Genomic DNA, 50,985 nt, shown 5'->3' with positions numbered 1-50,985 from the left:
TCAACCCTGGAAATAAAACACCTGTGCTTTCTAATAATACTGTGACGTTGATCTGTTTGAGTTCATTTCAAGCTTCTGACGGATGAGAGTTGATGAAGGAAGACCTCACGTCTCTGCGTGACTTTGAGCTGCTACTGTAACATGTGATTAAAGTGAAGTATACAGTAAATATAATGCTTAATCTTTGAACGGCATGCTATAATGTGATGCAGTGAAGCCGTCAGCAGCCTGAAGCCTCAGATGGTTAAGCAGCAGTGTTGTATTCTGCGTCTGTGGAGGTGATGCTGTACGTGAGCAAAGGCACCTTGGACGCACCGTGCGTTCAGACTACTGATCAGACACACCCAGAAACATGGAGTCCGGAGGAAGACAGAGTCTCATGATTAAGAGCTTAAAAAGTTGGTTTGTTGCACTCAAAATAACAGCTTTTGACTGTGTGCAGACAGCATCATCTCTGAAGACTGAACTCTCAGTTGGCTTTGTTTGTCTGTGTTAAAGCAGACTTCTGAGGGAATACAAATGCATGTCAAAAATACAAGCAACATCTCTGAATTCAGTAGATCACGCTTAGCTGTCAGTGATGCAGAAGAATCTAGATGTCAAGATAAAAGAGCAAACCGTGACAGAATCAAATCTGTGAGGAGAAAGCTATTAGTGAGTTTGATTTTTACCAAAAGCATTTAGAATATATTTATCTTACAGCACTTCAAACAATGCATATCGTTTCAAAGCAGCTTCACGGTGATAAACAATAACAGTGTTGTGAAATTCATCAGTTATGAAGTGAATTCTAGTTAATTATAGGCTGTGTTCACACAGAAGTTAAGTATGGTGTGCTTTTTGAGTGTTTATAAAGTGATAAAAAGGGCTATTTTAGTGTCATCTGAGAAGATATTATTGTTTTTATTACATTTTCAATTAGTTTATATATTTTCTGTTTTCATTTTAATTTTAGTTAAGATATTAGCAATTTTGTTGTTGTTTTTTTTTGCATTTTTATAGTTGTATTATTTTTTTTTATTTTAGCTTTAATTTGAGTTCTTTTTTTTGTAAGTTTGTTGTGTTTTTGTCATTTTTATTAGTTTTTTTTTTTTTATATGTCTATAGTTTTATTGATTTTTATTTCAGTTTTAATTTTAGTTATTTTAATGCACCAAGATAAACTAAAGGAAAAATGCAGAAATGTTGCTTTGGCAAGAATCTGAAATAAAATAAGTTTAAAGGTTTTATATATATATATATATATTATTTTATTTCAGTTATATCAAGTTTTTTATGGTTTTATTTTTTACTTTTTTTTATTATAGGTGTAATGTAGCTTTGTAAATGTATCTTGTTAAGTTTTGTAAATTTTGGATTTTATCTTTATTTAGTATAGTTGTATTTTATCTTTGTAAATTGATATTGTAAAGTTTATAATTTATCTTTATCATAGTTGTAAATTATCTTAAATATATCTCGTAAATATTGTAAATGTATCTATTATTATAGTTTCTTTATTATTGTAATTTATCTGTATTATTGTAATTTATCAATATTTGTTGTAAGTTATCTTTATAAATTTATCTTGTAAATTTTGTAATTTATCTTTATTATAGTTGTAATTTATTTTTGTAAATTTATCGTGTAAATTCTTTATTTTTATTTTATTTTCTTTATTTATTATGGTTGTAATTTAGCTATAAATTATGTTTGTTCTTATAGAGATACAGTCTCTCATGCATGCTCTTACAACACAGGTGTTTATCCACACTGTTTCTCCTACATGGATTATAATGTGTAAGATCAAGTGATTTCTCTCCAAACTCCGGCCAAACCATATTCCTGGACTGATGGGTTGGGTTCGATCTATCAGGACGCTCATTGAACAGAGGATTTATGCAATAATGTGTTTGCCTGTCCAGACTGTTAAACAGATGATATCGGCTGCAGCTGGTTCAATAACTAATTTAACCTCCAACCTAATGTCAGAGAGGACATCTCCATCAGCGTCTGTCTTCATGTCCCGCTCGGGGGTCATTTGAAGTGCATCTCATCGCTGGAGGAGTAAGTTTACCCTTCCTTTGTGCTACAGTGTAATACAGTCATGATGTGTTTACAGAGAATTCATCAGTTAACCCCGTAAAGCCTGACTATAGAATAGTCAGAAAAATCCAGTTTTTGTATCATATTTGATGCATTAGGTTTGTATGGCTCATATAGTCTGATATACACTCTCAGAAAAAAAGGTACAAAAGCTGTCACTGGGGCAGTACCTATTCAAAAGGTACACTTTTGTATCTTTTAATGTACTAATATGTACACTTTAGGTACTTATATGTACCTTTAAGGTACCACTATGGTCTCTTTAGGTACAAAGGTGTGCCTTTTGAAAAGTTACCGCCCCAGTGACAGCTTTTGTACCTTTTTTTTTGTCTGAGAGTGTATAATGAGGATATAGAGGAAAAACAGCTCCATTTTATCCATCAAAAATATGGATATGCTGCAGATGCTGATATTTCTATGATGAAACTCTGATGCTTGTGCTGTAAATCAGTGAGATCTTTATAACAGTTCAGCAGATACTGACATAAAATGCTATAAATATCAGCCGTCGCTCTATATCTCCAGTAATATAAGATGAGATTGATCCAAACATATAATGCAGTGATTGAGAGCTGAAGAAATAAAGGCTCCTCAGAAGATGTGAGATGTTCTGGAGGCTTGTGAAGATCATTCCTCCGCTGAGGAACAGTGAAAGTAAAGCTTCTGGAAACAAACGCTCCTCAAAAGATCCTGAGGATCAGATTTGAGACTCTAAAACATGATTGATGGAGAATCAAGTAAAGCTGAGCTGCTTCAGTCCAGTAAGTGTTCATCTGGAGATATTACTGCAGTTATTCTGACGCTTACTTGATCAAAACCAGTCAAGATTTGACACGAGAAGCTCCAGCTGAAGCTTGACGCTTGTACAATTACACTGAAAGAGCTTTTACTGGATAAAACACTAAACTATCAATCAGAGACAGAAAGCATGAGGAGATTTTGTAACTGGAATGACTTTTGCCATTCAAATAATTATTTTTGGCATTCAAAGACTTTACCTAAATTTGGGGAAAAGTCTTCTTTAGGTCATTCATCATCAACTGTAATTTGTGAAATGTAATGTATACATACACAATGTATAGGTGACATTTCAGTTATTGATTAATGATATCTAATGTTGACTATATTGATATACAGTATTATAGATATTGATTATCTAACATTTAACGTGTCAACGTGCCATGCTGTGTGTATGAGAACATGATAATAGCTAATTCATTTTGAAAAATGAAATGTTCGAGTCCCATCACAGACTTTCATTGTTCATTCTTAAAAATAAAGGTTCTTTATTGGCACCGATGGTTCCATGAAGAACCTTTAACATCCATGGAACCATGAAAGGTTCTTAAAAGGTTCTTTAGAACCCCCCCAAAGAAAATGTTTCACTGAAAGGTTCTTTGGGGAACCAAAACTGGATCTTCTGTGGCATTGCTGTGAAAACCTCCTTTCGGAACCTTTATTTTTATGAGTGTATGTGCAAAAAACTCAGACATTCAAAACATCTTCTTGTGTGTTCATCACAAAATCACAGCACTTTTTGCATTTGAAAGTTAAAGTTTATTCAAGTAAAATTCATTTAATTTGAAATTTTTTCAGAGTGATATTTATGTTGTTTTGCTATAAATAAATATGTAGGTTGCATAAATTTGGACTGTTTTTTCAATTGATAATTCAAAGGAATTCCATTCATTCCAATACTATAGTAATTCTCAGATTATATGATCTTATAAATTACATACAATGATATATTGAAATAAAAGTTTTCATCAATATTGAATATATATATATATATATATATATATATATAGTGGTTCATGTGTCATTTAAAAGGATTTCTAATTTTTTAATTCATAAAAAAGTAATAAATGCATTAATAACTTGGTAACATTTAAACCTTTTTTCACATTCACCTATTCATGAGAAAGGTTTAAGTCGGAAAAAAAAAAATTAAATTATTACTATTTTATTAAATAACGATTCTTGGGATCCAAACGGACCTGGATTTTGAATGCATTATGACGATTAACAGCAGTTATATGAATTTATTTCATTGTAATTCCAATTCATTCAGTCCGCTTCTGAATGCTGCACAACCTGGTGTTAGGTGTATCTCGCTATAAAATACCAGCAGCATCTGTCTACAGTCTCCATCTCAGCTTCCGTTACAGTCTCCGTTATTCCTCAAGTTCTCCGTGTTTCTCGTGTAAATCTCTGGCTGAGCTTTAATGCAGTCAGTCCGTGATTCTCACTCGACACGAACCCGCAGACAGAGAGAGAGAGAGAGAGAGAGAGAGAGAGAGAGAGAGAGAGAGAGAGAGAGGAATTGATCAGAGGATCGAGATTATCGTGTGATTTCCACCGTTGCAAAGACATTCTTTCCATCCTTTTGCGAATCGGTGAATATCCGCGGTGTTTTATGGAGGTTTTGCGCGCTGGCGTCAGTGTCCGCATCTTTCACTCGTTCGGACGGTTTTTATTCCTCTTCTCTCGGATTTAAGGGTTTTTTCACCTTTGTTTTTGCTGATCTAAAGGTAAGCAGCTGTGGCTAATAATGCGTTTTCTTATCTCCCCGCGGGTTGCGTGTGTCTGGATGAAGATGGGGTTTTATCCTCTCTGATTTGTCTCGACTTTCTATTCATCATCTATACGCGTAACCATCCTTTGAGTCAGGAAAACGGCACAATCTAGCGATGCAGTCCAACATATGCCCATGTTTGTGTCCTTTCTTCGTGTTTTAGCTCGAGAGCAAGTGTCAGGGCAGTGAAGGGGTTTATTAGTCGCAGGACAGTAGCGCAGGTAAGATCTGTGAGGGATTCAATAACCTACTTTACACATTCACGTCGACTGCACAGCTTTACTGTTTCATCCTTTCTAAAAAAAAATAAATAAAACCTTAAATGTTAGGCTTTTCGACTCGTTTCATTGATTACTATTTAGATGGAGCTCCAGAACCCCAATACTAGCTGGTGTCATTGGTGACTTATTAGGAACGGCCTGTGCTTTAATGCAAAAAGAGTGGTTTAGATGATTATAATGGCTTTTGAAGATCTGACCATTGTAATGGACATTAGCATCAAAGGGTTCAAATGTACACTTGATCATATAACCTAAAAACGTTTTGGTTTGCTTGCATTGACATTAATGTTAGTATTATGCATTGTATTACTGGAGGTCATCAGTGATGAGATAAAGCATCTTTTTATATTTTCAACATTAAATCTCTAAACCACCTACAGTATGTACATCTACAGTACATGGTGCACGAATGGAAATGCAATGTGAAAGAGGATTAAATCAGCTTTAAAATAGGTGAGACGCTTTAGTTTGATTGCAAATCAACAGTGTTTGTCAGCAGTATATGAGGTCTGATGATTTGCATAAAAAAAAAACACAATATAAAGAAGACAGCCGTATGTAATAAAGAGTGGTTTAGATAATTATAGTGGCTTTTTGAAAATCTGACCATTTGCATCAAAGGGTTAAACAGCTGATCATATACAGGTTTTGGTTTGCTTGCATTGCCGTTAATGTTAGTATTCTTCATTAGTACTGGTGGTCATCAGTGATAAAGCATCTTTTTATATTCTCAACATGAAATCTCTGAACCAGCAGGTGGTACTACAGTATGTACATCTACATGGTGCATGAATGGAGATGCAATGTGAAAGAGGACTAAATCACCTTTAAAATAGGTGAGATGCATTAGTTTGATTGCAAATCAACAGCGTTTGTCAGCAGTATATGAGGTCTGATGATTTGCATTGCAGCGTGAGTGTGTGAATTACAGGTGCATCATTATTAACTGTGTCAAGAGGAACAGACGCGTCCAACATGGACACAAAGCTTCAGCAGACAGGAGTAGAGTTGAAAGGCCACCCGCAGGGATAAGCAGCTACTTCAGATAGTTTCTAAACGTGTCACAAAAGAACAGCCGCAAGCATTACCTCAGGTTTGAAAGGATTGTTCAGCCCAAAAATATATATATATATATATTTTTTTTCTTATTTTCTAATTTTCTTAATCACTGTCTTGTTTTCCTTTAAACAAGATGGATTTCCTTGACAAGCAAAATATATTATGCCATTAAATTTGCAGTGTAAAAAATTCAGCTAGTTGTGAGAAACATTTCTCATTTTAACTCTAACTTTAATGTACTAAAATAGCTAAAACTCAAATAGAAATTAATATATAGGCATATTTTTTTTAAACCGAAAACTACTAAAAATGACAAAAAACACAACAAAATGACTAAAATTTTAACTAAAATTAAAATAAATACAGAAAATAAAAACTGATTTGAAATATTAATAAAATATAGTATCTAAATGCAACTAAAATAACATATGAACAACTAAAAATAAATTCTACACCATTTTTTTTTTCAGCGTATTACTAAAAATACAAAACAAAGCTCTAAAGTAGTCAATATGAAGAATAACAGCTTAATAATGAGATTTGAGAGCTTTGTTGTATGGATAAAGCTGCGTGAAGAATTTCTCGTTTTGTATTCCGCAGAAAAAAATAACAACGTGCATTTGAAATGACATGAGGATGAGTAAAAACTGACAGAATGTTTGTTTTGGGTTGAATAGTTCTTTTCCTTCAAACACACATTCTATTCCAAGCTTCATAAAGCAGGTTTTATAGCAGGTATAAATGTTTTTAAGAATATATATATATATATATTCCCGTTCTATTGCCTGTGTATTTTCAGTATATGACTCTTGAGCAAATGCATATTAATCTGTGTTGCATGCATCTCATGTAATATGATCATATATGCACACAACCACTTACTGGAAACATGTAATAACATGCTGTCCAGATAAACTGAATTTTTTTGCATGCAATATAATTTTGTAATTTAATTCAAAGGGCTGGTTGTGTTCATTAGATGTCCCCTGCTGGTTGATGCTGTAACTACACCGCTGTGCTGCATGGCATTCATGGCTCAGGTGATTGACTCGGTGAGAAAAGATGGCAGCGTTCAGGTCGTGCACATCCAGGGCTGCATGCAGCAGATTAGCTAGAAATGACTCTTTGTGTATGTGTAATGTAAATGGATAGTAAAACTCCTTCTCCCTTAAAGGAATAGTTCAGCCAAAAATGAACATTTGCTGAAAATGTGCTCACTCTCAGGTCATCCGAGATTAGGATGAATTTTTCAACATGTTTTACAAAAATATCATTTAAGTCTTTCTACTTCAAAATTTCTGTTTTATTTCAGTGTGTTGCTTGCCAATTCTTTGTAATTATTTGTAAATTTTACAAGCAATTTCGAAGTGAAAATTGTTTCAAATCCATTTATTTATAATCCAAACATTTTTGTTACTTTATATAAAATAAATATTAACCAAAAAACTGATGGACTGGAGTGCTGTGGATTACTTGTGGATCATTGTGATGGTTTTATCAGCTGTTTGGACTCTCATTCTGACGGCACCCATTCACTCCAATGGTGAGCACGTGATGCAGTGCTACATTTCTCCAAATCTGACGAAGAAACAAACTCATCCTGATCTTGTATGACCTGAGGGAAATTCCTTTAATCACAAAAGACTGGAAAAACTCATGGAAATCCCAAATTCATTTCTGCATCTCATCTGGAACACATTTGTCTTTATGCATTTATCCAAAGTGACTTACATTGCATTCAAACTATACGTTTGATCAGTTCATGCATTCGTCGCGACTCAAACCCATGGCCGTGGTGATGATCTACAGCAATGCATGAAACACACAAACAACCTGATCAAACATTTTCTAGTTAAAGCCGAGCAGGTTTGTTTTAGCACAAGCGCTGGTTTAACCGTGACTGTAAATAAGCAGCATTATTAGTTTGAATCAGCCGTTTGAGAAAGAACGATGTGAAAACAGCGACACGTCCAAACCTGCCAAGAACAGCGTGGTTGTGACTGTCGAGGTTTTGTATGGAAACTAATTAAAAGTTTTGTGTTTGTTGGACCTGAATCCTACTGATGAGAATATTAAATTCCTGAAAATTACATTTCCACACAGCGTGATGCTTTGACCACAGCCAACAGAGACACGATATATAGCACCTTCATTGAATTCTGCCTCGATTTGACTCATTTAAGCTCATTAGTTGTTTATGTAATGCAGAACTTGATGCAATTTATAACAAATTAAAAGTTAATTTTCGTATTCAGCTTAAACTGCAAAAAATATTACATTAACAATTTAATCTTGTTTTTTTGTCTTGTTGCCCTGTACAAATATCTAAACATCCTTAAAGCAAGAATTTGATATTTTTGGCTTGTTGTCAGAAAATCTAGTGTATTTTGTCTTGCCATTTTATTTTTATTTGGTTTTATTTTCCTTGTTTTCCTTGTTTATGCTTATTAAGATTCACTGAAAAGCAGCAATACAAATGCACAACTCAAAGTGAATGTAATTTATAGCAAATTAATAGTTACTCTTCTGAACATATTTGCTTCTGCTTGTTTACACTGCAAAAAGTCACATTCTTAACAATTTATTCTTATTTTTGTCTTTTTCATTACAAACATCTAAACATCCTTAGAGAAGCAAATGTGATATTTTTTGGCTTGTTGTCTGAGAATCTATCTGAAATATGTGTATTTTTTCTTTGCATTTAATTTTCATTTAGTTTAATTTCTTTATTTTTTCATTTATGCTTAATATCTTTATATTCAAGATAGATTCACTGAAAAAGCAGCAATACAAATGCACAACTTAAACCTTATGTAGTTTATAACAAATCAATAGTTACTCTTCTTTGCTTCAGCTTGTTTTCACTGAAAAAAGTCACAATTTATTCTTACTTCTGTCCGATACAAATATCGAAATATTCTTAAAACAAGAAGCACTATTTATGATTTATTTCTAATTTTTGTCTTTTTGTTGAGTACCAATTTAAACATCGTTAAAGCAAGAAGTGAATTTGATATTAAGGCATGTTGTCAGAGAATCTGTCTGAAATATAAGCATATTTTGAATTTGCATTTTATTTTGTTTTAATTCGTTTGTTTTCTCTTGTTCATGCATACTATCTTTATGTTCAAGATAAATTCACTGAAAAAGCAACTATAGAAATGCACAGCTAACACTTCATTAAAATGTCATGGAAATCTCGTCTGGAACACATTTACATTTATGCATGTATCCAAAGTGACTTGCATTGCATTCAAACTATTCATTTGATCAGTTCATGCATTCGCTGGAAATCAAACCCATGACCTCACTTGTTTTCTTGCTTATGTTTAATATCGTTATATTCAAGATCGGCTTTCCGGAAAAGCAACAATACAAATGCACAACTCACACTTTATTTTGCTTGTTTACAATTCAAAAATACACAATTTATTATTTTTTCTGTCCTGCTGTCATGGCACAAATATCTAAACATCCTTAAAGCAAGAAGCAAATTTGATATTTTTGGCTTGTTGTCAGAGAATCTCTCTGGAATATAAATGTATTCTGTCTTTGCATTTTATTTTAATTTTAGTATCATTTCACGTGTTTATGATTAATATCTTTAGTTTCTCTGTATAAGCGGCAATACAACTGCACAACTCACACTTTATGTAATTTATAACAAATTAATAGTTACTTTTGTTTTGCTTCAGCTTGTTTACACTGCAAAAAGTCACAATTTATTTTTATTTATTCTTACAAATATTGCAACATCCTTAAAGCAAGAAGCACTTTGTTGACCTTGCATTTTTTAATACATTTTATTTCAGTTGTTTTATGCTTAATATCTTTATATTCAAAACTCACACTTTATGTAATTCATAACACATTAATAGTTACTCTTGTTTTGCTTCAGTTGTTTACATTGCAAAAAGACACAATTCTTCTTGTCCTGTACAAATATCGAAAAAATATGGTAAAATATCTACCAGCGATGCAAATTTGATATTAAGCTTTGTTGCCAGAGAATCCATCTGGAATATATGTGTATTTTGTCTTTGCATTTTATTTTTTAGGATTTATTTTGTTTGCTTATGGTCAATATCTTTATATTCACAATAGATTCTCTGAAAACAAGCCTTAATATTGCATTCTGTTTTGTTTGTATAGCTCAATGTTTCATGCTTTGTAAGGATGTTTAGACAGAAAACAAGACGAGGATCCTCATGAATAATATATTGTGTGTTGCTCAACATTACGTAAGTGGACACCCACAGATGAGATGTGCTAAGCGCTGCAGATGTCTGGCGGACAGCTTTGTTAATGGCTCTGAGCGTTCAGATGACTGCTGAATGAATGTGCCAGATTTACACGGCCCGCGTTATTAGAGAGCCTGGACTTTTCTCCCTGCCAGCAGAGCCACTGAACATTTCATTCATTTTAATGGATGGAAAATACAAAGCTGAGTGTGTTATTTCACAGCCGCTCCATCGGCATTAGAATCGCAGTATTATGGTTTGGCGTTACTGTTAGACATTGCAATGTTTTAGGCGTGGCGAATGCATTGAAATGCAGGGCTGAATCCGTTAAATTATGCTTTTGAGTCGCTCGTGAGTGTTGGTTGATGCACAGATAAGCTGTTTGAGATTCTACAGGAGACGCATGTGAGAATGCCGGGGTCTTTTTGAGATATTAAAGCAATCGTATTTGTGTTTTCATTCCTGCAGGATGCTAGAAGAGATATTTTGTATTAATCAGTGTGTCTGTCCAGTGTAACGTATCGAACCGAAAAGACATTTTGATCATCCAGAGATGAGATGACGGTTATCAAGCTTTTTGAAGAAATTCTCAGAATTAATAAACTTAATCTTGCGTGCAAAGGCTGACAAAACAGTTATACACTAAAGATCAAAAGTTTGGAGTCTGTATGATTTTTTCATGTTTTTGAAAGAAGTCTCTTCTGTTTTTCTGTTTTTTTTTTATCATAAAAGTGTCATGATCTTCAGAAATCATTCTAAGATGCTGATTAAATGAAACATTTCTGATTATTATCAATGTTGAACAGTAATATTTTTGTGGAAACCGTGATACATTTTATTTTTCAGTATTCACAGATGAATAGAAAGTTCAAACGAACAGCATTTATTTGAAATAGAAATATTTTGTAACATTATAAAAGATCATAAATGTAATGCATCCTTGCTGAATAAAAGTATCACTTTATAAAAAAAAAATAATAATTTAGTGTATGTCTATATATTTATTTATTTGCTCTGAACTTGAAAATATTATGTTTTTCAATCAGAGGAACCATCATTACTTACTGATTCTATCTGGTCTAAGATCAGTATGTTAATAATGCCATGATTTTAATGTTTTAATTTAATGTTTGAACCTGTTCTAATGTTTTGAGCTCTGACCTGATTGGAGCACAAACTTCAGTTTGATCTCTTTTTAAGGAAGACAGTTGGTACAATTATTGTGAGACAATTATTAAGTGAGAAACGTTATACAAGTGAAATAGAAAAAAAGTTATAGAAGTTCAAGTTTCAAAAAATGTCAAATGTACTGCGCTACAATTTTTTTTACTTTTATATAAAATATGTTTTATGAATTGTGGTAAATATAAAACTGCTACAAAATGAAAGACATAAATCTAAGTGTTCCACGTTTGAGTTTATCTATGGAGGCTTGTTTTCCGCCACGAGATAAAGATAAAAACATTTAATTTTTATCTCACAATTCTGAGTTTATATCTCATAATTCTGACTCACTTGAATTGCGTGATATAAACTTGCAAATTGTGAGGAAAAAAGTTTGAATTGTGAGATAAAAACTCACAATTATTCGTGATTATTCCACACCGGAAAAAAACAACTGTCACGAATTCGGTCCATGGGTGTTTTGCCCGCCATATACCTGTTTGCCATTGTTTGACCCTGCCTGTTTACCACGTCTCTTTAATAAAGCCTGCAGATGGATCCACACGTCTCACGTCTCGTCAGCCCCGTTACAACAACAACCTAAATCAAAAATGTAAAACAAGGTGTAAACTCGGTTTTCATAGAATAAAGTCAAGAGTTAAAAATATAAACTCAGAATTGCGATGAAAAAAAGTAACAACTGCAAGATGTAAATTTAGAATTCTGAGAAAATATCAAAAATGCAAAAAGTTAACTTAAGTGTTGGTCGAAATTTTGATAAAAAGACTTCAGAATTGCAAGAAAAAAGTAAGAATTGTGAGATAAAAGTCGCAGTTACCTTTTTTATTTTCTTATTCTGTGACAGAAAAAAAACCATAAGATGTTAAACAAAATATAAACTCAGAATTGCGGGAAAAGTTAGAATTCTGAGATGTAAACCCAGAATTCCGAGACAGAAGTCAAAATTGCAAGAAGTTATCTTGTAATAGCGAGGAAAAAAATCTTAGTTTCGTATGTCGCATTTCTGACTATGTACTTTATTTCTCGCAATTCTGAGAAAAAGTGTCAGAATTGTGAGGGAAAAAAGTTGCAGTTACCTTGTTTTATTTCTTTATCCCATGACAGAAACACACTTCCAATAGATATCAACCTCAAATCTGGAACACTTGTTTATATGTATGTCTACTATACATGTAGTGAATCTTGAGTATATTTCTGGTGTAAATCATAATTTGATTGTTCTGCTCTCTGTCTCACAGGCGGATCAATCTGACTGGAATTAAATCAGGATATAGTTGTGTTTCTGAAACATGGCAGGCACCGTCTCCATCAACACGAGGGCCGACGCTCCGACAGACAAACCAGCCCAACATCAGGATCAACAGAAGGAGCTCGCCTGAGGATCCGTGCGCGTTTGGATTAACACATTTGTGAGGATTACGCCTTTGCTTCCTGCTGCTTTCGCCATGTTTCGTCTCAGAATGATCCTTCGGGTCGTCTCTGTGGTTTGGGGAGTTACGCTCGTCGTTTGTCAGCAAGCACAGTTCACCACCGTCACCACAAACTACGGGAAGCTGCGTGGATTGCATGTGGCACTGCCCAGTGAGATCCTGGGCCCCGTGGAGCAGTATCTGGGGGTCCCGTATGCGATGCCCCCTACTGGACAGCGGCGCTTCCAGGCACCGGAGCCGCCGGCGTCATGGCCCGGCATCAGGAACGCCACGCAGTTCGCTCCGGTGTGTCCGCAGTATCTGGAGGACCGGCTGCTGCTCACAGACATGCTACCGGTGTGGTTTACCGCAAACCTGGACACGGTCGCGACGTACGTACATGAGCAGAGCGAAGACTGTCTGTACCTCAACATCTACGTGCCCACGGAGGAAGGTACGGCTTACGAAAACACACACACACACACACACACACTACTGATCAAACGTTTGAGTCTCTTCTGCTTGCCAAGGCTGCATTTATTTGATCAAAAATACAGTAAAAATTGTGAAATATTATTACGATTTAAAATAACAGTTTTCTATGTGAATATATGTTAAACTGTAATTTATTTCTGTGATGCGCAGCTGTATTTTCAGCATCATTACTCCAGTCTTCAGTGTCACGTGATCTTCAGAAATCATTCTAATATGCTGATTTGCTGCTCGAGAAACATGATTATTATTATCAGTGTTGAAAACAGCTGCACAATATTTCTGTGGAAAGCGTGATATGTTTTATTTTTCAGGATTCACAGATGAATAGAAAGATCAAAAGAGCAGCATTTATTTGAAATAGAAATCTTTTGTAACATTATAAATGTCTTTACTGTCACTTTTGATCAATTGAATGCATCCTTGATGAATAACAGTATCATTTTTCTTTAAAAAGTTATTTTATTTTTTTATTGACAACAGATTCATTTCAGTTAAGTACATTTTAATTTGGGGTAACTTTTTTGCTTTGTGGTGAGTTGTATTTCATTTGTCCTGATATTTTGAGATAAAGGCGTGGAAGAGGTAGCAGTACGAATTTAAACACATTGAACCCATCATGTAGAAGATCCCGGGTGTCACCCATAAAATTCCCAGTGACAGGAAAGGGGCGTTACAATGTCAGAAAAACATAAACATATCTGAGTTGGAAAAGGATCAGCTCCTCGTATCAGTGTTTTGTTGAACCACCTTTAGCTTTAAATACAGCCTTTAGTCTGTTGGGATTTGTCTCGACTATCTTTGCACATCTAGACTTTGCAATATTTGCCCACTCTTCTTTGCAGAACTGCTCAAGTTCAGTTTAATGTGATGGTGAGCGTTTGTAGCTCCATGCTTTACTGCAGGAATGCTGTTATCTGGATGCTGAGCTCGATTGGGTTTCCGCCGGACATATCGTTTGCTGTTGAGGCCAAATAATTCAGTTTTAGTCTCATCTGCCTTAGAATCTTCCAGGTGTGTTTTGGCAAATGCCTTCTACTTATTAATAATAGACTTCACTGTGCTTCTAGGCATTGATAAAGCCTTTGAAATGTTTTTGTCTCCTTCTCCTGACTTGTGCCTGTCCACAGCTTCATCCTGGAGATCTTTTGAGAGTGCCTTGCCACCCATAAGTGATTGTTTGCTTCAGTTGCTCTACCAAAGACTGAAATGCTCCAGGAAAGCTCTTTTCATGCTGAGCTGATCACAGGTGAAAGTCAGATGGCTTTGTGTGCCATTGATAAGGAGATCAGCTAAACCTGATTGAGTTTACAAGTCATTTTTAGGCGTAGGTTGATCCTTTTTCCAACTCAGTGATTCTGGGTTTTTTTATTATTATAAAAAAAAAATAAAAAAAAAAAACTGTGTCCGTCTGTGAGTGACTGTGTGTGTGTGCGTGTGCGTGTGTGTGTGTGCGTGTACATGTACATTTTTCATGATTTAGATTCTTAAAAAATTATGAAATTATGAAATCGTGAATATATATATTTCACAATTTCATAAAAATTATACATAACTGTACATACTAATCAAAGAAGATTTGTATTATTATATAAACATTAATTATATTAGTAATTATAATTACACACACACACACACACACACACACACATATACATATATGCATATAAACTGCTTTAAATTTGAGTTTGACACTAGTATGCTGCAAAGCTGCTATAATTATGCTAAAATATGAGTAAAAATTATGGATATAATAACATAGTATTTTTATTATTAAAATTATGTTTATTTATACATATTTCTTGGTATTGAATGGTTTATATTTATATTCAACAGTTTTCATGCTTTATCCTTGCATAGATTTTTTGCAATATGGGTTTGACTTCTTGAGAAAGGATGCATGAAATTCTGCTGTAATATGTGGAACAGAAGCGTGTCTATGATGCCTTAACATGCTTTCTACTTAGGCAGCTCACTAGCTGCTGGAACGGAGCTGTTTTATTATTATATCCATGTATTCATGGGATTGCCATGATCTTATTTGCACGTGTCACTTCGTGTTTCTCACATAGACAGAAACTGAATATGCTGTTTGTTCCTTAAGGAGATGGATTTATGATTTAGCAGTTGATGTCCAAACTGTGATGTTCTAGTAGATTCATCATCACCTCGAGGAGCAGAACATAAGGAAACAGATGATGAACGGAGATGACAAGCAAAACATTAGATGTAAAGTGTTGGTCGTGAGTTTCGTTCACTGTTCTCAGTGAGTCCATCTCAGGTTTTAGGTCTTTCCAGGGTTATTATGGTTAACTAACATTAAAATAAAATTTAAGAAGTTACTTGACGCAAAATAAATGCTAACTGAAATTTAAAAAAAAAGTATTTATTTATTTGTTTAATTTAATTTAATTTTATTTTATTTAATTTTAATTTATTTTATATTTTATTTTATATTTATTTTATTTATTTTATTTTATTTTATTTTTAATTTAATTTAATTTAATTTTGTTTTTATTTATTTTATATTTATTTTATTAATTTTACAGTAGTTGTCCAATCTAAATTTCCATTTGGTTTAACTTTAAATAATAAAATAACTAGAACTTATAAATAAAAACAATACTGACATTTAAAAAAAGGTATAAAAATGACAGATATGCAAAAAAAATAATCACTAAAACTTTATGTTTGAAGTGAAAACAAAACACATAAAAATTAAATCTAATCAAAAATATTAACAAAAAACATAATAGTATCTCATGATATGAAAATAACACTGGCTTCGTAAGACAATTAACAAATCCACACGCTAGTTGCTGACTTTTGAAAGAAAGTAAATAATAAAAATGCATTTATGTTGTTAATTACTTTTTGCAATATTTGTTGATGTTTGTGTAATAGTGGTTATCTAATGGATTTTTATATCTATAAAGCATCTGTAATGCACTGTATTATACTTAATACAATTGAGTGATCACATAAGAGATTTGTTTTCATAATGCATGCTCCAAATTCACTAAACATTAAAAAAAGATATTGTTTATCATTTCTGACAAAGCTAACAATTTAATTTCTTAAAATGGAACAGTTCATTGAGTGTCATATACGTTTAATGTTTTGTATCATAATTGATGCATCAGGCTTTTATGGCTCATGTAGTTTGATATAATGAGAATATGGAGGAAAAAACAACTTAATTTTATTCAGAGACTCAAATATGCAATTTGCTGCAGATGCTGATATTAATTTATTCTGATGCCTGTGCTGTAAATCAATGACATCTTTATAACAGTACGAGCTGCTTCAGTCCAGTAAGTGTTCATCTGGAGATATTACTGCAGTTATTCTGACGCTTACTTGATAAAAATCAGTCAAGATTCACAGCAGAAACACACGAGAAGCTCCAACTGAAGCTGGACGTTTCTACAATTTATATTTATTTAATCTATCTATCTATCTATCTATCTATCTATCTATCTAAGCAACACGCTAGCAACCACCCCGAGTACCTTAGCAACCGCATAGCAACACCTCAGCAACTGCCCCAGGTACCCTAGCAACCGCGTAGCAACACCTTAGCAACCACCCCAGGTACCCTAGCAACCGAATAGCAACACCCTAGCAACCATTCCAGATACCCTAGCAACCTCATAGCAACACCCTAGCAACTGCCCTGGGTACCCTGGCAACCGCATAGCAACACCTTAGCAACCACGCCGGGTACCCTAGCAACCGCATAGCAACACTCTAGCAACCATCCCGGGTACCCTAGCAACCGCTCTAGTAACCACCCCAACAACCCTAGCAACCGAATAGCAACACCTTAGCAACCACACAGGTATTCTAGCAGCTGCATTTCTATCTATCTATCTATCGCAACTGCTCTAGTAACCACCCCAAGTACCCTAGCAACCGAATAGCAACACCTTAGCAACCACACAGGTATTCTAGCAGCTATCCATCCATCCATCTATCTATCTATCTATCTATCTATCTCTGACAGACTGTATTGCCTTCAAAACATTCAAACTTTAAGCTTTTAAAACTACTTTGAACTTCAAACTATTTCAGACTGAAAACCATCAAACTAAAACTTTTTAAACTTTTTAATCTTTTCAAACTTTTTCAAACTTTCTGGTCCGGCTTTCTCAAGCAAACTTAAAGTTTGTCTTGACAAACTTTTCTATCTAGAAATTATGAGACATTCACACCAGCAGATAGATTCCTCACAACTTAATCTTTGCTTAAGTTGATTTTAAATATCATGAGAATGGTTTCACGGTAACACTTTAACTTATAACCAGTGTTGGGGGTAACGCATTACAAGTAACGCGAGTAACGTAATCAGATTACTTTTTTCAAGTAACTAGTAAAGTAACGCATTACTTTTTAATTTACAAGAGAATATCCGAGTTACTTTTTCAAATAAGTAATGCAATCAATTTATTGATTGACAGCTCTGGTGTTGCCATGGTGACAGAAATCAGAAGATGTTACTGTAGTTCTAAAATAAATATGAATATGCATTAATTCATCTCACTTAAATTACGTAAAATAAAAATTAAGTAAATTTACTTTCCCTTCAGCCTGAGGCTTATTCATTTCACTTTTGGTGTGAAAAGGCTTTTATATTTGCCAAAAATAAATATAATAAACATTTTTTATTTTAAAAACAAACAAGCAAGCCCTGTCCAGATTTAAAAAGTAACGCAAAAGTAATGTAACGCATGACTTTCCATAAAAAGTAACTAAGTAACGTAATTAGTTACTTTTTTTATGGAGTAACGCAACATTGTAACGCATTACTTTTAAAAGTAACTTTCCCCAACACTGCTTATAACATTAAACATCCTCTTTCTCATTAAACACGGTTTCATATTTCATACTTAATGGAAGCAATCAGCAGTTTTTTCATAACTGGCCGGGTTTTATCCTGCTCTCAATAGTGAACGCAGAAATAACAGTTTTCTACAGCATTCCAGTGTTTTCTGGTTTAAATCTTCTGCCTAATGGAGACCATAATGACTTAATGGATGTGATATAAAACACTAGCAGCTAAAAGCTCATGAGGAAACGCCCAGTAATGACCTCAGTCGACTCTATTCAGTACAAAAACTGGAATACATTTCCTCTAAATGCACACAGACTGAGATGAATTAATGGAAGAGTTCATCCGTCAATATTTACTGCCGTTCCAAACCGTTTTCCATCATATGAACAAATGACGGAGTTTTCATTTCTGCCTGATCTGTTCTCTTGTGTTTGTTGGTTATATAAAGTGATCTTTCTTTCTGTTTCAGATGCGCATGACGACACGGGCTTGAAGCCGGTCATGGTTTATATTCACAGCGGCTCGTACGTCGAGGGAACGGGGAACATGATCGACGGCAGCATCCTCGCCAGCTACGGAAACGTGATCGTCGTCACCGTGAACTACCGGTTAGGAGTGCTAGGTGAGTCGCTCGAAACTTATTAATGCATGCATGAGGATCTTATTTACACTGCTGTTGAAAAACATTAAGGATTTTGTTCGTCAAGGATGCATTCAATTGATCAAAAGTGACAGTAAAGACGTTTATAATGTTACAAAAGATTTCTATTTCAAATAAATGCTGTTCTTTTGAACTTTCTGTTCATCTGTGAATCCTGATAAAATAAAATGCATCACAGTTTCCACAAAAATATTACTGTTTTCAACATTGAGTATTTTTTTTTTTGTTGATTATTTTATTTCAAGTAATAAAAAGTGTGTTTTATGTTTTTAGTTTAAGTTAAAATATTTTTTTTATGTTTTATATTTTTTATATTTTATTTTATTTTAGTTAATGGTTATTTTATTTCGAGTCATTTTTTTTTATGTTTTTAGTTTTAGTTAACTATAATAACCTTGATTAGAATGATTTCTGAAGATCATGTGACACTGAAGACTGGAGGAATGATGCTGAAAATACAGCTGCAGATCACAGAAATAAATTACAGTTTAACAGATATTCACATAGATAACAGCTGTTTTAAACAGTAATAATATTTCACAATTTTTACTGTATTTTTTATTAAATAAATGCAACCTTGGTGAGCAGAAGAAACTTCTTTATAAAACATTTAAATACATCTTATATACATTAAATATGACCATATCTGGTAAGTATTTTTGCATTTAAGCTAAATATAATGAAACCTGTAAAAAGCTTTTCTTACGTGAGAGACGACGTTAGAAAGCCTTCAGATGTTCATTAAAGGATCTTTTATTTACTTTCATTATGAAGGTTGTTACAAGTTTTATATTACATGTTCTGCCAAAAATAGATTCCTCACAAAAAAAAATAATGCTTTTATAATTCAGTTTCTTTGAACACGGTGAGGATTTGAAAGCTCATTAAAACACTAAGAATACTTATAAACACGAAGCAGCTCTCAGACTCTAAAAGTGTTTTAATTTGCAGTCCAAGTGTGCAGGTTTATGATTCATTCATTTTGAATCCACACATCTGGTTTATATTATTTATATGTTTGGCGCAGAGCAATTTATTTCTGTTTTTGAGAACATTTCTCTGCCGTTAGTGAGTTTTGAATGCGGTGACCTTGGATCGTCAGGCTCTCTTTCTCATCAAGATATTGAAGCAATTTTGTTTGAAGGTCCTGAGGTTCTTGGCACTGAATTAGAGTTGAAAAAGGCTGCTTTCATCAACATCTCTCCTTTAAGAAGAAAGGAAGATCCAGACACATCCCAGAGGCCTTCAGATTCAGACTGAATGCACTTTTGGCCATTATCATCCGATCTTTTGTACGAAATGGTGTAATATTTTGAACAAAGCATCTCTATACTATTGAGCTGGATGGAAGAGATTGACATCTCTCAGGTCCATCATTAAATTCACAGCTCAAACACATACACAATTAATTTGCATGACCAAATATTGTCTGAACATGCACCACCAGTCAAAAATGTGGAATAATTACGATTGATGATAATCAGAAATGTTTCTCGAGCAGCAAATCAGCATATTAGAATGATTTCTGAAGATCACGTGACACTGAAGACTGGAGTAATGATGCTGAAAATACAGCTTCGATCACAGGAATAAATTCTATTTTAACAGATATTCACAGAGAAAACAGCTGTTTTAAATTATAATAATATTTCACAATTTTTACTGTATTTTTGATCAAATAAATGCAGCCCTGCTGAGCAGAAGAGACTTCTTTAAAAAAATAGTAGTGTACACAAAACTCAAATTTGATTTGTTTTAGACTGGTTAGATGTGGCTTCAGGATATTTTCTCATCCAAGGCCTGGACATCCTTGTCTCGTCTCTCTGGCTCGTGTGCTTCAGAGATTTCCACAGAGTGTTTTTATGGGCAAAACGATCCAGCAGGGACAGATGGACTCAAGGCTGGAGGTCCGAGGAGAAACGACATCAGACAAAGCCACATAAAGACTCGACAGCGTCTGGAGGATCTGTTTGAACGAGCTCTGTCTCGTGTGCCTGCTGCAGCGTCTCAGCCTTTCAGCTGATATTTCATGTAATCTCAAGGCTAAATATTTCTGTCATAAAGACAGGCGTAAGGGACTGAAGTACTCAGAAGATGTTGGCGATTGCGGATAACAGAGCTCATTTGAAGGCTGAAAGTCCATTACATCCTCAGGTCGTTGTGAGAGACTGTTTTTCATCCCTTCTCTTTTCATCTTTCTTACTTTATATTCTCTAAAATGCTGTACAGTAAAAACTGAACTGAACTGATCCTGAATTTAACTGAAATACACTACTGTTTAAAAGTCTCTTCTGCTCAGCAAGGCTACATTTATTTGATCACAAATACTGTACAAATTGTGAAATATTATTATAATTTAAAGCAGCTGTTTTCTATGTGAGTATCTGTTAAACTGTAATGTATTTCTGTGATGCGCAGCTGTATTTTCAGCATCATTACTCCAGTCTTCAGTGTCACATGATCTTCAGAAATCATTCTAATATGCTGATTTAATGCTCCAGAAACATTTCTGATTATTAGCAATGATGAAAACAGTAATATTTTTGTGGAAACTGTGATGCATTTTATTTTTCAGGATTCACAGATGAACAGAAAGTTCAAAAGAACAGCATTTATTTGAAATAGAAATCTTTTGTTACATTATAAATCACTTTTCATCAATTTAATGCGGCCTTGATTTTGTTTTGTAATTCACTGTTTTTTTATTTTGATAGAACACACAAACAAACATTACAACAAAGGAGAGAAAACCTATTAAATAAACCATTGCCCTCCTAGAACCTCCCCCATCGCACCCCAGGACCCACATAAACACATACACAATATATATATATATATATATATATATATATATATATAATTTATTTTTTTATTTTTTTTGTGCCTCTTATCTCTGAAAAGGTGTTGGACAGGAACTCATGGAGAGCCGCACTGGAAAACGGGAACTATGAACTGCTAAATCCCCAGTCCAAAGAGAACGGGCTGATCAACGGAGAAGAGGAGCCAATGGAGATTTATGAGAATCACATCAGAGTCAAAGACAGGTTATTTTACTTTAATGTCTGTTAGCTGTTTATTTTTATTTCTGTGTTCAAACTAGTGGTGCAACGGATCACAAAACTCACGGTTCGGATCATATTATGGATTTTGAGTCACGGATCGTTTTTCAGATCAGCAAAAAATATATATATAAATTAGTGAAAGCTTACTTTAAGTACTTCTATACCACTAACTAATCAAGTTAGTAATAAAACAAGAACAATTACACAAATTACAAGCATAGATGAATACAACAAAACACAGTTACAAATAAAGTCAGTAACAGTAGCATTCAGGTGCAGAAATGTAATAATTAAGTGTAAAATAACACAATAGTGCTCACTGCACAAGTTAAATACAGATTAATCTTTGTTAGAGCTGTGGTGTTATTTGATTAGCAGACAGAAACAGGTATTTATTATTGGCTGCTGTCTCTTTAAGACCAAATGCACAGACCTAATACTGACACACATCCGTTTTCTTTCTCAGCTGTTTACCTTTACTAAGGACATAACTGACTGTGTTTACTAGAATACTTGCTAAAACGGGTATTTTAACATAACTTTGTGTGTATGTGAAAGAGGAATCAATTCGCTGTTCACGCGGTGTCTCTCTCTCTCTCTGTGTGTGCGGCAGCGGCTGAGCGCACAGAAAATAGCGCACGATTTAAAATTGCTTGAATGTGTAAACTGGCAAGACAAAACATGTGCAAATGATAAACTTTAACTCTATGATGTTAAACTTAACCGTTAATCCGTGAATCACATGCGTGCCGAACCGTGCAGCCTGATCCGTACGGATCACGGATCATCTACAATCCATTGAACCCCTAGTTCAAACAGAATCTGGTGCTCCTACAAGCTAACAGCAGTGCCTGCGATTGTGCGAACTGATGATGTTTTTCTCACGTTTAGGCCGCAAGAATTGAAGGCCGAGGGTCAGAGTGCCACGTCCACTACTGTGAGCACACCACAGCCTGTCAATAACATTGTCCACTATTTGGCACACGCTCTTGCACAGATAGAGCAGGGCATAGAGCGCAAGTTCCTGAAAGCTCCACTAGGTAAGATCTGTTACTTCTATGGTTTCTTCTGAAACTTTGAGGGTATAGGGGTGTGTTCCTGAAAACTATATGGATAATTGTTTTGTTTGTAGGAACATGTTTTTGTTTAATTTTTTAATTCGTTAATCCATAGGCTCTTATTTCTTTTTTTTTTTTGTAATTCACTGTTTATTATTTTGATAGAACACACATTACAACAATTACAACAAAGGAGAGAAAACCTATTAAATAAACCATTGCCCTCCTAGAACCTCCCCCATGGACCCACATCCGCAGGACCCACATAAACACAAAAGTAAAACAATATAAAAGCAAATATATATATAAAAATATATACAAACAAAATTGGTAATAATATTAACAACAGAATGACATCTTTAGATTAAAGGACCAAAATCTTCGAGACTATGGAAATCCAGTTCTTCCAAATAGATAAAGTAGCAGGCTTTGCGTAATTAGTCCGTGCAGAAGACAGTTCCAGATATAGTATTTCCAATAAGGAATGAATCCAGTGCTTAGCAGAAAGGTCATGAGGGGGTTTCCAGCGTTGAACTAGTAATTTCTTTGCCGCAGTCAAAGCTGCTAGCCAAAATTTCCATTCTTTCTCACTTATAGGAAATTGAGAATTATCATTCAACAATAAAATAACAGGATCTTTGGGAAAACGAATCTTGATAACCTTGTATAAAACATCAAGCACAATGTCCCAAAATTTTTGCACATCTGGACAGTCCCATAACATATGTATCAAGGTGTCAAGGCAACCTGGTCCACAAAATATGCAATATGGATGGGGTGATATACCCATAGCATAACGTATACGTGTGGTTAAATATGCTCTCTGAATAATTTTAAAGTTAATGAATTTGTGATTAGAGTTTGAGGACGCGTGGAATGTATTATCCCACACTGTGTCCCATTCAATGCTTCTATTATAGGGAGTCAAATCGGATAACCACGCTCCAGCTTTAGGGAATTTATCTGTATTAAGATTTGAAAAGCAAAGGTAAAAATAAGAAACAATTCCTATGCTTGGCGCATTTTGAATCCATTGCATCACTGGGTGAATTTGAAGATTATTACCCCAAGGAACCTTTTGAGATTTTAATGCAGAACGAAGTTGAAAATATAGAAATAACGTGTTACGGGAAATATTAAATCTTTCAATTAAGTCTTGAAAATCTAAAATTGATTTCTCTCCATTTATATCGTTTAACGTTAGAATACCTTTTGAAGCCCAAGTTGGCTGTACAAATGGTTGTCCACCAGAAAGCAAATTCAGATTGTGCCATACGGGAGTATGGGTATGCCATATAGTTTTAGATGGAAAAAGGGATTCAATATTTTTAAATATTTGGAGAGTATAGGAAAGTATAGGTCCATAATGTAATGAGCACTTCCTATACGTAAGGCCAGAACAAAAAAAATCTTGCAAACGAACTGGTGAAATAAGCTCTTGCTCTATTTCTTTCCACGAGGACTGTGAACGAGGATCAAACCATTTCTTAGCCGAGAGCAGAATAAAGGACCAATGATACCATTTAAAATTTGGACAACCCCATCCGCCTTTCATTTTAGTTCTTTGAAGTGTAGACCAAATGCGGCCTTGATGAATACAATTTATTTTAAAAAATGTTACTGCTTTGTTACTTTGAAAAAAAAGTGTTGTGGTTTGCAGTATATTAACTATCCACCAGACAAATCCATTTCTGGATTAATAAACTTCATAGTTTCATTTATTTCAAGCAACCAGTCACTCCGTTTAGACCCGCTAACAGATGAACTCTTAACTGTATTTACTGTAGTCCAGTTTCTGTAGTTGTTTGTTTGTTCTTATCACTGGAGGAGGAGTGTATGAACATGCTCACTGGTTAATTGGTTAATTATAGCCACAGTTTAGTGTGTCTGTCCATTGTTTGTAATTTACTCTGTATCTCAGTATTAGGGCTGTGCGATATGGACAAAAAAAAAACTATCGCGATTTCTTTGATCAATTTTGCGATTTCGATTTTAATCACGATTTTGACACACACAGACATACTTTACAGTAATGAATGCATTCAGTGTGAATTTGAAACATATTTCTAAAAGAAAACCAATTAGAGCTTTATCAAAAAGCTGTAACATGTCTCTAGAACAGACATAAGGCAAAATAATCACTAAGTAAAGGTGTAACAAAATGTCTCTAGAATAGACATATATGGCAGAACAAAAAAAATCCCGTGTCCAGGATTGCCTTGTTTATCTAAAAGTGCACTTTTCCTTGTTTTAAATCTAGCCAAAAAGCCATGTGTTGAATGTTGACTGTGAAACAGTAGACTTTAATTACTGTGCATTTATGGTGTAATTACTAAATTTCCGTGTCAATCCATGTTAATTTTTACCGCGAATAATGCGCTGTCACTTTAATTCAGCGCGTGCAGCACAGCAGAAATAGACTCCGTGCGGAAACGATCGCAGCACTGCTGCAGACGCACCGCTCCTGGAGCGCACTGCCGGACCGCAATCGCGTGCAGTGTGAACGCTCTGATCCGTTAACATGGGCGCGGAAAAAATACACACCACAGACGGAGTGTGTGAACCTGGCGTTACGTTTGTATGCCCGCCCGGTCTGTTCTGTTCTCGTGCTCCATTTAGGCGCGCTGCATTCTGATTGGTTCGGATAGCATACTGCGGGAGGTCGGGGGCGCGGAAAATCGTGCAAGCTCAAATCGCGATTTTATGACGATTTCGATTAATCGCGCAGCCCTACTAAGTATGTATAAATGCTTGACATATTATTTTGAAGCACTGAAGATTGTCTAAAAATAGTTTTTTTTTAATGCATTTTCAGTTTTTGTGCACCTTTTTTATCACATGCATATTGTGCAAAATTAATCCAGTTGTGGGTTTTCGAACCCAAGTTATAAACTTAATGCATTTTTAAACATGTTTTATTGCTTCAGAAATAATAACCACATTAATACAGCAAGATGTGTACAGTGTGTTAGTACTAGCTGTTGTTGTGCTATCATTATATAGTCTAAAACCATGAGAAAATTGTTTTACTTGAAATGAAATATTAAAAAAAATGAATTTATTTTATTTCAGCTAGTTGCAGAGGCAATATTTCTAATTTTAGTTTAGTTTAACATAACTTTTGTTTAAAGTACATAACTAAAATTAATAAATAAAAATTAATAAAAAATTAATACATTAATTTTGTTAAAATAAATTATTTTAAATAAATAAATCAATATATGTAATAAATATTGGTTTTATTATTTTTAAATGTATTATTATTTATAAGTTTTTGTTTTTGTTTCAAGTAACAAAAAATGCATTTTAATGTTTTATATGGATGGATGGATAGATAGATGATGGATGGATGGATGGATGGATGGATGGATAGATAGATAGATAGATAGATAGATAGATAGATAGATAGATAGATAGATAGATGACAGATGGATGGATGGATAGACATTTTAAAAAATAACAAAAATGACAAAACAGCTAAATTAATAAAACTCTAACTAAAATGAAAGTAAAAACAATATATAATAATTAAATCTAGTTCATAATATTAACAAAAACTATAGTAGTATAGTAGTATAGTATAGTAGAATATCACTGATACTAAAGTACAAGGGTGTAGAGTTTAGTAGAGACGCTATGACATGCTCCTACCAATATCCAGCGATTACTAAATTGTCCCTAGCAATCATTTTGATCAAACAAGTAAATAAATATGTGTATGTAACCACTGTTGTTGTAATAGTTCATACCATTGATATTACCTGAGAAGTTAAAGAAATACACTAGAAAACTGTGCACATTTAATAGATGTGTGGAGTAAGAAGTGAGAAATGTTGCCTAGCTGAAATAAAATCATTTCATTTTATTAATTTATTTTTAAAATTTATCTTATTTCAGTTCATATTTATTGTAAGTAATAAAAAGGTCAAGTGAATATGCACAATATTTTATATTTTTATAGTGTAAATAATTCTTCTCATCTGAACTACCAAATTTTCCTATAAGTTTGATCGCAACATATAATCATTGCTGTTTATAGTGTTTGTTTGAACACATGTCATTAACTAACTGTACATTTCTGCCATAAGGACAACACCTTGACATAATCACCACTGATAAACTCCTAAATCTAATGTAGAAACTTTCATTTTCTGTGAAGCTGCTTTGCAAAGATTTGCATCGTGAAAAACGCTAAACAATGAAACAGTAACTGAACTGAATTGAACCGCCTTTAAAACGTCTCTGATAGATTTAGTGTTGAGAAAACAAGCAACACAAGGCGCGTTTATTGCGTGATGAATGCTGCTTCGCTCACAGCATTTTGCCAGAAAATAAACAGAAGACATCAGAATCCATCTCATTAGACATCAGATGTTAAAGAGCTCGTTTAGCTGCTTCGCCGTCATAGATAAGCAGGCACTTTCCGAGGTGTAGAGCATCCGAGGCTTTGTGGTAATGGCTGCATGGCTCATTGAAGGGCTCCGCTGTGTTTATTGCTCAGGAATAAATTGCCCAGTCGAAAGTCCTACATCACCGACGAGGACTTCAATTAACCTTTATCAAGCACTGGCCTGGAGTCAGGAGATATATGCATCACAGGTGAAGGTCAGCCAAAGCGCTTTTTATTTGTGCACTGGAATTAATAATGCAGCGTCCTCATGATGGATGAAGCCCATCAATAAAGAACATACAGAAAATCAAGCTCTTGTGCATCCACTGCACTTTTGTTTTTTCCAGGTGAACGTACTGGAGCTGAAGGAAGTCTAAGCGCATTAACAGCTGTTTAGTGCCGCGCTCCTCACATCCACACGCGTGCGTCAGACGATTGTGTTGATCCTCGAGCGCAGATCAAAGGGAAATTGAGTTTGTCATTTCATATCTTGAGCTTCTCCTGATACTTGCATTCAGAACGAGTGCGGGTGATTTCAGACGTGAAAAATAACCGCTGAAGACCAGTGAAATGAACAGACAATTAAAGAGTTAATGTTCATTATAACAGTTTTCCAGCGTGTTTTGTTTGGAGAAATACCTGCATTATTTTTCATTGCAGAAGCTAGTGCAGCAGCTTGTGATTTTGTGAAATTATATTTCTACTGTATGTTCATCTAAATTTAATATGCAATATATATAAATTCATGATTTACAGTATGATGACATATATGACATGAAACGTTTAAAAATAAAGGTTTTAAAATGATTTTTATTATTATTATTATTATTATCAATAATAATATTGTTGTTATTGTGTTTTTGTTTAAATATTTACATTTATTTTTGTTTTTCATATTTTCTGTTATCATTTTAATTTTAGTTAAAGTAAGTAATTATTATTATTTTTTTTTTTTTTTAATGTGTCTATATAGATTTTATGTATTTTTATTTCAGTTTTGGTTTTAGTTAAGTACTTCAATTTCAATTAAATGAAAATGAGAAATGTTGCCTTGATAATTGAAATAAAAAATGTTTACTTTTTTAGTGTTTTGTTTTATTTCAGTGTAACAACGTTCGTAGGTCGGGAAGAAGGAGGCGGGAACCGGCGAACATTTAAACAAAACTTTATTAATAAAATACACACAAAATAGCGCGACAGCCCCTCGCGGACGACTGTCGCGCACAAACAGAACCAAAACACAAAATAAAATCCAGGCCTGGTCCTCTCTCGTCCAACACGGTCGTCACTCCTCCTTTTATCCTTCCGGAGCTCCTCCGTGGGACTCGAGACCGGTGAGTGGCGCAGGTGTCGCGCATTAGCATTTCCTCCACCGGCCTCGCTCCGTTCCCACGGCTCTCGGCCCCGCCCCTCTCGTCACATTCAGTTAACAATATTTTTATGTTTTTACATTGTTTCATATTGTATATGAAATACATTTTGTAGTATCATTGATATGCTATTATAGTTTTTATAAATATCCTGATTTAGTTTTTTATATATTTTCATGTTTTCATTTTACTTTAAAGTTTTAGTAATTTTATGTTTTTAGGCATATTTATTTATTTACAAATTATATAATTGATATATTACATAATATTATATAATTTTAATATACTTTTTATTCATTTTTATTTTGGTTTGTTTACTACTTTGTTCAAATGAACTATAAAGGGAAATGCTGGCTTGTCATCTAACTGAAATAAAATTACTTTTTTCAGTTAACGAAAATGTATTGTTTTGTCTTTTTAATATATGTTTAATATATATATATATATATATATATATATATATATCTGTGTGTGTGTGTGTGTGTGTGTGTAGTTTTTATTCTTTTTGAATTCATTTTATTTTTTATTTTTAGTAAATAAAATTTATCTAAGTACTTCGTTAAAGTTTTTTTTTTAAATATTTTCTTTTAAGTTAACAAACACACACACACACACACACATATTTATTGTTTGTTTGTTTGTTGTAGTTTTAGTTAATTCAGTGATTCTAAATCAGTAGCGAAATGTGCATCATCCCAGATAAATCTCTTATAGATGTGCGTATGTGTCCAACAGCCTAAAATCCTGTGAATATCCAAACATGTGTCCACTGCAGCGTTTCCTGATCTCTCAGCTGTCTCTGTGTTTCAGGTTTCCTCAGCACAGGCGATCAAGCAGCCAAAGGGAATTACGGTCTGCTGGATCAGATCCAGGCTCTGCGCTGGGTGAAGGAGAACATTCAGGCTTTTAACGGCGATCCGGAGCGAGTGACCATCTTCGGCTCCGGAGCAGGAGCCTCCTGCGTCAGTCTGCTGACCCTCTCGCACTACTCTGAAGGTCTCTGGAGATCTTAAGCTGAATCGTATGAATACATAGGGCTGCACGATTGATCAAAATACTGAAATCGAGCTTTATGATTTGCATAGTAAATTCACAGTAAATGCTGTTCCACACAAACTTGTCAGAACTTGAGTTTTGGTCGTTTATAACCAGTGTTGTGCAAGTTACTTCCAAACTGTAATACGTTATAGATTACTTGTTATTGTTATTTAAAAGTAATTCCGTACCTTACAATATTACTGTCTCAGAATTGTAATGCGTTACATGACTCCTGTATTACTTTTGAGTTACTTTCACCAAAATAACTACAGAAGTAGAACTTAAGGTAACACTTTATTTTAGGGTCTCTTAACTAGTTGCTTATTAACATGCATATTACTAGAATATTAGCCATTTATTAGTAGTAATTAAGCACATATTAATGCCTTATTCTACATTACCGTAACCCTACCCAATACCTAAACTTAACAACTACCTTACTAACTAATAATAAGTAGCAAATTAGGAATTTATTGAGGGAAAATTTGTAGTTAATAGTGAATAAGTGTTCCCTATTCTAAAGTGTTACCATACTTAACATTCTAAAATGACAAAATGTACTGCATCGCATTTTACATCCAGTAGAGGGCGATATCGCATACGTCCATCTCGTGCATGTTCAGTCTTCTGCCATCTTCACCCATTAGCCGCTTTTCCACTGGCCAGTGCGAGCCGCCTTACAGCGAGCCGGGCGGGGCTAATAGCCTCGGACCTCGAGCACAGAGGCCGAAATCATGCCGCGTTTCCACTGTCGGGCCAGTAGCCTTGCGGCACTCCTGTAAAACCCGCCGTAAACACGCCTTCACTGGACTACGTCACACAATACAAAGTTCCACCAGCGAGAGGGAGATGAATGAAATAAATCGCCAAACAAATATATCAAAAGCTGTCGTTTAGTCTCTATTTACAAACTTGGACACCACACGTGGCTATTGACTGACCACGAACCAGAAATAGAACTTACTTGCGGCATTTTTGATTCGTTAATGTCTTGCGTTTTTTTTTTTTTACAATAAAATTTTGGGTTAAAAGTGTGTTGTAACTTGTAACGCATGCGCTACTGAACATGTACCGAGTAAAATATTACTGAAAATTGATTAGTAATGCCTTACACTACTGCGTTACAGCAAAAAGTAATCAGTTACTGTAATGCATTACTTTTGTAACGCGTTACTCCCAACACTGTTTATAACATGCATTTGGGAACATACGAAAACCATCTTCTCAAACCTGTAATGAGAAGAGCTGATCAACAAAAGAGAAGCTTTAATAGCTCCCTGGGGTTTTTCATTGTATTTAATTTTTTTTTAATCCAAAGCGCCATACAAATGAAAAACACAACAAGCCATTCATCTTAAAAAAGCAATAAACACGAGAAGTGTTGGTGGGTACAATGAAAGTTGTATGCATACAATAACAATAAAGAAATTCAATTCAATTCAGTTCAATTAAAGTGCTAGAAATGCAAAGTTTCAGATATTGTTCAGAATAGTACAAGCTAGAACAGGGAGGGTTTTCAATCAAAATATAAGTTTGATGGTTTAACTTTTAAAAATGAAGAAATTAAGACATCCATAAATATTGTAATTTAGTATTGGAATTTTACAGTTTTACAATTTACTGTATGTATGTATGTAAAATAAAAGTATTATTATATAATTTTGTTTGTTAAATACTTAATTTTGCAGTGAACTATTGCAATAATACTATTTCTTAATGTTTTATTATTTTATTATTTTGTTTTTTTATTTTATTAGTTTTATTTAAATACATACAAATAAATAATAATAATAATTATTATTATTATTTTATTATTATTATTATTAGTAGTAGTAGTAGTAGTATAATTACATAATATTATTACTATTAATAATAATAATAATAATAATAATATTTATTTAAATTGCAAAAAAAAATTATCAGAAAAAAATACTTGAATTTACAGTGAAATATTACAAGTAATATTACTTATTGTTTTTTTAAATATAAACTCTCTCTCTCTATATATATATATATATATATTGTAGCCATATTTATATATAATCACAAGATTATTGATATAATTATTGTTATAATTGACATACAGAATAACATGCACTGCAAACCTGGACTTCTTTTAAATTGCAATTGTAATTTTTATCAGAATAGTTTTTTTTCCCAGTGCTAATAAATAATCATGATATTTAAATGTTTAAATGTTGTATTACTCTGACAGTGAGTGTTTGTGTCCCAGATCTGTTTCAGAAAGCGATCATTCAGAGCGGGACGGCTCTCTCCAGCTGGGCCGTCAACTACCAGCCGGCCAAATACACGCGCATGCTGGCCGAGAAGGTCGGCTGCAATGAAGACGACACGGTCGAGCTGATCGAGTGCCTCCAAAAGAAAAACTACAAGGAGCTGATCGAGCAGAACATCACCCCCGCCAAATACCACATCGCCTTCGGACCCGTGATCGACGGAGACGTCATTCCGGACGACCCACAGATCCTCATGGAGCAAGGAGAGTTCCTGAACTACGATATAATGCTTGGAGTCAACCAGGGCGAAGGGTACAAGTTCGTGGACGGGATCTTAGACAGCGAGGATAGAGTAACGAGCAACGACTTTGAGTTCGCCATATCAGAATTCGTCGACCACTTGTACGGCTACCCGGAAGGAAAGGACACCCTGCGGGAAACCATAAAGTTCATGTACACGGACTGGGCGGACAGGGAAAACCCGGAGATGCGGCGGAAAACACTGGTCGCACTTTTCACGGATCACCAGTGGGTGGCGCCGGCCGTGGCTACAGCGGACCTGCACGCGCAGTACGGATCGCCCACGTACTTTTATGCCTTTTATCACCACTGCCAGAGCGATATGAAGCCAGCCTGGGCCGATTCGGCACACGGAGATGAGCTTCCGTACGTTTTCGGCATTCCCATGATCGGCCCCACAGATCTCTTCAACTGCAACTTCTCCAAGAATGACATAATGTTGAGCGCCGTGGTCATGACGTACTGGACGAACTTTGCCAAAACTGGGTGAGTAAGATGCATATGTTTACATTCTAATAAAGCTAATTAGCACAGAAAATACATAAGCACCTGTATAAATACATAAGGGCTGCAGGATGACTTTATTTTGTTTAACTTGATTTAAAAGTATTTAAATTGATAAATTAATATATTAGTTTATAAATTAATAATACAATTAGATAGATAGATAGATAGATAGATAGATAGAGAGAGAGAGAGAGAGAGAGAGACAGAGAGAGAGAGAGAGAGAGATTGTTCTGGGTGTTTGCTGGGTTGTTGCTAGGCAGTTGCTAGGGTATTCTGGGTGGTTGCCAGAGTGTTGCTATGCAATTTCTAGGGTGTTGCTAGGCAATCAAATGTAACATCCCTAATTGGCCCTTTAATTGCTGCTTTCAGCCATTTTTGTTGCTAGGGAGCTGCTAGGGTATTCTGGGTGGTTGCTAGAGTGTTGCTAGGCAGTCGAAAGTAAAATAACTAATTGACCCTTTAATTGCTGCTCTCAGCTGTTTTTATTGCCAGGGTGTTGCTAGGCAGTTGCTGGGGTATTCTGTGTATTCTGTCTAGTTGCTAGGGTATTCTGGGTGGTTGCTAGGGTGTTGCTAGGCAGTCAAATGTAACATCACAAATTGTCCCTTCAATTGCTGCTTTCAGCTATTTTTATTGCTAGGGTGTTGCTAGGCAGTTGCTAAGGTATTCTGTGTGGTTGCTAAAGTGTTGCTATGCAGTTGCTAGGCAGTCAAAAGTAACATCACAATTTGACCCTTTAATTGTTTCTTTCAGTTATTTTTGTTGCTAGGATGCTGCTAGGCAGATGCTAGGGTATTCTGGGTGGTTGCTAGGGCGTTGCTAGATGGTCAAAAGTAACATCACTATTTAACCTTTTAATTTCTGATTTCAGCCATTTTTGTTGCTAGGGTGTTGTTAGGCAGTTGCTAGGTTATTTTGGTTGGTTGCTAGAGTGTTGGTATGAAGTTGCTATGGCTTTGCTGGACAATTAAACGTAACATCACTAATTGACCCTTTCATTTATTTTTTGTTGTTAGGGTGTTGCTAGGGTATTCTGGGTGGTTGCTAAAGTGTTGCTAGGCAGTGGAAAGTAAAATCACTAATTGACCTTTCAATTGCTGATTTCAGAAATTTTTTGTTGCTAAAGTCAAGTCAAGACACCTTTATTTAAATAGCGCTTTATACAATACAGATTGAGTCAAAGCAGCTTTACAGTGTTAAACAGGAAAAACGTGTGCTGATAATGCAGGAGGACAATAGAAAACCGTCAGTTTATCAGTTAAAGTCGGTTCATTTTTCAGTGTAAATTAACATCACTAATTGACCTTTTAATGACTGCTTTCAGCTATTTTTGTTGCTAGGGTGTTGCTAGGCAGCTAGGGTATTCTGGGTGGTTGCTAGAGTGTTGCTACGCAGTTGCTAGGGCGTTGCTAGGCAATCAAACATTACATCACAAATTGAACCTTTAATTGCTGCTTTCAGCTATTTTGTTGCTAAGGTGTTGCTAGGGTATTCTGGAGTGTTGCTATGCCGTTGCAAGGGCGTTGCTAAGCAGTCGATCTTAACCTCACTAACTGACCCTTTAATTGCTGCTTTCGGCTGTTTATATTTCTGAATCTGATCAGATCGTCATTTCAATATTTTACAAGAATGAATTAAAAAAATGCAAAGTAAAGCATCAACAATGGTACAGATGTTACTAATTTAACATGTTTTGTTTTACTTCACAGAGACCCGAATCAGCCGGTTCCTCAAGACACAAAGTTCATCCACACTAAACCGAACCGCTTTGAGGAGGTGGCCTGGTCTAAGTACAACCCTAAAGACCAGCTGTACCTGCACATCGGCCTGAAGCCTCGCGTCCGCGACCACTACAGGGCCACCAAGATCGCCTTCTGGTTGGAGTTAGTGCCGCACCTACACAACATCAACGAACTCTTCCAGTACGTTTCATCGACGACCAAAATCCCACCGCAAGACACTACGCCGTTCTCCTACACCAAACGCCTGTCCAACAAACTCTGGCCTTCGACCACCCGCCATCCACCCGCTCCTCCGGCCAACACCAAACAGATGTCGAATCAGCAGAAGACATCCGAGCACGGCGACGGGACGGTTATCATCGAAGCGCGAGATTATTCGACCGAGCTGAGCGTGACGATCGCCGTCGGTGCGTCTCTGCTCTTCTTAAACATCCTGGCATTTGCAGCGCTCTACTACAAGAAGGACAAACACCGGCTGGAGTCGAGTCGCAGGCACAGTCCACCAAGAAATCTTGCTAACGACATTCCCCGCGTGCCGAGTGAAGAGCTGATGTCCCTGCAGATGAAGCAGCTTGACCATGATCACGACTGCGATTCGCTGCAAGGCCACGACATGATTCGGCTGACCTGTCCTCCGGATTACGCGCTCACGTTGCGCCGCTCGCCCGATGACGTGCCGCTGATGATGCCGAACACCATCACCATGATTCCCAGCTCTTTTGCCGGCATGCAGCCGTCGTATCACAACCCATTCAACGTGTTCGGGAACAGCACCCCGAGCAGCACGGGCCTCCCGCACGGACACTCCACGACGCGAGTATAACTCGTCGTAAGTTGACAGACTATTTAGATGCGCACCCGGGTGCTTGAAAACAAATACTGAGGGTGTTATTTTGTTATGGACTCTTTTATTAAATAAGTAACGTTACACTTATTAACCTGTATAATGTGATCAGTGAATGTAATCATTTTTCTCATTCATGGTACAGCGACTGAAGCTTTCAAAAAAATAAGATTACGTACAGTACAGTAAATGAAGAAATATTATTTGCATCCTGATTTCCTGGTTAACATGTGAGATGATTTATCACTACACACTTGCATTGCAGCACAAATAGCTGCAGATACATGGTAAACAAAGATTGGGGGTGGGCATTTTTGCTGTTACTTGATATTCATAATTAATATCATATTATTAATAACAGACAGACAGACAGACAGATAGACAGATAGATAGATAGATATTTATTAGACAATTTAAACAATTGATAGGGTATTCTGGGTGGTCGCTAGAGAGTTGCTAGGCAGTTGCTAGGGTGTTTCTGGGTGGTTGTTAGAGTGTTGTTATGCAGTTACTAGGGCGTTGCTGGGGTATTCTGGGTGGTTGCTAGTGTGTTGCTAGGGCATTGCTAGGGTTTTTCTAGGCAATAGCTAGGGTGTTTTTGGGGATTGATAGAGTGTTGCGATACAATTGATAGGGAATTGCTAGGCAGTCGCTAGGATGTTCTAGGTTGTTGCTAGGGTATTTGTAGGTGGTTGGTAAAGTGTTGTAAGGCAGTCGAAAGTAACATCACTAATTGACCCTTTAATTGCTGCTTTCAGCTATTTTTGTTGCTGGGTGGTTGCTAGAGTGTTGCTATGCAGTTGCTAGAGTGTTGCTAGGCAGTCAAGTGTCATTACTAATTGACCCTTTAATTGCTGCTTTGCATTGCTAAGGTTTTACTAGGCAGTAGCTATGGTGTTTTAGGTGGTTGATAGAGTGTTGGTATGCAATTGCTAGGGCGTTGCTAGGGTTTTGCTAGGCAATTGCTTGGATGTTCTAGGTGGTTGCTAGACTGTTGCTAGGCAGTTGCAAGGGTATCTATCTATCTAACTATGTATCTAGACTGAGCTATATGCGTCATGTACAGCAGTGCTTTATGGGAGTTAATTGTGTCTATTCCGCAGCCATGACCAGCAGTAGTATTGATCACTGTGGCTGATTTAAGAGGATTTCTGAACATATTTAGTCTCTGTGTTTTTTCAAGAATTCAAGAAAGAACTTGTGCCACAGAAGTGTCGCTTCTTACATTTTGAACACGAGATCAGGTCGCAATGTGGAACTCTTGTGCCATCTGAGAGGATCTGCTGTCAGATCTTAAAGGTGCTGCAAAACCTTTAAATCTTTAAACCCCGCCCTCCAAAGATATGATTGACAGGTGGAGAGGGTTTCTGATTGGCTCTTTTCTGTTATTTTTTTGCAGTCTAGTTCTGTGATTTCTCACAGCACGTGTTTCACTGATATCTGCCAGGTTGTAGTAAGATTTTATATGTATTATTGTGTTAAAATTATTGCTTGCAGCACCTTTTAGAGCTCGTATCAGTGTGGCGATGGCCTTTATCTGACAGTAATCTTTCTCTCAGCCTGAATAGTGTTATTTTAGTGTATATAGCATATAGAATAAATTGTAAAAAGAACATCTGCAGCTTGTAGAATTGCTTTCAATGAAACTGTCTTTTAGGGACTTTTTCTTTTGCTCGTGTACAGTTCTGAATGTACTTTTGCCATCTTCATCCCTCCATGTTTGACCATTTCAAAACATCATTTATGTGACAGTGGATGGTCTGGTCCTCATTTCAGTCAGTTATTCCATAACATGAAACAAATTTGATAACCACCTTAAATATTTAGATGCAAATATAGTTAATAAACCTCATCAAATGGAACGTCAAAAGACTGCTTTCATGAACATGTTCTCCCTTCTGCCATTGGTCAGTCACACAGATAGTCCCGCCCCCAAAGTCATGTCATTGGCTGAGTCAGACGTTGACACGTCAGGCCACCTATTAATGACACACATCGACTTTAAAGTGATTTAGTTGTTTTCCAGAAATATGAGATGAGCTGAAATTTCAACTTCCTGTGATTGTAATCTGTAAACAGGAAGTTTACAGCATACTGTTTCTTATTTCTATATAATAGTGTTTCTCTAAATATAACTCAGTTCCTGTAAGTATGCACCATTTGCATAATGATTTATAAATACTGATAAAGATTTTTGAAGATTTATGTTTTCATTGTCCATTTTTGCTCATTTGTGGTCTGTTTTTTTCTGTTTAATTTTTTAAGCATTAAATAATGTACACTTTTCCTGTAACAGAAGCTTCACCATGGATCCACAGCGCCGTAATAATTAATGATCATCGGTCAATAAGTATATTATTCAGTCATCATCCTAACAGGGTACTGATGGACATGAACATGTTTCAGTCTCGCTCTGAATCATGTTGCTTCTTTGAATCTTTCCTCATACTATTACGCTGTATGAATATGATTTGGTTTTGCCTCATTGAAAGGCTTGTTGATGGATACTATATATATGTAAGACACTTTTTGCTGCTTTTTCTAAAATTAAATAAACTTAGATTTTACTCATTTGCTCACTCACTTGTTTTTATATTTCATAATGTTTAATATGTATGTTAAATGAATAGTTCAATTAACATTTGCTGCAAATGTGCTCACCCTCAAGCCATCCAAGATCAGGATGAGTTTGTTTCTTCATCAGGTTTGGAGAAATGTAGCATTGCATCAGTGTCTCACTGCAAGTGAATGGGTGCCGTCAGAATGAGAGTCCAAACAGCTGATAAAAACATCACAATAATCCACAAGTAATCCACAGCACTCCAGTCCATCAGTTAACATCTGGAGAAGACAAAAGCTGAAACAAATCCAGTATTAAGACATTCTTAATGTCTAAAATACGAGTCTATAATCCATAATAACGCTTCCTCCAGTGAAAAAGTGCATCATCTGTTGTCTCTCACATCCAAATCCAGCCACATATTAGTTTAGAGCTGTTTAAACGCTGCTTGATCTGTGCAGATTTCTCTCCTGATTCAGATCAGAACACTTTTTCACTGGAGGAAGCGTTATTATGGATTATACACATAATTTATTGATGGATTTGTGCAACAGTGACAACGTATAAGCTTAAGGTTAATAATGAATGAAACAGAAGCAGTGAAATACAGCTAAAACAGAGTTAAAAAATGCAACGATAGTTCAAGTCTAAGAAGATGAAATGCATTGCACTGACACAACCGGAGAAAGCAGACGGATGTGTTTGTGCAGGTAAGTGTTGATCTCCATCACATGCGCTGATGTAGAGACTCTGGAGCTCCTGACGGTCTTCTGAGAGACAGATGGTGGAGCTGCAGCACTGACTGCGCTCACTCAGTCTGTGGCACCGCAACCATCTGTGGTCACTCATGGACCACAGACACATAAACACCTCGGAAGGTTTGTAATTGGAGCATGAAAACAATCCGGGGCAGTGTACAGTATATCTGGAGGGTTCAGCATGTGATTCAGTCCTGCACGGTAAAAAAACAAACAAAGTAACAATAGGGTACAATTCACTGTATTAATATAAAGGAATTTCTGTATTGATTTTTTTTTTTGTTTACTGGTGTTTGACCTGTATTTTGAATTTTGTGCTTCGATGCATTGTGATTTATGGTTAATGGAAATGTCTGTAAAATAATGTCCTAGCTGAAAACTACTGGTGCATTTTTTTTTTATGCTGTTCGATGCATTTAAATGTTCATATGTTGATATAAATGGAAATTATTATTAATTATTATTAAACTCACAGGTTTCAGAGAAGTAAATCATAGTTAGTTTATTTTATCACAAAATAATAATAAAGTGGACATGGGGTGAATTTTAAAATCTAAATGTTTAGTTTTGTCATTATTTTTTTTTTCTGTTTTAATTTTAATTTTTAAGTATTATAATCTTTTTTATTATTTTTTAAATGTGCCTAGTTTTTATTCTTGTTATTTATTAGTCTTAGTTTATTTAGTTTTAGTTTTTTAGTATGTAAAGTTAAACTAAACGAAAATGAGAAATGTTGCAACTAGCTGAAATAAAATACATTATTTTATTTTATTTTATAATATGTCAAAGTATATTTTTTGTTTAAATAATGATTGCACTAACATCTACCATGAAAAACTGCCAACGTTTTTTTTTTTCATTCTCTAATCCAGATGTCTCAAACAACACATATTTTAAACAATTCAAAGGTTTTTCATGTGTCCTCAGCCCCACTTCATTCTGTTAGTCTTTTGTAAAAACCTCTTAAACTGAAGTTCCTGAATGACATCATCCACAGGAAGGAAGTGACATCATGACTGGAGCTCAAACGTCAGTAAGTATCACCAGCGGATCTGATGAATTCATCAATGTTTTGTGTTGTTAGCTGGTTTGTCCAAAGCATCCATCCTTTTTGATCAAATGACACAAATGAGTTTGATAATATATCAACATTTTACCTTCAGTCACTCACTGAGAAATAACTAACTTTTGCTCTTTATGAACATACTGCTCATTTTCCCTTATTTTGACCCCACTGGCATTTTTGTCTTATTTTAAGCATAAACTCACTTAATTGTGACATTTTTTTTTTTCAGAAAATAAGACTGCATATAAGTCATTTTGCTTTTAAAGTAAATGTATTTAGACTTGTTTTCTGAGCAATCATCGAAATTAAGTGAGTTTTTGCTTAAAACATGAAAAAATATCTACCAATCAGATAATAAAAGTAGTTTTCCCTTTGACTTATGTTTATTTTTCTGACCCACATTTGCCTTTCAGATCTTGATTTAAGAACGTTTAGATATTTGTTCTGAAAAACGACACAAAAACACCAAAAATCATGTTTTTCCAACGCAGTCACTTCGTGAATGACACTTTGCTTCTCGATTATTAAAAAGAGACTCAATGATATCCTCATGTCAGGCCTGATTTATTCCTGCGACAGAACCGCAGTATCAGCATTTTCTGTTCTGCACCCAAATCAGACACCAGAATTCAAACACTGTCAAATGAACAGATGCGGTTCTATGATGTTCTCATCATGATAAAGATCTGTGCATCAGTTTCTGTCTGATTCAGGGACAGACTTGGGCACTTTTCTTAGAAAACGCAAATGCAGAGAATGTTTCTGTTTTTGTCGAGCCTTATGTAAGCTTCAAAATGCAGCAAAGCAAGACTTTTAATGTGGGACACTGAACTCTGCAGGTTTTAAAATAGTGACCGTTTCCCTTCCGGCCAATTTACAGCAGCTGCAGCTCCTGTGAGGGTCATGGAGACACACGCGGCTTATTACTGCCAGTTATTATTGGGTGACACAGCAATGAAAGTAAAGTAAAGTAAAGTAAAGTAAAATACAATAAAAAAAATAAAAATAAAATAAAATAGAAATAATAATAAAAAAATAAAATAAAATATAAAATAAAATAAAATAATAGATACATTTTAATATATTAAAAAAATAGTTAAAATATGGCCAAAAGTATATTTGCTAAAATAGGTTTCAAAATATATTTATGCACATATATTTTATGACAATATATTTTTTGGCCATTTTATTTTGTATGTTTTTGAAAATGTATTTTAAAAAATATAAATATATATTTTAAAATCATTTAAAAAGGTATTTTGCCCTTCATATGTTTCATTCCATATGTTCACATGTGTCACATTTGATGAAAAACACATTTAAATAAAAATCAGTAAGGGACATACTTTAACATGCAAATATATATATATATATATATTAGGGCTGTCAATCAATTAACATTTTTTTAATCTAATTAATCGCAAATTAAATTTGGCTGTAAAAATACCCCCAAAAGATAATTTAAAACCATAATTGTGTTAAATGAAAAATCAATCAGACATTACAAAAAGTAGCTTCAGAAAGAAATATATTATTTGATTCAACATAATATTTATCACACATTTAGACTACACAGCGGCCTGACATAAACTATGGAACATAAAAGAAGATAATTTGAGAAAGAGCTCAGTATTTTTGTTCATACAATGAAACTCAAACAGTGTGGTTACCAACAGTCTTCAAAATACCTTCTTTTAAGTTCCACAAAATAAAAGACTCATAAAGGTTTGAAACGACTCGAGGGTGAGTAAATGATGACAGAACTATCTATTTAAGGTTTTTATTTATTTATTTAATGAAATTATACTCTAAATAAGAATTTAAAGAAATATAAGAAATGCCAGTAGGTGGCGGTAAATGTCTTTATTAGTTTATTTATTAGAGTCATTTATTCATTCGATTTGTTCAAACATGCATTTAGGAATGACGTAAACGGCTCTCTTTATGAATGGACCATTGAATCATTGGTTTTTGTTCAAAACACAGATTCATTCAGAAACGAATCACTGCTGTGTTGCTCAGAGATGCACAACTGTTCAGCTGTGGCTTTATAGGTAATATTTTAGTTGGAAAAATTGAGCAAAAACAGACAATATTGTGTTTAAAATGTAACACAATATTAACTTCTCATCTGTTGAGAATAAAATCACATTTGCACTTGTGCTATTCGGGACAAAACAGCACTCGTGTGATATAGCTGTCGCTGCTCGTGTGATTTCGCTTATCATATGATATAGATAATAATAAAAAAACTCATACAGGGGCATTTTTCATACAGGTGAAATACAGGTGAAATACAGGTTTCATACAGGTGAAAACACAGTTTTCAAGCGACTGTGTTTATGAGTGAATCATTCATTGAACCGATTCGTTCGAAACGCTGATCCATTCAGAAACAAAACAGTAGATTTGTCAGTGAGTAATTGAATCATTCATTCAACAGATTCACTCAGAAACACTGATTCATTCAGGAACGAAACAAGCGATTCGTTTAAATTCAGAATTGCATGATAACATAGCATACTAAAATTAGGCCAAAAAAAAAAGTAAGATTAATATGGTAATATGCTGTTCTAAATTCAGCCAGTGTCTTTATTAGTGAATCATTCAGTCAGTCATTCAACAGATATGTTCGGAAACACTGATTGATTCAGGACCCTGGCAACACCTATGTATCTGTGTTCACTTGTATTCATTTTGTATGTATGTCTATGATTGTAATAAAAAAAAATGTGATTGAATTTGATTGATTCAGGAACGAAACAAGTGAGTCGTTTAATTCGGACTAGCATAATAGCAAACTACTTCATATAAAGATACAGCAGAAATAGTAATATGGTGATCTGTCTTTATAAATTAGTAATTTTGTAATTCATTCATCAGATTCATTCAGAAAAACGGATTGATTCAGGAACGAAACCTAACCGACTTCATGAGTGATTAATTGATCCGATTCGCTCAAAACGCTGTTTGATTCAAAATATTTTGCTGCTTTAAGGTGATTTTTAATACAAATGTTGACCATTCCAGTGTATAGTGAATTTTCTTTTCTTTTGGAGAATCAGAGTTGTTAATTTGTAAGACAAATGCATCAGTTGATAGCGACCTTGGGAAGCGAATCTCCGACAGTTCGGATGAGTTAAAGGCACCAGTGTTTAGCATGAGGAATCTCGCTGCTCTTCTTGTTTTGCCAGATGCAGTTTTTCTCATTCCGGTCATGATTAGGGCGTCCCTGATGAAATATGTATGAACATTTTCTGTGGACTCTGGCAAAAGCAATTTAATTTGTTTTCTGTGAAGAGCCGAACAAATGATTTGGACCTTGAGAGAAATTGACGCAGCACAGTTTGCATGCTGGAAACACAATATGAGAACTACATGTGCGTCTGTCCTGGAACAGTGTACATATACAGTGGTGTGAAAAAGTGTTGGCCCCCTTCCGGTTTTTTAAATTTTTTGCATATTTGTCACACTTAAAAGATTCAGATCATCAAACAAATTTTAATACTACACAAAGATAATGCAAGTAAATACAAAATGCAGTTTTTAAATGATTATTTATTTTATTAAGGGAAAAAAGCTGTCCAAACCTGCCTGCCCTACGTGAAAAAGTAATTGTCCTAACATTAAAGTGTGACAAACATGCAAAAAAATAAGAAATCAGGACGGGGGCCAACACTTTTTCACACCACTGTATAAATAAATAACAAATTAATAAACAAAAACGTTTAATTAAAAATGAATAATAACAATTAATAATAACATTAATAAATAAAATAAATGTACATTAAAAATAAATACATTTGATTTAAATAATACATTGATAACTTAATAAACAAAAATGTTATTAATAAAATAAATATAAATTAGTGAAATAAATAAAATTTTATTTAAATAGATAAGTACATTGATAACTTAATAAATAAAAATGTTTGATTAAAAAAAATAATTACTAAATTAAAAATGAATGAAATAAATTGAATAAATAAACAAAAACATTTGATTAAAAATAAATTACTAAAATGAATCTAAATTAATAAAACAAAATAAAATTTGATTTAAATAAATAAAACAACATGTAAAACAGTACAACACTGCAGTGAGAAGAAATGCAATGATATAATGTAATAGCAACTAAATATTTTACAAGTAATATTTTATGCATATTTAAAATATACCTTTTTCACTGAAATTTGATGTTTCTAGATGAAAATATTTATAGATGTTTATTTATAAAATTGCCTTTTAAATTTTAGGATGGGGTCCCTCACATGCGGATGATTATCATCATTATTATTGTCCGTGGCATCTAAAAGATTGAAAACCTTGACTTCAAGGAATAATTCACTCATAAATTAAAACTCTGTCATTGTTTACTCATGCTCATCTTGTCCCAAACCATGTGTAGACTGTTCTGTTCTTGCATTAATGCTATTTTTACAGTGTTTTTTGTTTCATTTTTTGAGGCTTGATAATCATGGTCACTATATGAACTGTTTGTTGAATGAAATAAAAAAATTAAAGACATTAACAGCATGAAGGAATAATGACAGTTTTTTTTTGTTTGTTTGTTTTTGCTGAGCTGTTCCTATAATTTCTTCATGTTTTTCTCTCTTGTGAGGGTGTTTGTGTGGTTTAATGCAGCACGTCGCCTCTCCGTGATTCCTGAACAGAAGCAATCAGCAGCTTGTCATTGATTATGTGACAGAGTTGACGAGGTTGAATCCCGTCAGACGCCATCATCTCGTCCCTGCACCAGCGAGGCGCAAAACTGTGTGAGTCACGTCTTTAGACATTCATTTGCATGTTATGATACAAAATAAACATTAAAATATGAGGAATGGATGACGCTGAAAAGTCATTTTGGTGGTGGAGTGCAATATAAAGTCTCTTCTGCATTTGATCAAAAATACAGTAAAAATTGGGAACATTATTACAATGTAACATATAGGTTTCCACAAAAATATTGTGCAGCACGACTGTTTTCAACATTGATACTAATCAGAAATGTTTCTCGAGCAGCAAATCAGCATATTAGAATGATTTCTGAAGATCATGTGACACTCAAGACTGGAGTAATGATGCTGAAAATACAGCTGCGCATCACAGAAATAAATTTCATTTTAACAGAAATTCACAGAGAAAACAGCTGTTTTGAATTGTAATAATATTTCACTATTTTTACTGTATTTTTGATCAAATAAAAGCAGCCTTGCTGAGCAGAAGAAACTTCTTTCAAACTTTTGACCGGTAGTGTGTATATTTCTTTGCAATAACATTTATATTTAACATTCGACAGATGCTTTAAATCATGTTTCATGAAGTGCTTGAACAGAAACGAATAGTTCCGCAACATTCTAACAAAGCCGTAGCAACCAGTCAGAACACCCTAGCAACCACCTACTGTAGCAAGGCCCTAGGAACCACCTAGTACAGACTTGCAATGTTCTTACAGATCATCAGCTTTGATCACAAACAAATAGTTTCGCTTCCAAATTCAGTTGTCAGGTTCTCTGGTCTGGACTTTCACACCTGACAGCTGTTTCTTCTGCTGTAGATGCGATGCATCATCCCTCTTGAGCCTTCAGCAGACCAACACTCATTAGTGAACACTAAAATGACAGACGAGGGGTTCTATAATTAACACACATCCGCTGCTGCACTGTTAGGAGAGTGTGTGTGTGACTGAGTGTGTGTGTGTGTGTGTGTGTGTGTGTGTGTGTGTGTGTGTGTGTGTGTGTGTGTGAAGCAGAGAGAGCTAGACATGGCTGTTTTCAAACCTAACCTCTAACTTTCCTCTCACCGACACAAACAAGAGTGAGCGAGAGCGTCTGAATGCAGGTCCAGCACTCCTATTTTGGGACTGTAACTGTCTGGGAGGAAAATACTTCTCCACATCAGCTGTTTTCTGCAGAACTATTGAACTCATTCGGAGGAATTAAACGGACAGATCGATGCGTTTGCATGTGAATCACTGCAGCGGACAGAAAAACACAACGTCACCGTCAGGCCTGTTGAGTCTCGAGGCCCTGAGCCAAAACACACAGCGGTCAAAAACATTTGATAACCGAATAAATCCAGATCCCACTTGTTTGATTGCAGGCTCGGGGCATTAACATTCAGAGAGGTGCGAGCGACTGACTGACCTCAGAAGAGAGTGTTGTTCTTCTCATTCAAATACCTGCCAGAGTCACTTAGTCTGAGAAATTACTCTGTCTTTGCTGGAAATATCCTTGACATTTTCCCACATGGAACAGGGTGATCTGAGACGCTTCTGCTTGCCAAAATCTGTGTGAAAGTGAGAAACTGAAGGAACCGCCTTTTATCTAACACTAGATTTATGTGCTGTTAACTAACACTCTGATCTCATCTGATTCCTCTCAAAGTTAAGATGCAAATTCATATAATGTTCAGGGGGTCGAACAGAAGTAGAGAGATTTGATCTAACTTTACTATTTCATATTAACTTGTAGCTAGAGCTACAGTGATTCAAATATATATATATATATATATATATATATATATATACAGTATATGCGTTCATTCATCCAGTCCTGTTCACAGTCCTCTTCATGTCATTGGTACATATTAAAGTCTTGTTAAAATGCTTGAACATGAAGCTGTTGAGAACAATGATCTTCACTCTGATGCTTTTCAGCCGCTGCAGCCTTCTCTGTGCTGTCGAAACTCTTACAGATGACGTGAACAAGAGAAACACGGCCAGCATCTCATACTAACACTAAACTTATGCGAGACGCTTCTGCTAACGGCTCAAAGAATGTGTTTGTGTTTCTGCCTTAATAGAGTGATTCATTATTGATGGCTGAGCTGATGCATTTAGCATTACATCTGACTTCACTGATCTGTTTAGAAGGCAGAACACCCTTGTAACATTCTAGCAAAGCCTTAGCAACCAGTCAAAATACCCTATAGCGACCACCTAGTACGCCCTTACAACATTCTATCTAAGCCGTAACAACCAGTCAGAACACCCTAGCAACCACCTACTGTAGCAAGGCCCTAGCAACCAGCTAGAACATACTTGCAACATTCTAACAAAGCCATAGCAACCAATCAAAACACCCTAGCAACCACCTAGAACACCCTTACAACATTCTATCAAAGCCATAGCAACCAGTCAGAACAGCCTAGCACCCACCTACTGTAACAAGGCCCTAGCAACCACCTAGAACACCCTTACAACATTCTAACAAAGCCGTAGCAACCAGTCAGAACACCCTAGCAACCACCTACTGTAGCAAGGCCCTAGCAACCACCTAGAACACTGTTGCAACATACTAACAAAGCCATAGCAACCAATCAGAACACCCTAGCAATCACCTAGAACACCGTTGCAACATTCTAAAAAAGCCGTAGCAACCAGTCAGAACACCCTAGCAACCACCTACTGTAACAAGGCCCTAGCAACCACCTAGAACACTCTTGCAACATTTTAACAAAGCCGTAGCAACCAGTCAGAACACCCTAGCAACCACCTACTGTAGCAAGGCCCTAGCAGCCACCTAGTTTTTTCTTTCACCTATAAAGGCCTCTTTTGTCTTTCTTCCTTTCTGAGGTGTGTCACTGTTAGGTTAATGTTCAAAGACTACGAGAGATCAATAATTAATCAATTAAAATTCACAGAACATTCTCTGAGCAGCGACGTGCACTTATTTCACAGTTTTCATATAGCACAACTAACTCTTATCTTTAAAAATAAAGCTAAACAGGATCAGTTTCTTTAAGCTTCTTTTACAGCAGTCATTGATTTTTGCAATTTATTTATTTATTTTTGCTATATTTTATTTATATTTTGCAATTCTTTATTGTTGTTTGCAAACATATGTGGCATGCATTTGTTTCCATATAAAGGTAAATTAGATTCTTCGTGATATGAGCCATTTAAAGTAAAACATTTAACTCACATCACAGTCATTCTAATATGACAATCAGAGTGTTTGATAAAAGCAGAAATCATTGTGTGTTAGTGAGAGTCTGTGTTTTTGAGCCACGCGGCCTCCAGCACATAATTAAACCCTCCACCGCAGCAGTCGTGCTTGAAATAAGGTCATTTTTATGTGTTTTACTTGCGTCACACTAACACATCGAGCCGTCTATCTCTTACGCTCAGGGCAACTGTGCGTTCTTTTAATGAAATGTTCTTACTGAGATGTTATCTGTATGTCTTAATATCTCACCGTCCACGTCATAATAGTTGCAGGCTAACAATTGATGTTTCCTGTATAACTGTCATAAATGTTCCAGAAAATGGAAGAAATGCATGAGTGTGTAATCTTGTGCACAATAAAACAAGAAGCAATAAAATTCTGATTCTTGAGAAATGGCACAAAATAGCCAACAGAACAGGAAGAAAGTTAATTTGTAATAAACAAAATATGCTGTAACTTCCAAATTCAACTTTTAAAAAATAACTATATTTGTGTATTAAACGTGTGTATTAAATACAGAAACCGTTATAAAGAAAAAACATAAATAACCAGAATCTAAACATTGAAATAGCAGGTATTTTATATATATGTATGAAAAAAAATTAAGAGACAATCTGAAAATTCTCGGTTTCTTTGGATTTGCTATTTATAGTTATGTGTTTGAGTGAAACATAATTTTAGTTTTATTCTGTAAACTACTGATGACATTTCTTTCAAATTTTTGCAGCATTTAGAGCATTTTTTTTATTTTTTATTTTTTGCATATAATGACAATTAGTCAAAATTGACGGCAACAAAAATATGCCATGTTTTCAGACACGTTTATATTAATTTTTAGACAACACAATACCAATGTTTTAACTTCAGAAGAGTTAAGGAATCAATTTGGTGGAATGACCCTGGTTTTCAATCACAACAAATAAAAAAATTGTTATTTTGACCAATTGTCATTTTCTGCAAAAAAAAAAAAAAGTATTTTTTTCAAACTTTATTTGAAATATATATATATTTGAAATATGAAATGTGAAACTGTATAAAACGTATATATTTAAAATAAATTAATTTTTGTTTTGGGGACAGGTACTAAGTGATTATTTATTTATATTTCCAATATTTTTATAATCAGAGGAAATGGTGTATTTGTCAACTGAAGGCAAAACACGTTTATTTCTATAGCGTTTTATACAATACAGATTGTTTAAGTAGCTTCACAGCAGTAAACAGGAAAATAACAGTGTTAATATTGCCAGATTGATCAATTATGAAACAAATTTAATATCAGCTGGAAAGCAGCTCTGATGAGCGACAGGACGTTTTGTCAGTTGTCTGTTGCAGAAGCTGTCCTTTCACTCGTCTTTATCTCGTGGATATCTGGCTCATTTTTCAGTGTCTGTCTTTGTGCTTTTCATCGAGCAGCAGCGCGTGATCTAATTATGAGTGAGACGACACCTGAATGATTTACGTCGTCATTCTTCCCAACGGGGGAACATGCAAATCAGGGTAATAGAGGTTAGTTGGTGTATCTGAGTGCGTCTTAACAGTAATTTATTTCCTAATGCCTTTGCTGCAGATTAGCAGAATCGCTCAAAGCTTCATATGTTTGTCTCATAAGACGAGTGACAGACTGAATCATTCAGCAATCACAGACTAAACCTGAGTTTAGACGGGGTCATTTGTGGAGCAGGTCTACTTGAGATTGATGATTGGTTTCTCTATCCCAATCATACACCGAAACAGAACACAATTCATTACACGAGTACGTTGTCTTCTCTGCATTTCTGCTACAGAAGATGAAACTGTCTGGAGAAACAGATTAAACAGAATCATAAATAACAAGTTATAAACTGCAGGCGTGTTTATATCTCTACCTGAATTATAAGTTTGTTTTCGCTGTATATTGAAGTTGAGCAATATTATTGTATTATTAATATTATTAAAAACACATTTTAAAATATATTTCAATATATAAAAAAATGTCCAAAAAATATATTTACTAAAATATGTTTCAAAAAAATATCTTCTACCAACATGTTTTTTTGGCCATTTTTGTATCTTTTTGAAAATATATTTTAAAAATATAAACATATTTAAAAGCATTTAAAATATATATTTTGGAAAAAAACGAATAGAAAGAAGAAAATTCAACAAGGCACACACTTTACAATGTTCCAACAAAGGTTCAACTATATATGTATAAAGTTCAACTAATATATATATATAGTTGAACTTTTGTTGGAACATTGTATAGTGTGTGGCAAAAAAACAAATACACACACACACACACACACACACACACACACACACACACACACACACACACACACACATATTTTGGCCAGAATTTTTATTTTTTGCCATATGGGACAGAACAGTATTAGCATTAACAACCAACACTGTGTGCATGTGCATGAGTTATTGCTTCATATTTTCCATTATCGGCTCGCAAAGACTTCAGGCTTTTTTAAAGTAATCTTTAATGGCTGGTTTTGGGAATATTTCAGATATATTAGCATACCCAGAAACACCCAATTAATGTTAAATATGCTGATTAATTTTAGACCAAAATCAGAGAAACTAAAGGGAATTACTTCTTCCTGGCTGTGATTAATAAAACATGTTCATAAATGTTGGACGCATGGAAAGCCCTCAGGATCTTCAGTGATGTTCATGAGGACTGATAGAAACAAAGTTAGTTTGTATTTTTATAAATTCAGGAGACACATTTAGACGATGGCACAAACGCATCCGTCAAACAGAACAAAGGCTTTGATTCAGTCTTTCATGACTGCTGGGCTGTGACAGATGAATTAGACTCATGAACTGATAACTGTGTCACAGTAGAGACGCAGGTGATGAAACACTCTTACAGTCTGAGGCAAAAACTAATGCATGTGAATAATTCCTCAGAAGCGTATGTGCAAGGGCAGAGGAGATTTGTAATTCCGCCAGACATGCTCTTTTCCCGTGAATTGAGGTCTCGGTAAAGATGCATCATAATACAGCTGGATTTAACCAATCAAATTTACTGATAATGTACTCCTCAAGATCTCTGTATGTCTTAAAGGACTTAGTGAAGGGGTCTCTACATACGTTTGGCCATATAGAGTCTCAAGAGATCTGCTGTGAGGTTAATAAACTGTCTGGAGAAAAATGATGAAACCACAAAGTCTATGAATAGGTCTAAATCAGATGCCAGTTACAGCCGTCCAGACAGACAGACAGACGATAGATAGATAGATAGATAGATAGATAGATAGATAGATAGATAGATAGATAGATAGA

The 50,985-nt window shown here is 35.0% G+C and overlaps 1 protein-coding gene across 1 annotated transcript; it reads left to right on the top strand.

Moving 5' to 3' along the window:
* The first annotated feature begins 4,446 nt into the window (after positions 1-4,446).
* Positions 4,447-35,817, top strand: LOC107689337 (neuroligin-4, X-linked-like). The gene is made up of 6 exons (XM_016487288.1): positions 4,447-4,616; positions 12,665-13,289; positions 18,631-18,783; positions 29,513-29,698; positions 31,974-32,763; positions 34,494-35,817. The coding sequence occupies exons 2-6, from the start codon at positions 12,872-12,874 to the stop codon at positions 35,347-35,349; spliced, it is 2,403 nt and encodes an 800-aa protein (XP_016342774.1). The 5' UTR covers positions 4,447-4,616; positions 12,665-12,871; the 3' UTR covers positions 35,350-35,817.
* The last annotated feature ends 15,168 nt before the right edge of the window (positions 35,818-50,985 follow it).

The sequence above is a fragment of the Sinocyclocheilus anshuiensis genome, unplaced genomic scaffold (assembly GCF_001515605.1).
Source record: "Sinocyclocheilus anshuiensis isolate Anshui unplaced genomic scaffold, SAMN03320099.WGS_v1.1 scaffold1335, whole genome shotgun sequence".
Classification (NCBI taxonomy): domain Eukaryota; kingdom Metazoa; phylum Chordata; class Actinopteri; order Cypriniformes; family Cyprinidae; genus Sinocyclocheilus; species Sinocyclocheilus anshuiensis.
Note: the sequence above shows the minus strand (reverse complement) of the source record. Positions and strands in the feature narration are given on the sequence as shown.

Excerpts from the sequence above, each read along its gene's own strand:
- LOC107689337 (XM_016487288.1), top strand. The coding sequence starts at position 12,872 with ATGTTTCGTCTCAGAATGATCCTTCGGGTCGTCTCTGTGGTTTGGGGA. Across the intron at positions 18,784-29,512 it reads CTACCGGTTAGGAGTGCTAG|GTTTCCTCAGCACAGGCGAT; the intron begins GTGAGTCGCTCG and ends TCTGTGTTTCAG. Across the intron at positions 29,699-31,973 it reads CCTCTCGCACTACTCTGAAG|ATCTGTTTCAGAAAGCGATC; the intron begins GTCTCTGGAGAT and ends TTTGTGTCCCAG.